This window comes from Cervus canadensis, chromosome 30, assembly GCF_019320065.1.
Source record: "Cervus canadensis isolate Bull #8, Minnesota chromosome 30, ASM1932006v1, whole genome shotgun sequence".
Taxonomy (NCBI): Eukaryota; Metazoa; Chordata; class Mammalia; order Artiodactyla; family Cervidae; genus Cervus; species Cervus canadensis.
The window spans coordinates 20,156,693-20,228,781 of NC_057415.1; positions in this window are offsets into that span (position 1 = coordinate 20,156,693).

The window sequence follows — 72,089 nt, forward strand, 5'->3', positions numbered from 1 at the left end:
CTGGTGATCTGTTTCACCATAGATAGTATACATGCTGTTCTTTTGAAATATCCCACCCTCACATTCTCCCACAGAGTTCAAAAGTCTGTTCTGTATTTCTGTGTCTCTTTTTCTGTTTTGCATATAGGGTTATCATTACCATCTTTCTAAATTCCATATATATGTGTTAGTATGCTGTAATGTTCTTTATCTTTCTGGCTTACTTCACTCTGTATAATGGGCTCCAGTTTCATCCATCTCATTAGGACTGTTTCAAATGAATTCTTTTTAACAGCTGAGTAATATTCCATGGTGTATATGTACCACAGCTTCCTTATCCATTCATCTGCTGATGGGCATCTAGGTTGCTTCCATGTCCTGGCTATTATAAACAGTGCTGCGATGAACATTGGGGTGCACGTGTCTCTTTCAGATCTGGTTTCCTCAGTGTGTATGCCCAGAAGTGGGACTGCTGGGTCATATGGCAGTTCTATTTCCAGTTTTTTAAGAAATCTCCACACTGTTTTCCATAGCGGCTGTACTAGTTTGCATTCCCACCAACAGTGTAAGAGGGTTCCCTTTTCTCCACACCCTCTCCAGCATTTTATTGCTTGTAGACTTTTGGATAGCAGCCATCCTGACTGGCGTGTAATGGTACCTCATGTGGTTTTGATTTGCATTTCTCTGATAATGAGTGATGTTGAGCATCTTTTCATGTGTTGTTAGCCATCTGTATGTCTTCTTTGGAGAAATGTCTGTTTAGTTCTCTGGCCCATTTTTTGATTGGGTCATTTATTTTTCTGGAATTGAGCTGCAGGAGTTGCTTGTATATTTTGAGATTAATCCTTTGTCTGTTTCTTCATTTGCTATTATTTTCTCCCAATCTGAGGGCTGTCTTTTCACCTTACTTATAGTTTCCTTTGTAGTGCAAAAGCTTTTAAGTTTCATTAGGTCCCATTTGTTTAGTTTTGCTTTTATTTCCAATATTCTGGGAGGTGGTCATAGAGGATCTTGCTGTGATTTATGTCGGAGAGAGTGTTGCCTCATGTTCTCCTCGTAGGAGTTTTATAGTTTCTGGTCTTACATTTATGATCTTTAATCCATTTTGAGTTTATTTTATGTGTATGGTTAGGAAAGCTGTCTAGTTTCATTCTTTACACAGTGGTTGACAGTTTTCCCAGCACCACTTAGTTAAAGAGTTGTCTTTTTTCCATGTTATATCCTTGCCTCCTTTGTCAAAGATTAGGTGTCCATAGGTCGTCGGATATCTCTGGGCTTTCTATTCTGTTCCATTGCTCTATATTTCTGTCTTTGTGCCAGTACCATTACTGTCTTGATGACTGTGGCTTTGTAGTAGAGTCTGAAGTCAGGCAGGTTGATTCCTCCAGTTCCATTCTTCTTTCTCAAGATTACTTTGGCTATTCAAGGTTTTTTTTATTTCCATACAAATTGTGAAATTATTTGTTCTAGTTCTGTGAAAAATACCGTTGGTAGCTTGATAGGGATTGCATTGAATCTATAGATTGCTTTGGGTAGAATAACCATTTTGACAATATTGATTCTTCCAATCCATGAACACGGTATGTTTCTCCATCTGTTTGTGTCCTCTTTGATTTCTTTCATCAGTGTTTTATAGTTTTCTATGTATAGGTCTTTTGTTTCTTTAGGTAGATATACTCCTAAGTATTTTATTCTTTTTGTTGCAATGGTGAATGGTATTGTTTCCTTAATTTCTCTTTCTGTTTTCTCATTGTTAGTGTATAGGAATGCAAAGGATTTCTGTCTGTTAATTTTATATCCTGCAATTTTACTATATTCATTGATTAGCTCTGGTAATTTTCTCTCGTTAGAGTCTTTAGGGTTTTTTATCGTATGAGGATCATGTCATCTGCAGAAGCGTGGAGAGTTTCACTTCTTCTTTTCCTATCTGGATTCCTTTTACCTTTCTTTTTCTGCTCTGATTGCTGTGGCCAAAACTTCCAACACTATGTTTGAATAGTAGTGGTGAGAGTGGACACCCTTGTCTTTTTCCTGATTTCAGGGGAAATGCTTTCAATTTTTCACCATTGAGGGTGATGCTTGCTGTGGGTTTGTCATATATAGCTTTTATTATGTTGAGGTATGTTCCTTCTATTCCTGCTTTTTGGAGGGTTTTAATCATAAATGAGTGTTGAATTTTGTCAAAGGCTTTCTCTGCATCTATTGAGATAATCATATGATTTTTATCTTTCAATTTGTTAATGTGGTGTATTACATTGATTGATTTGCGGATATTGAAGAATCCTTGCATTCCAGGGATAAAGCCCACTTGATCGTGGTGTATGATTTTTTTAATATGTTGTTGGATTCTGTTTGCTAGAATTTTGTTAAGGATTTTTGCATCTATGTTCATCAGTGATATTGGCCTGTAGTTTTCTTTTTTTGTGGCATCTTTGTCTGGTTTTGGAATTAGGGTGATGGTGGCCTCATAGGATGAGTTTGGAAGTTTACCTTCTGCAATTTTCTGGAAGAGTTTGAGTAAGATAGGTGTTAGCTCTTCTCTAAATTTTTGGTAGAATTCAGCTGTGAAGCCATCTGGTCCTGGGCTTTTGTTTGCTGGCAGATTTCTGATTACGGTTTTGATTTCCTTGCTTGTGATGGCTCTGTTAAGATCTTCTATTTCTTCCTGGTTCAGTTTTGGAAAGTTATACTTTTCTAAGAATTTGTCCATTTCTTCCAAGTTGTCCATTTTATTGGCATAGAGCTGCTGGTAGTAGTCTCTTATGATCCTTTGTATTTCAGTGTTGTCTGTCGTGATCTCTCCATTTTCATTTCTAATTTTGTTAATTTGGTTCTTCTCCCTTTGTTTCTTAATGAGTCTTGCTAATGGTTTGTCAATTTTGTTTATTTTTTCAAAAAACCAGCTTTTAGCTTTGTTGATTTTTGCTATGGTCTCTTTAGTTTCTTTTGCATTTATTTCTGCCCTAATTTTTAAGATTTCTTTCCTTCTGCTAACCCTGGGGTTCTTCATTTTTTCCTTCTCTAATTGCTTTAGGTGTAGAGTTAGGTTATTTATTTGGCTTTTTTCTTGTTTCTTGATGTAAGCCTGTAATGCTATGAACCTTCCCCTTAGCACTGCTTTTACAGTGTCCCATAGGTTTTGGGTTGTTGTGTTTTCATTTTCATTCATTTCTATACATATATTGATTTCTTTTTTGATTTCTTCTATGATTTGTTGGTTATTCAGAAGCGTGTTCTTTAGCCTCCAGGTGTTTGAATTTTTAACAATTTTTTTCCTGTAATTGAGATCTAATCTTACTGCACTGTGGTCAGAAAAGATGACTGGAATGATTTCAATTTTTTTGAATTTTCCAAGACCAGATTTATGGCCCAGGATGTGATTTATCCATCCATTTCCCCTTCTTTTCCTCTTTCTTTCTTTTAAAATTGAAGTTTAATTGTTTTACCCTTTTATTTATCTATTTAAATTTGAGATATAATTGAAACAATATTCTTACTTTTCAAGAAAAATGACCCAAGCCAGATAGTTGAGCTTTATAAGATCTTATCTTTCTAGTGGAAATAAGTACCTTGTAAGTACAAATCAATGAGAAGTTGTCTTACATGACTCTGCCCACTCTTCTTATTGGACATGTGTGTATGTATATATGTTACATCTAATGTGCACCAGGTAGTTCTAAGTCCTGAGACACAAGACGGGCAAGGTCTCTGTCTCCAGAAACTGACAGTCCAGAAGAAGATAAGTGATCAATAAGCTAACTGATACATAAGCAGTTATATCCCAGGTAAAATTAGTGTTATGAAGAATTATAACAAATGGGAAGGAAGAGATGGAGTGTTAGTGAAGTTATCTCTGAAGCAAAGACATCTGGGGTATGAATAAATGAAGGGGTTCATGAGTTAATATTCTATGGGAAGATGTAGAGCAAGAGTGTTCTAAAGAGAATCCAAGGGAAGTGCAAGGGACCTGGACTGTTCAAGCCAGGATGTTTGGGATGAAGTGAGCTTTAGGGTGCGTGATAGCTGAATTGTGGCCAAGAGAGAGGCCACGTCAGGTCCATCTTGTAAATCACAGAAATCACTTTGATTTTGTGAAAAGACCAAAGAGGCCATAGGAAAATTTTGATGACAAGAGGGACTTTGTTGGATTATTTTTAAATTAATAGACATAGGAAGCTATTGTATTGCAAAACTTTAATTTCACTGAGTTGACCCTGATCTATTTGTAAAATTAAGGCATCATTCACATATGATAAATATACAAATTTTATAGGCATATGTTTATTAGTTTTGACAAATGTATATGTATGTACATATTTAGGTAACCACCACCACAACGATGACATAGTGAACTTCCATTCTCAAGAAATTGCCCCATTGCAGCAAGACTCTGTTCCCCCAGAGTCAAAAATTCTCATTTCTGTCAGCTTAGTTTTCCCTGTTCTTGAACTTTATTTAAAAGAAATCATATGCTTAATGTACTCCTGTGTGTCTGGCTTCATTTCCTCATTGTCATTTTCTGAAAATTAATCCATGTTATTTGTTCATTTATTTTTATTGGGTATATATTTATTTGTCCATTGTCCTATTAGTGAATATTTGAGCTGCTTCCAGTTTTTGGTTGTTCTACATAAAGCTGTTATGAAAATTCTTGTATGAGTCTCTTTTTTGTGGAGTTTTGTTTTTATTCTTCTTGAGAAAATTCAGAGAATCAAGAATGGAATTGGTGCATCATGGATTTTGTTTAATTAAGGGAAGCTGCCAAATACTTCCAGAGTGACTGTTCCATTTTATGTAAAAGATTTGTGCAAACAATTCCAGTTGCTTTGCATCTTTGCCAATGCTTGATGTTATATGACTATCCTTGAACTATTCTTGTGGGGGTGTAGTGATATCTCACTGTGATGTTAGTTACTCTGACAACCAATGGTTCTTAAACATAATTTATATGCATAATGACATTTCTATTATTATATTTAAAATTAATGTACACATACATAATTGATTTATAATTTTATGTTAGTTTAAGGTATACAATGCATGCTAAGTCGCTTCAGTCATGTCTGACTCTGCAATCCCATGGACTGCAGCCTGCCAGGCTCCTCTGTCTATGGAATTCTCCAGGCAACAATACTGGGGTGGGTTGCCATACGTCCTCCAAGGAATCTCTAAGGTATACAATAGAGTGATTCAATATTTTTATAGATTAAAGTTTATTTAAAGTTATAAAATGTTGGCTACATTCCTGTGATGTACATTGCATCCTTTTATCTTTTATCTTATATTTATTTAGTTTGTACCTCTTAATCTACTGTCTGTGTCTTGTCCCTTCCCCCACCTCTCATCCCTCTTCCTGCTGGTAACCACAAATTTTCTCTATATTTGGAAGCCTCTTTTCTGTTTTATTATATAAATTCATTTGTTTTATACCTTAGATTCCACATATGAGTGAAAGCATGTATTTGTCTTTCCCTGTCTGACATTTCACTAAGCTTAATACTCTCCAGATCCATCCATATTGTTGCAAATGGCAAAATTTCATTCTTTTTTATGGTGGAATAATATTCCGTTGTGTGTATACATATATACATGCTAAATCTTCTTTATCCATTCATCTGTTGATAGACATTTAGGTTGCTTCCATATCTTGGTAATTGTAAAGATGCTGCTAGGAACATTGAGGGGGTGCATATATCTTTTCTAATTAGTGTTTTTCATTTTCTTCAGATACATATTCTGGAGTAGAATTGCTGGATCATATGATAGTTCAATTTTTGGGTTTTTGAGAAACTTGCATACTGTTTTCCACAATGGCTGTACCAATTTACATTCTCACCAATAGTGAATGAGTGTTCCTTATTCTCCAAATCCTTTACAACATTTGTTATTTGTGTTCTTTTTGATAACAGTCATTTGGACAAGTGTGAGGTGATATCTCATTGTGGCTTTAATTTGCATTGCTCTAATGATACCACCCTTATGGCAGAAAATGAAGAACTAAAGAGCCTCTTGATGAAAGTGAAAGAGGAGAGTGAAAAAGTTGGCTTAAAGCTCAACATTCAGAAAACTAAGATCATGGCATCCAGTCCCGTCACTTCATGGCAAATAGATGGGGAAACAGTGGAAACAGTGGCTGATTTTACTTTTCTGGGCTCCAAAATCACTGCAGATGGTGATTTCAGCCATGAAATTAAAAGACACTTAGTCCTTGGAAAGAAAGTTATGACCAATCTAGACAGCATATTAAAAAGCAGAGACATTACTTTGCCAACAAAGGTCCATCTAGTCAAGGCTATGGTTTTTCCAGTGGTCATGTATGGATGTGAGAGTTGGACTATAAAGAAAGCTGAGCGCCAAAGAATTGATGCTTTTGAACTGTGGTGTTGGAGAAGACTCTTGAGAGTCCCTTGGACTGCAAGGAGATCCAACCAGTCAACCCTAAAGGAAATCAGTCCTGAACATTCATTGGAAGGACTGATGCTGAGGCTGAAACTCCAATTTACTTTGGCCACCTGATGCAAAGAACTGCTGCTGCTGCTTCTGCTAAGTCACTTCAGTCATGTCCGACTCTGTGCAGCCCCATAGACAACAGACCACCAGGCTCCCCTGTCCTTGGGATTCTCCAGGCAAGAACACTGGAGTGAATTGCCATTTCCTTCTCCAATGCATGAAAGTGAAAATGAAAGTAAAGTCGCTCTGTCGTGTCCAACTCTTCGAGACCCCATGGACTGTAGCCTACTAGGCTCCTCCGTCCATGGGATTTTCCAGGCAAGAGTACTGGAGTGGGTTGGCATTTCCCTCTCTGCAAAGAACTGACTCCTTGGAAAAGACCCTAATGCTGAGAAAGATTGAAGGCAGGAGGAGAAGGGGATGACAGAGGATGAGATGGTTAGATGACATCACCAACTCAATGGACATGAGTTTGAGCAAGCTCCAGGAGTTGGTGATGGACAGGGAAGCCTGGTGTGCTGCAGTACATGGGGTTGCAAAGAGTCAGACACAGCTGAGAGACTGAATTGAACTGAACTGAGGGATTACATTGAGCTTCCCAAGTGGCACTAGTAGTAGTGAACCCACCTTCCAATGCAGGAAACATAAGAGATACAGGTTCATTCCCTGGGTTGTGAAGATGACCTGGAGGAGGGCATGACAACCCACTCCAGTATTCTCACCTAGAAAATTCCATGGACAGAGGAGACTGGTGGGCTCCAGTCTTTAGGGTGCAAAGAGTCAGACATGACTGAAGTGACTAAGGACAGCACAGCACAGAGATTACATTAAATCTGTAGATTGCCTTGGGTAGTATGGTCATCTTAACAATATTAATTCTGCCAATCCATGAACACCGTATACTTTTCCATCTGTTTGTGTCATCTTCGATTTGTTATATCAGTGTCTCATAGTTTTCCAAGTACTGGTACTTTACTTCAATAAGTAGGTTTATTTCTAGATATTTTATTCTTTTTGATGGTATGATAAATGGGATTGTTTCCTTAATTTCTCTTCCTGATAGTTCATTATTAGTATATAGAAATGCAGTCGATTTCTGTATATTAGGTTTTTATCTTGCAATTTTATCAAATTCATTGGTGAGCTCTAGTAGTTTTCTGGTGGCATCTTTAGAATTTTCTATGTATAGTTTCATGTCATCTGCAAACAGTGATAGTTTTACTTCTTCCTTTCTAATTTGGATTCCTTTTATTTCTTTTCCTTTTCTGATTACTATGGCTAGGACTTCCAATACTATTTTGAATAAAAGTGATTAAAGTGAACATCCTTGTCTTTTCCTGATCTTGGAGCAAATGCTTTCAGGTTTTCACTGTTGAGTATGATATTACCTATGGATTTGTCATATATGACCTTTATTATGTTGAGATATGTTCTCTCTATACTTACTTTTTGGAGTTTTTTAAAATCATAAATGAATGTTGAATTTTGTCAAAAGTTTTTTTCTGCATCTATGGAGATGTTCATATGATTTTAAAAACTCAGTTTGTTAATGTGATATATCACATTGATTGATTTGCAGATATTGAAAAATCCTCATATTCCTGGAGTAAATTCCTACTGATCATGATGTATGATGCTCTTACTGTATTGTTGCATTTGGTTTGCTAATATTTTGTTGAAGACTTTTGTTCTTACGTTCATGCATAAATCAATGAAATAGAGACTAAGGGAAAAAAAATAGAAAGTTCAATGAAACTAAGAGCTGTTTATTTGAAAAGATCAACAAAATTGATAAACTATTTTTTTCATTAAGAAAAAAAAAGAGAGGGCCCAAATTAATAATATCAGAAATGAAAAAAGGAAGTTACAACTGGCATTGCAGAAGTACAAAAGATCATAAGAAACTGCTGTCAAAAACTACATGCCAATAAAGTGGACAGCCTAGAAGAAGTGGACAAATTATTAGAAATGTACAATCCCCCATGACTGAACCAGGAAGAAATAGAAAATACAGATCAATAACCAGTAAAGAAATTTAATCTGTAATAATAATAAACCCAACACACAAAAGTCCAGAATCATATGGCTTCACAGGTAAATTCTACCAAACACAGATGTTAGAGAAGAGTTAAAATCTATCCTTCTCAAACTTAGCCCAAAAAATTGCAGAAGAAGAAATGCTTCTAAACTCATTCTATGAGTCCAACACCCTATGTCTGTTGACAGAAACATTAAGTCTTTAGCATCTAAAGTGATCTTGGATAATTATATACTTATTACCATTTTGTTATTTATTTTCTGATTGTTTTTATAGTTATTCTATGTTCTTTTGTCCTTCTTTTAGTTTCTTCCCTTGTGGTTTGATGATTTTCTTTAGCGATATGCTTGTGTTCATTTTTCTTTGGTTTTTATGTATCTATTTAAAGAGTTTTGATTTGTGATTACCATGTGGTTCATATTTGTCGACCTATAGCTATATCTACTTGTTTTTTATACTGCTAGTCATTTAAGTTCAAACATATTTTTAAAGTTCTGCATTTTTTACTCCCCTCCTTTATGTTTTGTGTTTTGATGTTTTTGATGTTGTATTGAGTATCTTTATCTTCCCTGGTGGCTCAGACTGTAAAGTGTCTGCCTGCAATGCGGGAGATCTGAGTTCTATCCCTGGGTCAGGAAGATCTCCTGGGGAAGGAAATGGCAACCCACTCCAGTACTCTTGCCTGGAAATTCCCATGGATGGAGGAGCCTGTGTAGGCTACAGTCCATGGGGTTGCAGAGTCGGACACAACTGAGCGACTTCTCTTTCTCTTATGTCCATCCCTTAATGTTTATTGTAGTTATAGTTTATTTTACAATTTTTATCTTTTAGTCTTTATAGTTGTTTGTTTAAGTGGTTGATACACAGCCTTTATTATATATTTATATTTTACTAGTGGGGTTTTTCTTTCCTATAAATTCTTTACTTTACTTTATTATATATTTATATTTTACTAGTGGGGTTTTTCTTTCCTATAAATTCTTTACTTTACTTTATTATATATTTATATTTTACTAGTGGGGTTTTTCTTTCCTATAAATTCTTTACTTTACTTTCTTTTCCACTTAGAAAAGGCCCTTTCATACTTCTTATATGGTCATTTTAGTATTAATGAATTCTTTTGGTTTTTGCTTGTCCTAGAAATTCTTTATCTATCCTTCACTTCTGAATGATAATCTTGCTGAATAGATTAACTTAGGTTGTAGGTTTTTCCCCCTTTAGCACTTTCAATATATCATGACACTCCCTTCTGGCCTGTAAAGTTTCTGCAGTGAAATCAGCTTACAACCTTATAAGGGTTACCTTGTATGTGGCTGTTTGCTTTTCTCTTGCTGTCTTTAAAATCATCTCTTTAACTTTCAATTTTTCACCATTGAGGGTAATGCTTGCTGTGGGTTTGTCATATATAGCTTTTATTATGTTGAGGTATGTTCCTTCTATTCCTGCTTTCTGGAGAGTTTTAGTCATAAATAGGTGTTGAATTTTGTCAAAGGCTTTCTCTGCATCTATTGAGATAATCTTTAACGACTTTAAATATGTGTTGGTATGTGTCTCTTTGGATTCATCTTGTTTGGGATTCTCTGTGATTCCTACTTGAAGATCTGCTCCTAAAACCTCATGTGTGGTTTTGCTGTCTTTGTAACTCCCTTCTACGTTCACTTGCTCACACAAAAGTAGCAGAGGCTAGTGAAAAGTACCTTCTTTAGGGACGGAAAGGTGATGACTGCTTAATGTGATAATAGCGGCACATTTCTATGGCATGGTTATAACTTCTTGCGTTACAAAGATGTAAGTAAGTCAACCTAAAGTACATACTTACATAGATATAATTCTCTTTTATTTCTTCAAAATACTTAAGAAAACAAATGAGTAGGAACACTTATTTCATACCCCCCCAAATTTTAAATCACATTTTAATTTAGTGGCTGTCTCCACAGCTTTCCTCATAATATGTCTTTTCATTGCCTCAAAGGATGAGAAAGTAACTATCTTCATTACCCAAAGCAGTATCCTTTTTATTTTTCATTTGGCTGAGTAAGCATATTTACCCCTTATAGTATCAAGAGTATTATTCTTTCCTCTTTTCCGATATAGAGTAAATATTTTACATACAAAAATGGGTATACATAGCCCTTGTTATTATTTCACACCCAAACAAAGTACACATGTGAAGTATGTGTATGTAAGTTTACATGCACATATTGGTGCATTGTAAAAACATGCATGCTGATTCCTGTTTCTGTATGTAAAATATTTAGTCTATATTAGAAAAGAGGAAAGAATGATACTCTTGATACTACAAGGGATAAATATGCTTACTATGGCTAAAATAATAACCATTTACTTAGTGTCCATACTATTTAGGAAACTAAGAGCTTGACATTAACTTTCTCTAATTTTTCGAGAATTTTTCAAGATTAATATGATCATTCCTATGACCCAATAAGAATTTGAAGACAGGAAATATTGAATATTCTACTTAATATGACCTAGCTGGGGTTTTTTTGTGGAATTTCAATTCAAACCCATTAGCAGTAATGATTTAGATCTGTCCTTGTGTAATGACTCGGAGGGCCTGATGCTCAGTTATGCCTGTTGTTCATTCAGTCGTGTCTGACTCTTTGTGACCTCATGGACTGCAGCACGCCAGGCTTCCATGTCCTGCATTTCTCTCATAGTTGTTCAAACTCACATTCACAGAGTCAATGATGCCATCCAGCCATCTCATCCTTTGTCACCCCCTTCTCTTCCTGTCCTCAATCTTTCACAACATCAATATCTTTTCCAGTGAGTAGGTACTGCACATCAGGTGGCCAAAGTATTGGAACTTCAGCTTTAGCATCAGTCCTTCCAATGAATATTCAAGGTTTATTTCCTTTAGGATTGACTGATTTGATCTCCTTGCAGTCCAATGGACTCTCAATCACCACAGTTCAAAAGCTTCAATTCTTTGGTGCTCAGCCTTCTTTACAGTCCAACTCTCACATCCATACATGACTATGGAAAAACCATAGCTTTGACTAGATGGGCCTTTGTCAGCAAAGTGATGTCTCTTCTTTTTAATATGTTGTCTATGTTTCTCATAGCTTTTCTTCAACGGAGCAAGTATCTTTTAATCTCATGGCTGCAGTCACCATCCGCAGTGATTTTGAAGCCCAAGAAAATAAAGTCTGTCCGTGTTTCCATTGTTCCCCCATCTATTGCCATGAAGTGATGGAACTGGGTGCCATAATCTTAGTTTTGTGAATGTTGAGTTTTAAGCCAGCTTTTTCACTCTCCTCTTTCATCTTCATCAAGAGGCTCTTTAGTTCCTCTTCACGTTCTGCCATTAGAGTGGTATCATCTGCATATCTGAGATTATTGATATTTCTCCAAGCAATCTTGATTCCAACTTGAGCTTCGTCTCACCTGGCATTTTGTATGCTGTACTCTGCATATAAGTTAAATAAGCAAGGTGACAGTATACAGCCTTGATATATGCTTTTCCCAGTTTTGAACCAGCCCACTGTTCCATGTCTGGTTCTAACTGTTGTTTTTTGACCTGCATACAGGATTCTTAGGAGGCATGTAAAGTGGTCTGGTATTCTCATCTCTTTAAGAACTTTCCACAGTTTGTTGTGACCCACACAGTCAAAGTCTTTAGTGTAGTCAATGAAGCAGAAGTAGATATTTTTTTCTGGAATCCCCTTGCTTTTTCTATGATCCAATGGATGTTAGCATTTTGATCTCTGGTTCCTCTGCCTTTCCTAAATCCAGCTTGTATATCTGGAATTTCTTGGTTCATGTACTGTTGAAGCCTGGTTTGAAACATTTTGAACATTACCTTGCTAGTGTGTGAAATGAATGCACTTGTGGGATAGTTTGAACATTACTTGGCATTGCCCTTCTTCGAAATGGGAATGAAAACTGATCTTTTCCATTTCTATGGCCACTGCTGAGTTTTCCAAATTTGTTGGCATATTGAGTGCAGCACTTTAACAGCATCTTTTGGATCTTTTAGGATTTGAAATAGTTTAGCTTGAATTTCACCATCTCCACTAGCTTTGTTCATAGTATGCTTCCTAGGCCCACTCGACTTCACACTCTGGTTCTAGGTGAGCGATCACACCATCATGATTATCTGGGTCATTAATACCTTTCTTGTACAGTTCTTCTGTGTATCACGCCTATGTGCTGTGCTGTGCTTAATTGCTCAGTACTGTCCGATTCTTTGTGACCCCATGGACTGTAGCCCCCAGGCTCCTCTATCCATGGGGATTCTCCAGACAAGAATACTGGAGTGGGTTGCCATGCTCTCCTCCAACCCAGGGATCGAACCCGGGTCTCTTGCATTGCAAGCGGATTCTTTACCGGGATCTCCTAAAAGGACAACCATAGTGTCGATTGCCCTGGTTAGCACATATGTTGTTTTGGTCGCACAGTGTTTTAAGGCAATGTGAACCTTCATCTTCTCAAACTTGTTTACTGGAGGGACTGTTCACTCTGCAGAATCTTATGGAAATACCGTGGTAGGGGTTTCAGTCACAGTCTTGGGAGTGTGACAAACCACACAAAAGGGGAACCAGTCCACCTACCAGGTGCTCAAGGGTGTTTCAGAACCCATCTGGAGCCACATTTTCATAGTCTGTTTTTCTTTTTGCTCTGTGAGTTCTGAGATGGCTTGCTTGGAAAGTGGTGCTAGTAAATACTTACAAATGAATAAATACAAAATTAATGAATGAACATTCGGATAGTTCAGTAAGGTCAGTCAGTTGATTGTCTCTGGTCTTGGATCCTGCTGCCCCAATCCAGTTGCTCACGACATAGGGAACTTTCTCTCCACTTTGAGAACTGTACTCACTTCACACTGCTCTCTGCAGAGCAGAGCCTGTAGTGCCTACCAGTGACCTTCTCTGCTGGGGGAGAAAGCAGCATTTCAACATTTTCTTCCTCCTGTGGGGTGATGTGATTGGTCAGGCAAGGGCCAAGTCCAAGTGTCCGCTGAGGCAGCACCTAGGGCGGGTGAATCAAAAGGAGCTCACTGGAGTCCAGGACCCCTGGGGGAAGGTGGGAGGTTCTAGCCTAGAATTGCCCTTTCTCCATTCCTAAGCAGACACATAACGTTGGAAACCTCAGTCAAGACCTTCGAATTTCTGCATCTTAAAGGAGGAGGTTGATGATAACCAACTTTTATTGAAATAATATGTGTCATTCTGCTAATGAATGATTTGGTATTATATACTTTCTCCTTCAATTTTTGGATATCCTTTTGAATTATCCCATTCCACAGATGAGATAACAGACTTAGAGGGATTGACCAATTTTGCTCAAGATGGCACAGCTGGGACCATCAGAGCTGAGATCCAGCTGTCCTTGAAACACTTACAGCCCCTTGGTCTCCAAATACACCACTGACCACCTGAGTTTACCTCTGAAGAGTGGGAGGCTTTGCAACTGTAATAGCCTCAAATTTGCTTCCGGTGCGACCCTCCTGTATAATGTTTATAAGATTTATTTAAAATGAAGACTGACACTTTTGAGAATTTCCCTGCCCGACTTGGCCCCTGCCGTCCAGCAGAGGGCGCTGTAGTCCCAGGCCAGTGCACTTGCCTTCCTTTGGGTGGGATTGTGAAAAACCGTTTCTAACAAAAACCAGTCTCAGCTGGAAACCACTGAATCCACCTGGAGAGGACGTTGAGGAATGCATAGCAACAGATTCAGATGAAATCCTACCTCATTAGGAGACACAGTTTGAACATTGTTCTTTGGAAGGCACCAGAAAAAGCATTAAAAAAAATAGAATTCTCCTTCTATTCCTTGCATGAAAGAGAAGTGATAAAGGTTTTGTGCTTTCTTTCATCCCTATGTATAAACTTTATTATTGTATCTCTAACAGAAGCTATCTCACTTTCGCTGGAACGGATTGTGATGCTAAATAGAGAACATGGTCTCCTGCTGCCTAGCATTAGATATGCTCAGATGTTTTGAAAATTAACTATTTAAAGAATTTGCACATGTCACAACCTTAAAACCTTATTTATTTTCTAGTTACTTCCTTTTAGATATTTAAGCTACTAGGATTCTGAACTGAACTAGGTCATACTATCATCATAAACTAGCACGGGCTCTTCAGGTAACAAACTATTCTGTCTAAGTGACCTCTACAGCCAGCTCATTGGCCACACACGTTCCCTTATTCTCTGGAGACCAGCTCATGTAGAATGGAGGCCTTCTCTTCACAGCAATTACTCCATCAGTTCTTGGTGCATTATAGTGGATGAATGATTGCTAAAACCTTTGAGCACCTGTTGTTTCAAAGCATTTATAAGCAATTCACAAAGGATAATACAATAAAATGTGTTTGAGCACTTAGTGTGACTGGGCACTTTTTAAGTGCTTTATGTATATGAACACATTAAACCCTCACAGCAACTGCTGTGTAACACAAGGAGCTCAGCTCATTGTCCTGTGATGAGCTAGAAGAGGGGTGTGGGGTAGGGTGGGAGGGAGGCTCAGGAGGGAAAGGATATATGTGTGCTTGTAGCTGGCTCAGGTTGTTGTCAGCAGAAACTAGCACAACTTTATAAAGCAATTACCTTCCAATTAAAAAGAAAACCTTCACAGCAACTCTATCAGGGAAGTATGATTATCATTCCCATTTTACAGAGGGGGAAGGTGAGGCGCAGAGACAATAAGTGACTTGCTCAAGAGCCCAGAGCTAGCAGGTGGCAGAGCAGAGATTCTGTTCCAGACAGTGTGTCTTCCGAAACTGTGTTCCTCTCACCTACCATTCTTGCCCTCAGCATCAGGAACAACAAGTCTTGTGAGGATTGGTATATCCAAGCTGCTTTCTGGACGGGATGATCTTTACCTCGATCTATCTCTGGCAGGTTCCAGAACCTTCTCCTTAAATGTAAATGTTGCAGAAGCTGTTGGTATGTCACCAACACACTTGTCTGGCTTGTGGATTCTGCCCCCGCTTCTGTCTGCATCTCCTCATGACCTGAGAGCATCTCCTAAACCTCAGGAGCCTCTCTGCCCATGTCCAGATGGTCTCAGTGCTGGGAATTCGTAATCTTGGCAGTGCCTCCACCATGATTGACAGGTTGGTGTATAAATGCCCACCTTCCTCACCCCTCTAAGATGTGGTTCCACAGTTTCCTGGTTGGGTGGAGCTCCATGGCTTGCAGTGATGCTGACCTGATCACAGCCCCTTAATGACTGCCTTCTTGTCCTTTTCCCTTCCTGTCTCCTGTCCCCCTTCTCACTGCGCTGCCGGCCACACTTGCTGGATAAACTCCTCCTTTTATTCTTGCTGGATAGACTGGGGTTCCATCTCCAGCTATACTTCTGGGGGAAGAAGGACAGTAAGGGGTCTGAGTGTCCACATCTAACACCAATGACTGTGGCCTTGCTCCGAACACATTGCCCCTGTTTTCAGATCTGTGCCCACCTTCCTGGGGCTAGACCTGGTTTACAGTCTGTGTGAGGAAGAATCTCTTCCGCTTGGATTTAAAGCCGAAAGATAGACTCCCTTTGATGACTGCTTTTCTGCCTGAAGGAGGGCACTCTATTTATGCTAGTGGTTAATCAATTGATTCTATGAACTGGGGGGGGGTCCTTCTAATAGCTTAATTGACTGTTTCTTATGTGCCAGGCATGATTATAAGTGCTTTGCTTACATGAATTACAATGTGTGAGTGGTGCCTACAGGACTTCACAAACCCAGACTCCTTGTGTCAGAGCCCCAGCCTGTAACTACTTTTCTGCTACCTTTTGTTTTATACTTTCCAATGACAGAACCAAAACCAAAGATAGAAGAGGGTTCCCAAGTTCTTCTTTTCCTTATTCATGCTTGACTCCTTTCCAGCAACATCCTTACTGATGTCTTTTACACAGTTCTTTCTCCAGCAAGACATCAGTGCCTCATAGTTTTTAAAAAGCAAATCAGTGCACACAAATCAAATCAGTGCACACCCTCAGGGACTGCGTCCTTTAGCTGGTGCTGGGGTATGTTTCCAGGGTACATGGCATGAAGGTGTCAAGGGCAGTGATTCACCCAGCTGCTCTTTGCAAGGTTCATGCCCTTGGTTTCGGGAAGGCGTGACAGGCCTGCACAGATACGGCTCCAGAATGTCTGGTTGAATGCAGTTGGCTGAGCACGTGTGCTTAACCCCCCACCCACTTGAGGTTCCATCAGCCAAGATTTGAAGAAAAGGGACAGCATGTTGTAGCAAAGAACACTGGATGAGCAACGCCAGCAGACTAGAGCTTCTATTTCCAGAAGACGTAACTTTGTTCTGTGAGAGCCAAACAAAGGGAATTTTCAATAAGCACAGACCTCAAAAGATGCTTTGTCTCTCCAGATGTTTCACTCCAGCAAAAGAAAAGTAAAAAGAAGCAAACTAAAGAGAGAGAGAGAAAGAAGAAGAGGTATTGAGAGAAAGAATATGGATATTGTAACACACAAAAAAATATTTAAATTCTGCCACTGGTTATTGCCATAGCTTTAAGTGCCCTATTTCTTAAGTTCATATTATACCTTTAGATTTCACAAAATGACTGTACATTTTAGCTCACTTTTAACCTGTTGTTTACTTGTCTTCACAACCTTCTAATTTTGACATGAGTTATTCCAATTTCTCTATTAGCTTCCTAGTATCTTTAAGTAGCATTCAGACTCTATCTTATTTGGTCCATTTAGATCTATCTCTGGACACATACCCCCTCCCACATAGGACAAGAGGATTTCACTCTTACTGCTCCCTCTCAGTTCTCTCCAACCACATCTTTGCTTTTGCTTGATTGAGACTCAAAGCACTTGCATTGTGTTCTAGTACTTGAGGTAGTTGGAACAATGGCGCCCAACAACACCCACACCAATTTTCAAAGCCTGGAAATACATTACTTTGTATAAGAAAGAAATTTTGCAGATGGGATTAAGTTAAGGAAATCTTAAATTGGGAGGATTATCCTGGTAGGCTCAAGGTCAGCATAAGTGTCCTCACAAGGGAAGGAGAGAGGCTGGAAGGTCAGAGTAGAGAAGATGTGATTGAAACAGAGGTCAGAATAGGAGGGAGCCAGGGTCATAGGAACCAAGGAACACAGTGGTCTTAAGAAGCCAGAAGGACAAGGAAAAAGATTCTTTCCCAGAGGCTCCAGAAAAAGCACAACCCTGTCAACACCTTGATTTTAGCCGAGTGAGACCTGTTTCAGACCTCTGATCTTCAGAACTGTAAGGTGATAACTTTCGTATCTTTTCAAATTTTTGAAAGCTTGTTGTAGCAACAATAGGAAACTCATGCAGCACCATCACTAAGTCTTCTGGGTATTTTGTCCATAGGTTATACACTATTTGGTCTTGAGTGGTTTATATATGTTCTTTTATTTAATCCTGTAAACCACCATGACGCCTGTTTTATGGAGAAAGAACTGAAATTTAAGGCTTTAGAATCTTGGTAGATATCACACAAGTGAAAAATTGGCCTGGGGCTTACACATGACCTTCTGTAGGTGGAGTCCTGATGCTTTACATTCCACTGGCTCCATGATGGTAAGTGTAAAAACCACCAAAACTGCTGTGCTTAGTCATTAATGCCTCTCTTGTGCAGTTCTTCTGTGTATTATGCCTATGTGCGGTCCTGTGCTATTCTTACTCACTCAGTCGTGTCCAGCTCTTTGCAACCCCATGGACTGTAGCCCACCAGGCTCCTCTGTCCATGGGGATTCTCCAGGCAAGAATACTGGAGTGGGTTGCCATGCCCTCCTCCAGAGGATCTTCCCAACCCAGGGATTGAACAGGCTGTGCTCAGTAAAGCTTTAATCTACTCTGATGGCTGATGGCTAATTTAATCTACTCTAATTTGCTGATGGCTGGAGCTGCACTCCTTCCCGGTTAGTTGTTTGACCTGAGGCAATCCAGCCCTGGAGCTACAGGTAGGGCTAATGGTAATAACTTCCATGAGGGTTTATGCCAATGGGTATTTTTTAGGATTGCTGCTGCCAGTGCCCTTGTCCACCAGAACAAGGCCTAGTTCTACCCACCAACAGTTTTTCCCATCAGGAACCTTACACAGACCTCATGGATAGCCTCATCCACAGAGCACAGGCAGCAGAAATAAGAAAAAACTACATTTCTGCAGCCTCCAGAATGAAAAACACAATCACAGAAAGTTAATCACAATGAAAATGCAGACGATTATGTCCCAGATGAAGAAACAAGTAAAACACCAGAAAAATAACTAAATGAGGTGGAGATAGGCAGCTTACCAGAAAAAGATTTCAGAATAGTGACGGTGAAGATGATCTAGGATCTCAGAAAAAGAATGGAAGCAATTTAGGCAAAAATTGAGAAGATGTAAGGAATGTTTAACAAAGATTTGGAAGAACTACAGAACGAACAGAGATAAACAATACAATAATTGAAATGAAAAATACATTAGAAGGACTCGATAGCAGAATAACTGAGGCAGAAGAATAGAAAAGTGACCCAAAAGAAAGTATGGTGGAAATCACTACCACAGAGTAGAAAAAAGAAAAACGAATGAAAACAATGAAGACGGCTTAAAACACCTCTGGGGCAACATTAAATGCACCAATCTTTCCACTATAGGGATCCTAGAAGGAGAAGAGAGAGAGAAAGGATCTGAGAAAATATTTAAATAGATAATAACTGAAATTTGAAATTTTTCCTGACACGAGAAAGGAAACCATCAAGAAGGTCCAGGAAGCACAGAAAGTCTCAAGCAGCATAAATCCAAGGAGGAACATGTTAAGACACATAGAAATCAAATTGACAAAAATTAAAGACAAAGATAAAATGCTAAAAACAACAAGGGAAAAAAGAAAAATAATATATAAGGGAACTCTCATAAAGTTAACAGCTGATTTCTCAGCAGAAAAATATATCATGCAGAAGGATCTGGCATGATATATTTAAAGTGATGAAAGGGAAGAACCTAGAACCAAGAATACTCTATGCAGTGAAGCTCTCATTCAGATTGATGGAGAAATCAAAAACTTTGCATACAAACAAACAATAAGAGAATTCAGCACTAAACCAGCCTTACAACAAATGCTAAAGGAACTTCTCTAGACAGGAAGCACAAAAGAACGAAAAAGGCTACCAAGAAAAAAAAATTAAGAAAATGGTAATAGGAACATACATATCAATAGTTAACTTAAATGCAAACAGATTAAATGCACTAACCAGAAGACATAGACTGGCTGAGTGGATACAAAAACAAGACTCGTTTATGTGCTATCTACAAGAGACCCAATTCTGACCTAGGAACACATACATATTGAAAGTGAGGGGGCAGTAGAAGTTATTCCACAAAAACGGAAATCAAAAGAAAGCTGGAGTAGCAATACTCATATTAGACAAAATAGATTTTAAAACAGACTGTTACAAGAGACAAAGGACACTACATAATGATTAAGATATCAATCTAAGAATATATAGCAGTTGTATATATATATGTACCCAATATAGGAGTACCTCAATACATAAGGGAAATGTTAACAACCATAAATGGAGAAATTAACAGTAATACAGTATAGTGGGGGACTTTTAACACCCCAGTTTCATCATGGACAGATCATCCAAACAGAAAATTAATAAGGAAACACAAGGCTTTAATGACACATCAGACCAGAATGACTTATCCAAAAGCAGCAGATCGCACATTCTTCTCAAGTGCTAACAGAACTTTCACCAGGATTGAACCCATGCTGGGCCACATGATGAGCCTTGGCAAATTTAAGAAAATTGAAGTAGTATCAAGCATCTTTTCCACACAATGCTATAAGTTTAGAAATAAACTACAAGAAAAAACTACAAAAAGCACAAACGTGGAGGGTAAACAATATACTGCTAACCAATGGATCACTGAAGAAATTAAATAGAGAATTAGAAAATATCTAGAGACAAATGAAAATGAAAGAACAATGATCTAAAACCTATGGGAGGCAGTGATAGCAGTTCTAAGAGGGAAGTTTATGGCAAGAAACAAGCAAAATCTCAAATAAAGAAATTAAATTTACCCTTAAAACAATGAGAAAAAAGAACAAATAAAACCTAAAATGAGTAGAAGAAATCATAAAGATCAGAGCAGAAATAAGGGAAATAGAGAAAGAGAAAACAAAAGCTGCTTCTTTGAAAAGATAAACAAAATTAATAAACCTTTAGCCAGACACATCAAGGAAAAGATGGACAGGACTCAAATCAATAAAATTAGAAATGAAAAAGAAATTACAACTGACACCACAAAAATACAAAGGATCAAAAGATATTACAACAAGCAACTGTATGCAAACAAAATGGACAACCTGGAAGAAATGGACAGATTCTTAGAAAAGTACAGTCTCTCAAGACTGAATTGAGAAGAAATAGAAAATATGAACAGATGAGTCACAAGCACTGAAATTGAAATGGTGATTTTTTTTTCATTTTTTTTTTATTAGTTGGAGGCTAATTACTTTACAATATTGTAGTGGTTTTTGCCATACATTGACATGAATCAGCCATGGATTTACATGTGTTCCCCATCCCGATCCCCCGTCCCGCCTGCCTCCCCATTCCATCCCTCTGGGTCTTCCCAGTGCACCAGCCCTGAGCACTTGTCTCATGCATCCAACCTGGGCTGGTGATCTGTTTCACCCTTGATAGTATACTTGTTTCAATGCTATTCTCTCAGAACATCCCACCCTCACCTTCTCCCACAGAGTCCATAAGTCTGCTCTGTACATCTGTGTCTCTTTTTCTGTTTTGCATATAGGGTTATCGTTACCATCTTTCTAAATTCCATATATATGTGTTAGTATACTGTATTGGTGTTTATCTTTCTGGCTTACTTCACTCTGTATAATGGGCTCCAGTTTCATCCATCTCATTAGAACTGATTCAAGTGAATTCTTTTTAATGGCTGAGTAATATTCCATTGTGTATATGTACCATAGCTTCCTTATCCATTCGTCTGCTGATGGGCATCTAGGTTGCTTCCATGTCCTGGCTATTATAAACAGTGCTGCAATGAACATTTGGGTGCACGTGTCTCTTTCAGATCTAGTTTCCTTGGTGTGTATGCCCAGGAGTGGGATTGCTGGGTTATATGGCAGTTCTATTTCCAGTTTTTTAAGGAATCTCCACACTGTTCTCCATAGTGGCTGTACTAGTTTGCATTCCCACCAATAGTGTAAGAGGGTTCCCTTTTCTCCACACCCTCTCCAGCATTTATTGCTTGTAGACTTTTGGATAGCAGTCATCCTGACTGGCATGTGGTTTTGATTTGCATTTCTCTGATAATGAGTGATGTTGAGCATCTTTTCATGTGTTTGTTAGCCATCTGTATGTCTTCTTTGGAGAAATGCCTGTTTAGATCTTTGGCCCATTTTTTGATTGGGTCATTTATTTTTCTGGAATTGAGCTGCAGGAGCTGCTTGTGTATTTTTTAGATTAATCCTTTGTCTGTTTCTTCGTTTGCTACTATTTTCTCCCATTCTGAGGGCTGTCTTTTCACCCTGCTTATAGTTTCCTTTGTTGTGCAAAAGCTTTTAAGTTTCATTAGGTCCCATTTGTGTATTTTTGCTTTTATTTCCAATATTCTGGGAGGTGGGTCATAGAGGATCTTGCTGTGATTTATGTCAGAGAGTGTTTTGCCTATGTTCTCCTCTAGGAGTTTTATAGTTTCTGGTCTTACATTTAGATCTTTAATCCATTTTGAGTTTATTTTTGTGTATGGTGTTAGAAGGTGTTCTAGTTTCATTCTTTTACAAGTGGTTGACCAGTTTTCCCAGCACCACTTGTTAAAGAGGTTGTCTTTTTTCCATTGTATATCCTTGCCTCCTTTGTCAAAGATAAGGTGTCCATAGGTACATGGATTTATCTCTGGGCTTTCAATTCTGTTCCATTGATCTATATTTCTGTCTTTGTGCCAGTACCATACTGTCTTGATGACTGTGGCTTTGTAGTAGAGCCTGAAGTCAGGCAGGTTGATTCCTCCAGTTCCATTCTTCTTTCTCAAGATTGCTTTGGCTATTTGAAGTTTTTTATATTTCCATACAAATTGTGAAATTCTTTGTTCTAGTTCTGTGAAAAATACCATTGGTAGCTTGATAGGGATTGCATTGAAACTATAGATTGCTTTGGGTAGTATAGCCATTTTCACAATATTGAGTCTTCCAATCCATGAACATGGTATATTTCTCCATCTATTTGTGTCCTCTTTGATTTCTTTCATCAGTGTTTTATAGTTGAAGTTGTGATTTAAAAACTCCCAACAAACAAAAGTCCAGGACCTGATTGCTTTATAGGCAAATTCTACCAAGTGTTTAGAGAAGAGCTAACACCTATCCTTCTGAAATGCTTCCAAAAAATTGCAGAGGAAGGAATACTTCCAAATTCATTTTATGAGGCCATCATCACCCTAATACTAAAGCCATACAAAGATACCACAGAAAAAGAAAATTAGAGGCCAATATCATTGATGAACATAGATGTAAAAATCCTCAACAAAATACTAGCAATCCAAATCCAACAATATATTAAAAGGATCATACATCACAATCAAATGGAATTTATCCTAGGGATTCAAGGATTTTTCAGTACCCTCAAGTTAATCAGTGTGGCACCCCACATCAACAAATTGAAGAGTAAAAATCATATGATCATCTCAATAGATGCAGATAAAGGTTTTGACAAAATTCAGCACCCATTTATGATAAAAACTCTCCAGAAAGTGGGCATAAAGGAAACATACCTCAACATAATAAAAGCCATTTACAACAAACCTACAGCTAACATCATACTCAATGGTGCACAGCTGAAGGCATTTCCTCTAAGATCAGGAATGTCTACGGTCACCAATTTTATTCAACATAGTTGTGGAAGTCCTAGCTATAGCAATCAGGGAAGAAAAAGAAATAAAAGGAATTCAACTAGGAAAAGAAGAAGCTAAATGTCACTCTTTACAGATGACTTGATACTGTACGTAGAAGATCCTAAAGACACTACCAGAAAACTGGTAAAATCACTAGGGCTCATCAATGAATTTTGTAAAGCTGCAGGTTACAAAACCAACACACCAAAATCTGTTGCATTTCTATATACTAACAACAAAAGATCAGAAAGAGAAACTTAAGAAACAATTCCATTTACCATCACATTAAGAAAGAATAAAATACCTAGGGATAAACCTAACCAAGGAGACAAAAGGTCTTTACTCTGAAAACCATCAGACACTGATGGAAGTACATAAACAGGTGGAAAGATATACCATGCTATTGGATTGGAAGAATAAATATTGTCAAAATGACTATACCCTTGAAGGCAATCTATAGATTCAATGCAATCCCTATCAAATTACCAATGACATTTTTCACAGAACTTGAACAAAATGTCTTAAAATTTGTATGAGACACAAAAGACCTTGAATAGTGAAAACAACCTTGAGAAAGAAAATTGAATATGGAGGAATCAGTTCTTCTGACTTCAGACTATACTACAAAACTATAGTGATCAAAATAGTATGATACTGGCACAAAAATAGAATTGTATATAAATGGAACAGGATAGCCAGTCCAGATATAAACCCATGCACCTGTGGTCAAATGTCTCTTCAACAAACAGTGCTAGGAAAATTGGACAGCTACAAGTAAAAAGGTGAAATTAGATCATTCTTTAACACCATACACAAATATAAGCTCAAAGTGGATTAAAGACCTAAATGTGAGACCAAACAATATAAAACTCCAAGAGGAAAACATAGGCAAACCATTCTCTGACATAAATTGCAGCAGTATATTTTTGATCCATCTTCCAGAATAGTGAAAATAAAAGCAAAAATAAACAAATAGGACCTACTTAAACTCAAAAGCTTGTGCACAGTGAAAGAAGCAGTAAACAAAACAAGAAGATAACCCACAGATTGGAAGAAAACAAGGGATTTTTTTATTGTGACAAGGGATTAGCAAGTGACAAGGGATTAGTCTCCAAAATCTACAAATATTTCTTAAAGCTCAACATCATTAAAATAAAAAACCCAATCATAAAATGGGCAGAAGGCTTAAATAGACATTTCTCCAAAGAAGACATATGGATGACCAAGAGGCACATGAAAAGATGTTCAGCATCACTAATTATTAGAGAAATGCAAATCAAAACTACAATGAGATATCACTTCACAATAGTCAAAATGGCTATGATAAAAACAAATTCCACAAACAGTAGATGCTGGTGATGGTGTGGAGAGAAGGGAACCTTCCTACACTGTAAATGGGCATGTAAATTGGTAGAGCCACTAAGGAGAACCACATGGAGGTTCCTTAAAAAACAAAAATTAGAGCTACCATATGACCCTGTATTCCCAGTCTGGGGTATGCATCTGTAGAAAAACATAATCCAAAATGATACATGCACTCCCATGTTCATTGCAGCACTGTTTACAATAGCGAAGACTTAGACATGACCTAAATGTCCATCAGATGAAGAATGAATGAATATTATGTGGTACATATATACAATGTTACTCAGAAAGAATGAAATAATGCCATTTTCAGCAACATGGATAGACCTAGAGATTGTCACACTGAGGGAGGTAAGTCAGACAGAGAAGCAGTAGAATTATATGACATCCTTTATATGCAGAATCTGAAAAACAAATGATACACATGTACTTATTTATGAAACAGACTCACAGACTTAGAGAATGAATTTATAGTTGCCAGGGGGAAGGATAGGAAGGAGGATAGTTAGGGAGTTTGGAATAGATGGGTACCTACTGCTATATTTAAAATGGATAACCGATAAGAACTTACTATATAGCACATGGAACTCTGCTCAATGTTATGTGGCAGCCTGGATGGGAGCGGAGTTTGGAAGAGAAAGGATACATGTATATGTTGAATCTCTTTGCTGTCCACCTGAAACTGTCACAACATCGTTAATCAACTGTATGCTAATATAAAATAAAAAGTTTAATTAAAAAAAAGAAAGGCATTAAATTCACTAACATGAGATATCTGTTCTTCATGATTAGCAGTAATATTTTACCAAGATGTTTGCTTGACTACATATATTTCCTCAGCCAAAAGAAATTTCGCAAGTACTTACTTGTCCCCTACTTTTCAAAGCAGTCCCCTCAGAGACACTGAGTGGATGCTTCCTGGGCTACATTTGGTTGGAATAATGCCCATGTATCCTTACTATAGATTGCTTACTGGTTATTTGCATCAATAAGAACATACAAGTGCTGGTGAAATAATGAGTAGTCTGGGACACCCCAGCCTCACAAAGAGGTAAACAAAGAATGAGGTATGAAAAACTCTCTCTCTCTCAGAGGCCAAAGAAGTGCTGGCTGTGATGTCTCTTCTCTCTGGAAATTTCACTGGTGATGGAAGGTGAGACCTGAATTTCCCCTTAAGAAAGAGGCCTATGCCCCCATCCCCATCATATTGAGTCTTCGCTAAGCATTTTTCAGACACTTCCTCAATGTGGATGACATGGCAGTAGTATGGCAAGCTGTGATGGACAGTCTTTCACATCCGTGCTGGACAAGAGACCAGGCTTGACAAGGACATCATCACCCTGAGCAGTTCCAGCCAGGAATGCCAGTTTCTTTCTCACTTTCTGCATTTGTCTTAATTTTTTTCTTTCCATTTCTTCCTCCTTTTCTCTGACTCAACATTGCCTTTCTGTCTCCTTATTCTTTCTTTCTGAAATTAAATCTCTCTGAGTATTGTTGTCTATAATACCCTTCCTATATCCTCCTCCTTCTCTATACTTTCCCCCTCTAGGTCATTCACTGAAATGACTGGTTAGGACATGCCTTAAATAGAAGCCCTGAGAAATCTTCAGACCTTCTGTCTGGTCATTCTTTACTCAACTCATGCTCATTTAAAAGTATCTCATAATTATTCCAATAAATTAAAAACAAAAACAAAAACACAGATCTTCAAGTGATGCCCATAGTTGATAGGGGCAGAGTAAAGGGGCAAAGTAAGCTCAGTGGTAAAGAAGTCTGCCAATGCAGGAGTTGTGGGTTTGATTCCTGGATTGGGAAGATCCTCTGCAGAAGGAAATAATAGCAACCCACTCCAGTATTCTTGCTTTGGAAATCTCATGGACAGAGGAGCCTGGCAGGCGACCGCCCATGGGGTTGCAAAAGAGTCAGACGTGACTTAGCAACTAAACAACAACAACAAGAAAGGCACAAAGTAGGTAATTAAATAGCTAATCCCCCAGGGGACTGTAAGTAGAGAAAAAAGTATGGAGACCCCTGTCAGTTAAAGATCACTCAAGAATACTTTGGCTACCTGATGCAAAAAGCTTATTCACTGGTAAGACCCTGATGCTGGGAAGGATTGAAGGCAAAAGGAGAAGGGGGTGGCAGATGAGATGGTTAGATAGCATCATCGATTCAATGGACATGAGTCTGAGCAAACTCCAGGAGACAGTGAAAGCCACCGACACCTGGCATGCTGCAGTCCATGCGGTCACAAAGAATTAGATGACTGACCTACTGAACAACAAGAAGAATGCAGGTTTGCTTAACCACAAAACCAAGCAGGTTTGTTTTAGCAACAAAGCCACGCAGCAGAAGCATGAGACATGACCCCAAACAGTAAAACAACGGTGGCATGAGACCCATATCCTGCCCAGCGATTTCAGTAAGTTAGTTATTCCTAGGACACCCTCCTCTCAGTACACTAAAAACAAAAATATAAGAAAAAGGGGACATTATACTGAAACCTGAGATGACTTACCATTTTTAGCATATGTTACCAGGTTTTGTTCATTTTCATTGTGCCGTAACTGTCTTGACTTGACCATGTAGAAACTAGTAAACTCCTTCACCCAGCTAAAGAATGAGAAAGAATGTGGCCTTCTCCTCTTCACCACTTTTCCTTTGATTACAAAATTGTAGCCCACTAAGATCTAAGTTCTCACCTACTCACTTGTAAGCCTCACAAGCATCCAATTCAAATAAATCAGTATTTGAATAAATAAGTAAATTGAATAAATCACATCCTATTTGCATAACTATCATTTTGCCTCTCACTGAACACTTTTTTTCCCTGAGACTTAAAAGACCAGAGCTTCTTGGAGCCCCCAAAATGCCACCTAACAGTTTAATAGCCACCAGTTTTTCCTAATATTTCTTACATTTTGCTTTCTAATAGGTATGGGCTCATCAATGTTAATTATGTCTTTGTATTCAAAACTTTCGAAAAACAGTTCCTTAATTTCTCTGTTTAAATACATTTCTTGTAAGAAGCAACTTCCCCCTTTTCTCCCTAGAAGTCTGATGAGTTCCTATATTAATTGGGTATATAAAGTTACCCTTTCAGACTAAGAATACTGCTATATTCACAACTCCACTCATGTTTGCAGAACAATTCTGTATTATTATGGTAATAGCATGGCTTCTATCTTTTACTATGCAAATTTTTCCATTTTAGCTGAGTAAATACTTCCTATCTGCCTGCTGAAATGATTTGAAAACCAAAGTTGCACAATGTGTAAGAGCAGATTGTCTTGGTGAATTCTGAAGACTTCTTACAAAGAAGTTTTTAGGGTAAAAGGTTAACTCCTCCTTAAGTGGTTTGGCAGCTTTCACAGAGGAAGCAGGCCCAACAATAGCATGGGATCCCTTTAAGTAAAATTCAATTTTAGAGTTTGGCAGGAAGATAAAATTTGTAAACTTGGGAGTTCAATGCTTAAGTTTTCTTTCTTTTAGTTCTTTTTCAATGCTTACTGGGAAATAAAAAGAAAATGTCTACAACCACCTCAACATAAGCATGTATGTGTTAGGGGAAGCACACTGACTGAAATCGCCCACCGTGGCCAGGCTCCATAGTAACTATTTGCCTGAGTTTTACGACAGGAGGTTCTGGTAAGGAACACGGAACTAATAAGCCTCCACCAACCGGAACAGTTCTGGAAAGCTCAAAAGGAGGCACCACATGTCCGACCCCCTCCCAGAATCCTTCTCTTTGGAACCCATCTTGGCTGAACAAGGCGTGAACAACCAGGAAGGACTTTGAGTCAGAATGATTGGCTAAAGACAACCCGAAAACTTATCCCATCACCATAAAACCTGAGACTGCAAGCCATGTGACAGAGACGTTCTCTTGGCTTCCCTTACCCCACTGCTCTCTGCCCGGGTGCCCTTTCCCAATAAAATCTCTTGCTTTGTCAGCACATGTGTCTCCTTGGACAATTCATTTCCGAGTGTTAACAAGAGCCCAGTTTCGGGCCCTGGAAGGGGTCCCCTTTCCTGCAACATTGTGTACATGTATGAAGACCAGAAGCTATGCTCATGGGTGAAAATGGCCACTTTACTTCCAGTTGTAGACAAAGGGACCCCTTGTTGGTCTAGATTATCTGCCAGCTGCTTCTCTATGAGCAGAGGTGGAGAGGCACTTTGGGAGCACTCTATTCTTCAAAGAGGCCCTCTGTGACTTCTTCATTGTGCAAAGATAAGGTGTGTTAAGTTTTCTACTGCTGCTACAACAATTTACCGCAAATTTAGTGGCCCTAAAAGGCACACATATATTATCTTACAGCTCTGTAGGTCGGAGTCTGACATGAGACTCATAAGGCTAAAACCAAGGAGTCAGCAGAACTGCATTCCTTCCTGGAGTTTCTAGGAAGAATAATCCATTTCCTTGCTCTCTCCAGCTTCTGTCGGCTACCTGTATTTCTTGGATCATGACCCCTTCTTCCAGAAATGATTAGATAAATATTTTTCACATCAAATCACACTAACTCTTCTGTTTCTCTTTCATATTTTTAAAGATATTTGTGATTACATTGGACTCACCTAGATATTTCAGTATAATCTCTCTATTTTAGGATCAGCTGATTAGCAAACTTAACTAAACTTTGCTATATAGCATAACATATTCGCAGTTCCCAGGGACTAGGATGCAATCTTCTTTGGGTGGCCATTATTCTGCCTACCACATACAATACATAATAACAAGTCTAAGACTTTAACTTATACCACCAGGAGATACAAAGCTTTTGAAACACTTCCTATGCCCCAGGTGCAACTCTTGAAGGGAAAGAAATTTTAAGAAGAGGGCAGACATGAGACTCTGAGAGGCAGGCTTCCACCAATCATGTGTATGCTTTTAACACTGGACACTCTGATGTTCTAGCAAGTTTTGATAGGATACTGACCACATGGATATGAATTAGAAGAGTTATAACTTTGAAGTCTAAGCAGGGGACTCCACAGGGATATGGACCAGTGAGGACTCCACAGCAGTAAACAAGTGTTGTGGGTCTCTGTTAGTCAAGTTTTTTCAGTAACAGAAGCTGCAGTGCTAGTGGGTTGATTGAATTTCTCAGTTCTCCATGTAAGCTTGGAATTTGAAGTTGGTCTCTATCCCTTTTGAATTGAGTAGGTCTAAACCCAAATTAACCTGAGGTTTGTTGGACTAGTGGAATGGGCACTAGAGAAAGGGCCAAAAGGGAGCTACTGAATTTCTTATTGATGGAAACATATGGTATTAAGAAAAAAATTACATAAATAAGTGAGAAATGCTTACATTTGTATCTCAAGTTGGTAAAATGGACCATATCAATTATATATATTTATGATATCCATCTTTAAGAAATCTGTTATCCTATGCATTTGGCTTAGCTCAATATCCAGGAATTAGAGTTCATGTACTTACTGATAATATCTTTTAAAGATTATTGACTATTTTCTATGAAAAAATTTATCCTTGGTTTCCATGACCCTTGTTTACCATGACTTTTCTCCTAACACCATTATTACGGCACTAAAAGTGAGAGTGATTAAAAATTCTACTTGGCTTATCTTCATATTTTTATATCTGTGGAGAGGCTTTCCATTTTTTTTTTAATTATTTCATTTATTTTTTAATTTAATTTTCACTTATTTGTTCCCTACTGTCCTCAATTGGCGCCCTAAGAAGGCAGGGGTGCCTCATTTCTGCTGGATGGAGGTGGGTGTTCGGGCCCTGCAAAAGGCCTCTGAAGATACCACTCTTCCTGAGAGAACTAGGTTGCGTTGCTGCTGCTGCAGATGTATTCTTTATTTACACTGCAGAGAGAAGTCCCTCATTACTACTGGGTAGGGGTGGAAGTCTAGGCTCTGTGCTTGGCCCCCTCTGACACCGCTCAGAAGGAAAGGTGGTCTGGGAGAAGAGATACTTCTCATTACAGCATGTGAGAGTACACATCTAGGCTTCCTACTAGACTTTGCTGATGAGTTTATGCAAGGGAGTTCAGAGTTTTCTGAGTGTTTGATTGGAGTAGAGCAATTATCTGAAAACTTTCTGTCTTGCTTGGTTCCCATGTTTGACTAGAGAGACAGCAAGATTGTTTGGAGGCTTTTGTTTGTTGGTGTTTCTAGCTGCTGGTTTCTTTAGCATCGAGTTTGGGACATAAAAGTCCGAGGGAAAAAACCCATGGAAATTGCCATTGTGTTGATTCTTGGGTCCTATTGTCCCAAGCCAGTCTCTGTCTTCCAAGGCTGTTTGCTATACAAGTTTTCTTAGAAACATAATTCAAGGTAAGATGCAATCAGTGTCTTATTCCTCAGAGAAGCACATATGTGAGAGGATCAAGAGAATTGTCTTCCAATACTTACTTACATGAAAAAACTAAAAAGGTACAAAGAATATGCTTAAAGAGAAAAAAGTATTAAATAATTGTCAGTATAAACACAAGCCCCGAGGTGGTGAAGGATGATGTCATCTATTATCAATACATCCTTTTACTCATCCATGTTAATAGAAAGTGAAAGCAGAAGAAAATTAGGTATCTTATTCAGTATTCTAAAAGTAACTACCAGAGATAAACAATAATAGTCAAATTAAAATAGCAAAGTACAGGATTTAAAAAAAAAAGTATAATTGTGCTAGCTTCCTCATCTTTCCTAGAGAGTCAGCAGCCTCAAATTTTACTAAAGACACACAAATTTTTTTATACTAATTAGAATTGTAAAAATAATTAGTGGGAAATAAAAGAAATCAGGATACAAACCTCTAACTTCATAGAAGGCACAGTACAACATATTTATATATTGGCATATACACACACACTCACAAGCATGATTACAATAAAAGAATACAAATATTGATCAAAAATGAATATGCAGTTTCAGCATACTGTCAAACAAATTGATTGAATTAGGCCATATCAAAATAACCAAAATGATATAAAAATAACATAATTAGCAACAATTAAAACCACAATGAAATAAAATATCTCAATTCACAGTTAAAGAAAATATCTACAATTAAAGAAAATATCATAAACAAAGAAAATATCTCAAAATATCACTATTATAGAAAATATCTCAATAATATAATTGGGGTAAACAACAATTAAGGAAAATATCTCAATCAAAATAGTATAAAAATAATATAATTTGAATAAACCACAATTAAATATTTCAATTTGAAAAATAAGCCATATTTTTGTTGTGCTGTGCTGCTGTGTTGCTCAGTTGTATCCTACTCTTTGAGGTCCCATAGACTACAGCCTGCCAGGCTCCTGTCTCCATGGAATCTCCAAGGCAAGAATACTGGAGTGGGTTTGCCACTTCCTACTCCAAGGGATCTTCCTGATCCAGGGATCAAACCCATGTCTCGTATGTCTCCTGCATTGGCAGGCAGATTCCTTACCACTAGCACCAAGTGGGGAACTCTTATATATATATATATAGATCAGTCTATCTATCTATCTATCTATCTATCTATCTATCTATCTATAGATCAACCTTTTGGTATACTCCTGTTCCCGAAAGAGGGGCACACCAACAGGTTGATCATTGAGAAGGTAAGAAACAGAATTCTAGACAATTGGTACAAAAAGAAAATCATGGAAAAATAAAAGGATTGTGATAATGAGGAGGAGGAGGAGGAAGAAGATGAATGAGAAGAAGAAAACAACAATGGCTTGAGATCTTGTTAATTTTGTTTAACAATTTTGTATTCAAGTCAAAAAATTATTACAGAAGACCAAAATCGGTATTTAGGAAAGACAAATTTTTATATCCCTGGTGTTACAAATGATTATGCACCAATAATATGGCTTCAGAATTAATAAAGCAAAAAATAGCAGGAAATACAATAGGAAATCTATTTCAACGTAATATTTTTTAAATTTATTTATTTTTAATTGAAGGATAATTGCTTTATAAAATTTCCAACATAATATTAAAAGGTGGAATCAAGTCTTCATTGTCAGTTAACTACTGACTGACTCAAGTAACTAAAGGCAACAGCAGTACAAATAATATAATTAGCAAGGAAAATAAAATAATAAATATAAATATCTGTTCCCAGATTTAATGGAAAAGCTTTCAGCTTTTCATCATTGAGTATAATGTTGGCTGTGCATTTGTTATAAATGACTTTTATTATGTTGAAACAGGTTCCCTCTATATGTATGTTGGTGAGAGTTTTTATCATGAATGGATGTTGAATTTTGTCAAATGCCTTTCTGTGTCTATTGAGATGACCATGTGGTATTTGTCAGCCCTTTGTAAATATCACGCCACTCCTGTCTGGCCTGTTGGTCTGTAAATTTTCTCTTGCAAAATCTGCTGATAGACTTATTGGATTTCCCTTGTATATAAATAAACTTGGATATGTGGTGTATTTTTCTCTTGCTGTTTTTAAGATTCTTTCTTTAACATTCACCTTTTAAAGTTTAATGTTTCTTGGTGTGTTTCTTTTTGTGTTCATCTTATTTGGAACTCTCTGATGCTCCTGGATTGTCTGTTTTCTTCCCCAGATTAGAGAATTTTTCAGCCATTATTTGTTCAAATAAGTTTTATGGCTCTTCTTCTGTATGTTTACTTCTGGAACTCCCATAATATGAATCTTATTCTAGTTGATATTGTCTCGGAGATAACTGAAGTTGCCCTCACTTCTTTTCATTAAAAAAAAAAAAAGTCTTTTGAACACCTCCATTGTGATTTCCCTGAGCATTCCTGATAGCTCAACTGGTAAAGAATCCACCTGCAATGCAGGATGACCCCGGTTGGATCCCTGGGTTGGGAAGACCCTCTGGAGAAGGGAAAGGCTATCCACTCCAGTATTCTGGCCTGGAGAATTCCATGGACTGTATAGTCTATGGGGTCACAAAGAGTCAGACTCAACTGAGCAACTTTCACTGTCACTGTATTTTCCAATTCAACTCTAACTTCTATTTGGTATTTTCTGTCTTTATTGAAGTTCTCACTGTATTCATTTATTCTTCTTTCAAGACCACTTAGCATATTTATGACTGTTACTTTTAACTCTTCACCAGCTAAGTTGCTTATCTTTATTTCATTAAGTTCTTTTTGGGGAGGATTCGCCTTGTTCTTTGCTTTGAAACTTATTCCTCTGTCTCCTCATTTTGCTTGTCTCTGTGTGTTTGTCTGTATGTATTAGATAAAACAGCTGCCTTTCTCAGTTTTGAGGAGTGGTCTGTGTAAGAGTTGCTCCACGTGGCCCAGAAACACAGTCTCCCCCACCCGCCGTGGTCAGCAGGGTCAGGCACGCTATGGGCATCCCTCATGGAGGCTGTAATGCACCTGCCTGCTTAGATAGAACCACAGCTGCTGTATGGAGGCTGGGATTTTAGCTGCTTGCCTATCAGAAAGGGTACTTCAAAAACCACAAGGGATTAAATAATCTGAATTTGTGATATTGTTGAAATAATCTCCCCAGATACGCCCTGGGAGAGGAAAGGAGGGTTCTCCCTTTCACTCTGTCCTCAGTTACAATGAGTTTGAGAACACAGTGGGGATATGGGGAAAGTTGGATCTGGAGGGTCTGCTCTGCAGGACCAGACCCTGTCCACCTGAGATTTTCTCTCTAGATTTACCTTCTTTTGCCATTGATAGATATACTCTGCTGGAATGGGGTAAAAAGAGTAAGATGCAATCTTGGCAGTCCCTGAAAGAAGACAGAAGAAGAGGAAAGAGGGCATAACAGTGAATGTAATACTTAGGCACAGGCATGTGTCGTCTTATATTTGCTCAATTTCTTGCCACTGAAACCATGCCCCCCAATATGGATAGAAATGTATAAGTATGGAAGATAGGAAAAGGAATACTGATCTAGGTATAAAAGGTCTTCCTAGAAAAATTGAACAGAAAAGGATGACTAAACATACATGCAATGAAAAACACTTCTCTGAAACAAATAAACTAATTGTATGTATTTAAAAGACATGGCATGTCCTAGGAAAGGTAAACACAGAATAATTAACCCTGAACATGAGCTGTTTATTGTCTTTTAAATAAAGAATTTGATCTGATAAATATCTGGTCCTCCTCCTTCCTGCAGAAGCAAAACCCCCTGAAAGGCAGGGATTTAGGTTGGCTGCTGGAGACTTTCTCCACAACACATTCCATGTAGAAAATGGAAACCTTATAGAAGAGTTTTAGAACAATGTTCAATAAAATTAGACATAGACTATTACCCCTAGATATACTGTCACTAACTCACACACACACACAAAATGACATAAGCCAAATGTTTTCACAGAGCGAAATTAAAATATTAGCTAGCATAAGACCTTATGTCAGAGGAATGGGGAACTCCAGAAAACCAAGAGATAAATTGGAAAATTGTGGTAAGAGGACTAGGGTGATAGAATTCAAGCTGAACTGTATGGGAACTATGGTTACAGAATGAAGGGTAAATTTTACAAAATAGAAGGGTGGAAAAATCATCATACAATTGAAAAACATGCAGAAGTGTAGGGAGAGAAAAATAGCAGAGTTATTGGAAAGTTTCCTCATTGTTTATAGAGTCAAAGGATATTTCAGACCTATCCTGAGTTAAAATGCAATAAACTGAGGCTTATATCAATTTTATAAAGACAGTCAATTAAGCAAGAGAAGAACTGACAGTAGACATACGACTTTCCAATTTGCAGAAATCTGACACAGGTGAGCATTCATATATAAAGCAAAGATCAAGTGCAAAGACATGAAAATGGAAATTTTAAGATGAAATTCTTATAAAATGACAGAAGGCTAAGCTTATCTGTCATGTAAATAAAAGTAACTAGATATAATGGAATATAAATAAAAAAGATAAAAATAAACCCCTCCCCTTTAAAATTTGCTCAAACTGAATATGAAAGTAACTAACTCAGAGCTATCTATAGCTCAGGAGGCTAAGAGCACAATGGTCAACCAAAACAGCCAAGAGAGACACTCTGGAGAGCAGGTGTGCACTAGGGATGCCCAAGAAAGCCAGGTAGGCACCGAGCATGCTGGCAAGGTGGCCATCAAAGCAAGACCGTAAAGAGGACAATGCGGGAGAGCTCATTGCATCTTTGTGCACCAAATATACATGTCAGACTTGAGACACAAAAATGGCAAGATAACTACTGATAAGAGGACATGAATTTCCCTCTGTGGGGCTTGGCAGTGCAGAGGGCCTAGGCTTCCACTGCCAGGTCAGAGTGGAGGAAATCAAGGAGGTAACTTGAGGAAATCTGCTATGGTACACAGGGATCAATTGGAAGCTTTGCTTTCTATCCTGGATTCACACTTCCTCATGGAGGGCTCCTGCCAACATTCTACCCGCCTCTCCTGGTAGGTACAGAAGTTGTTTATTGGATAGGTGATTTTTATTAGGAGAGGCAAGGCTTATACTGATGTCTTGCCAGAAACTAAGTATGTGTGGTCCCAAGTCACATCCCCTTTCAGAGCAGAGATATATTCAGGTGGCTGGCTGATGTCACAAGACTATCCCTACACCTTTTCCAGGGGGCAAAACTGGGGCTAAGGGCAGGTGCCAAGCCCTGCCTTAAAAACTGCCGTTTACGGATCTGAATCATTGGATGCTCTGTGATTCAGGCTCTAGACTCTGCAACTTTTGCTTCTCCATTTCTCTCCTTATTGAAACCTCAGGAATAGAATTATCTGTCAAACTTTGGGTGGAATGGTTTGCCAAAGCTACAATTTGTGATTGAAACCTTTTAAGGTTGCAGACAGGCTTATAAATGGATAGCTCTCCCTAACGGTTGTGGGGCATGAGTTTCAGCTTTCACATGGCTGTAAGGGCAGCCAGAGCAGCCAGTGAAGCATGGACTCAGATTTGGAAAGGACTTCAGAATCCTTCTGGTTCTTATTTCTCAAATTAGAAAACTGAGCTCAGAGGAAATGTTTTGCCTGAGGCCACTGCACCATTATGCTGGAGCAGGAATTGCAAGGACACACATGCAGAAATCTCCAGTAGAGAAGCACAATCTCAAGAGGACACATGCACAGGCAGGCGTGCAAAGTGCTGCAAAGGCATAGAAGTGATTGCGTGCAAACGTGCAAAGTAGATTGCTTTTGCCTCATGTATAGTTAATGATCTATGGCACACATACCCTTTTCCTTCAAGTTTCTTTACAGAGAATGCACACAGCCATCACATTGGCATCTGAACCAATAATGCTGCCTTGGAATTACATGACAATTTCTAATGAAGAGCTAAAATGAATGTAAATAATATCTTGTTTGTCACAAGAAAACTGACCTCAGTAGATGAGCAACCACTGTGGTAATCTTTGCAACTGCTTTAAAATCAAAGATGGAAGCAAGCTGGGACACAGATCAGGCTGGTATGGCAGGACTTCCCCCACTCCAGCTCCAAATATTTTGAGTTTGAGCCAAGCTTTACTTTGCCCACCCATAGTCCTAGCCACTGCCAGTCTGTGCTGACTGTCAACACCACTGCCCTTATCCCCCACCTCGCCCTACAAGCGCCCTCCATGTCACCCCCTACTATTTTATTCTTCATTTAAAGTTTTGCTGATGGTTTTGTTAAGGGTCCTTGTTGTATTAATAGCCCCAAATGACAAACCTTTTCAACAATGCTTTGAAAAACAGAAAAATTTCTTTAAAAGCTGAAGAGCATTCAAAATCCACATTGATGGAAATGAATTACAAAACCCAAAAGCCATTTGTATGATTTTCAGTAATAGTGTGTTGGTTGGTCCCTTTAGCAGAAAGAAGGTGGTTGATTAAGAACACCAGTGAGCAGTGCTAGGTCCTGGAAAGATGGCCCCAAACTGGATTTCTTTCATGTTTTAATTTTTATGTGGTTCACCTATGAATGTGAGAATTTGGCAGTTCCCTGCAGTTAATGTTTTATGCTCCGAAGCGTTTGATGTCCTAATGTGTCTCCTCTCTATAGGTGGCTTTGAGAGCCTTATTTATAACTGAGTGCAAAAATCAGGACATGGTATTTATGCCTTCAGCAAGTGTTCATTTGAGAAAAATGACAAGGGTTCAGGAGGAAGGGAACTGGCACACTTATGGTCTCCTTCCTCCCCTGCCCTTCAGTGGCATCTGCCTTTTCTGTTCTGTATAAGTACATTGCACCCTGGTCAGCAAATGAGGCACCCAGAAGGAAGGCTTACCATTAAGAAGAATTCATTTGAATCAGTTCTAATGAGATGGATGAAACTGGAGCCCATTATACAGAGTGAAGTAAGCCAGAAAGATAAAGACCAATACAGTATACTAATGCATATATATGGAATTTAAAAAGATGGTAACGATAACCCTATATGCAAAACAGAAAAAGAGACACAGATGTACAGAACAGACTTTTGGACTCTGTGGGAGAAGGCGAGGGTGGGTTGTTCTGAGAGAATAGCATTGAAACAAGTATACTATCAAGGGTGAAACAGATCACCAGCCCAGGTTGGATGCATGAGACAAGTGCTCAGGCCTGGTGCACTGGGAAGACCCAGAGGGATGGGATGGGGAGGGAGGTGGGAGTGGGGATTGGGATGGGGAACACATGTAAATCCATGGCTGATTCATGTCAGTGTATGGCAAAAACCACTACAATGTTGTAAAGTAATAAGCCTCCAACTAATAAAATAAATGAGAAAAAAAAAACAAAAAAAGGAGGAAGGCTTACTGTTTCTGCTTTTGAAATTCCTTCTTGGCAGCAGTCAAGAAGAATGAAAAGAGAAATAGCTATCCTTACCAGTTTATCCTCTGTCCAGACATTGTTCTAAGAATCTGTTACCTCATTTAAATTCCACCATGGCAATGAGAGGAAGCTACCATTGCCATCTCATCTTACTGATGAGCAAAACAAGGGCAGTGAGGTTAAGTAATTGCCCAAATCTTCTCAGCTTGCAAGATACAGAGCTTAATCATTGCCCTATAACATCCTCAAAGCCCATTTGATCTTACTTTGGTACAGTTGGTGTCCTACTTTTCCTCCTGTTCATAGCGCCAATTGTCTCGCTGTTTACACTGGGCATACTGTTCACTGAATCCAGGGTAGGCAAGGCGTGAGCTCAGAGGATAGAAGGGAACTCGAGGAGCTGTAGGAACTGCAGACACGTTTATTCTCTCCTGGTTGGCTTGGCAGCCATAACACAGCCTCTCTCCTGGCTGACGCAGCAGTCATAGCAGCAGCCACAACATAACCATAATATAACCATAACATAGCCATGACATAACCTCACATAACATAACCATGATGCCATTCCAATGTAGCCCCAATGCTGTAGCAGCCAGAGCTTTCGTGGTGAAGCTCCTGGAGGTGTACTGCACAAAGCAGCTCATGACCAAGTGAGCACCTCGTGACCAAGTGAGTACCCCATGACGTGTATATACAGTGCTGTAAATGAACTCAGCTGTTACACAGTTGTTATTTACAAAACATAGGACGAGAGAGCCTAACCGTGACCATGACATCTTGGCTAATTTGTTCTCTCCCCACAGTTGGCATTCAAAAACATCAATTTCTCTAATCCTCTGCCATGTATGAACTTCAAGGCAGGTAAAGAGACCTGGGAAATGGGTACAGGTAAAAAGACCCAGAAGCAGAACAAGCACCTTGTAAAGTTTTGAGAAGGTTAACAAGAGGATCTAGAAGTTTCTAGAAGACTCTAGCAATACAGGGACATAGAACCTATTTCTCTGATTTCATGACTATCTTATTAAAACTACTCCTAGGTGTGGGCAAGTTGCTTCTCCTAAGTGTGAGCTTAAAAGGAAAGAAAGTCATATTATAAAACATTCACCTGTGTAAATTATAAGCTATTTTTGTTTATTTATTGGTCTCGTTTTTTCTCTTTAGAGGAATCAGTCACCTAGATAAACATGGTTGCTCGTGCGTGAGTGCTCACTGAGTCATGTCCTACCATTTGGAACCCCGTGGACTGTCGCCTGCCAAGCTCCTCTGTCCATGGGATTTCCCAGGCAAGGATACTAGAGTGGGTTGCCATTTTCTCCTCCAGGGAATCTTCCCGACTCAGGGACTGAACCCCTAACTTCTGCGTCCCTTGCATTGGCAGGCAGATTCTTTACTACTGATCCACCTGGGAAGCCCTCTGATAAACCATAAAGTTAAAATGTTTCTCACTTTGAAAAGCTCAGCCCATGGTTTCCTATTTCTGTTTCCTTAGTTTTGCAGCACAAACCAATCAGCTACAAAATAGAACAATTTATATTTTTTAAGATGAAAATGTTACTTCATGTTAAAAGCCACAGTGGGTCTTAAACCCAAGATGGAGGCAGCATCTACTTTTTCCTGTCTATACCAATTTCTGGGAAGCAGATGAAACAAGACCACAGACAGGAACAATCTTTTATACTAATTGGAAGTGCAAATCAATAAGGAATGCAGAATATCTCCTAGTTTTCTGACTCTCTTAACAGCTAGGAAAATCATACACACACACACACACACACACACACACATACATAATTGTATATATGTATGTGTGTATAAATATATATATGTGTATATATATTTAAAAATAAACAATCATAAAAGCTTTTGACTGAGTATAAAGAGAGACCCATCTCAGGTATAAACCATTGTTGGAATGGAAATAGTTTATCCAAATCTCCTGAGCTATACACCATGCTTAAATTTAAAACTAACAAAAGCATTTTTTTCTGAGTTAAAAATAAATACATTTTGGTTTATTTGCTAATCAAAACTAAGTTGTGATTTTTTTCTTTTTACTAGCTTCTGAATTACCAGTAAAATTAACCATTTTCATACTGAAACAACAAAACTTGTTTAACGAATGAAACCAAATCAATGAATTTATGTAACTGGATTATTCTCAAGTGCAAATGATGGTGTTAAATTAAAATAAGCATTCACCTAGGGTGATATTATCATTTTTGATGAAGAAATTTATGTGTATAAACACATAGTTTTATTAGCATATCATACACACACAATGCGTGGCCTTTCTTTAAAAAAAGTTTTTTTCATGTCTCCTATAGAAACTTTCACCTTCATGGATCACAGCCTTGAAGTGACGAAGGGGCTTGAATAACTGAAGCCCTGAGCCATGCCATGCAGGGCCACCCAAGACTGACAGCTCATAATGAAGAGTTCTGACAAAATGGGGTCCACTGGAGGAGGAAACGGCAACCCACTACAATATTCTTACCTCAAAAAGGCCAAAAGATATGACACTAGAAGATGAGACTGCCTGGTGGGAAGGTGTCCAGTATGCTACTGGAGAGGAGCAGAGGGCAATTACTGATGGTTCCAGAAAGAATGAAGCAGCTGGGCCAAATTGCAAATGATGCACAGTTGTGGATGTATCTGGGGGTGAAAGTAAAGTTTGATGCTGTAAAGAAAAATAGTGCATAGGAACCTGGAATGTTAGATTCATGCGTCAAGGTAAACTGGATATGGTCAAGCAGGAGAAGGCAAGACTGAACATGGATATCTTAGGAATCAGTGAACTAAAATGGGTGGGAATGGGAGAATTTAATTCAGAAGACCATTATATATACCACTATGGGTGAGAATCTCTTAGAAGAAATGGAGTAACCCTCATAGTAAAAAAAAAACAATCTAATATGCAATTCAGTTCAGTTCAGTTTAGTAGCTCAGTTGTGTCTGACTCTTTGCGACCCCATGAACCACAGCACGCCAGGCCTCCCTGTTCATCACCAACTCCCGGAGTCCACCCAAAACCATGTCCATCGAGTTGGTGATGCCATCCAGCCATCTCATCCTCTGTCGTCCCCTTCTCTTCCTGCCTCCAATCCCTTCCAACATCAGGGTCTTTTCCAATGAGTCAACTCTTCACGTGAGGTGGCCAAAGTATTGGAGTTTCAGCTTCAGCATCAGTCCTTCCAATGAATACCCAGGACTGATCTCCTTTAGGATGGACTGGCTGGATCTCCTTGCAGTCCAAGGGACTCTCAAGAGTCTTCTCCAACACCACAGTTCAAAAGCATCAATTTTTTGGTTGTCAGCTTTCTTCACAGTCCAACTCTCACATCCATACATGACCACTGGAAAAACCATAGCCTTGACTAGACGGACCTTAGTTGGCAAAGTAATGTCTCTGCTTTTTAATATGCTATCTAGGTTGGTCATAACTTTCCTTCCAAGGAGTAAGCGTCTTTTAATTTCATGGCTTCAGTCAGCATCTGCAGTGGTTTTGGAGCCCCCCAAAATAAAGTCTGACACTGTTTCCACTGTTTCCCTATCTACTTCCCTTGAAGTGATGGGACCAGATGCCATGATCTTAGTTTTCTGAACGTTGAGCTTCAAGCCAACTTTTTCACTCTCCTCTTTCACTTTCATCAAGAGGCTCTTTAGTTCTTCTTCACTTTCAGACCATCTTATCTATCTTCTGAGAAACCTGTATGCAGGTCAAGAAGCAATAGTTAGAACTGGACATGGAATAACTGACTGGTTCAAGTGTGGGAAAGGAGTACAAGGCTGTATATTGTCACTCTGCTAATTAACTTATATGCAGAGTATATCATGCCAGATGTCAGGCTAGAAAAATCACAAGCTGGAGCCAAAATTGTCAGGAGAAATATCAAAAACCTCTGATATGGAGACAATACCACTCTAATGGCAAATATTGAAGACGAAATAAAGAGCCTCTTGAGGGTGGAAGAGGAGAGTGAAAAAGCTAGCTGGCTTGAAACTCAGTGTTAAAAAAACAAGATAATGGCATCTAATCCCATCACTTCATGGCAAATAAAAGGGGAAAAGGTGGAACCAGTAACAGATTTTACTTTCTCGGACTCCAGAATCACTGTGGATGGTCACTACAGCTATGAAATTAGAAGATGCTTGCTCCTTGCAAGGAAAGCTATGATAAACATAGATAACATATTAAAAAGCAGAGATATCACTTTGCTGTATAGTAAATGTCCATATAGTAAAAACTATCATTTTTCCTGTAGTCATGTATGTATGTGAGAGTTGGTCCATAAAGAGGGCTGGGCACTAAAGAATTGATGCTTTCAAATTATGGTGCTAGAAAAGCTTCTTGAGAGTCCCTTGGACAGCAAGGAGATCAAACCAGTCAATCCTAAAGGAAATAAACCCTAAATATTCATGGGAAGTACTGCTGCTGAAGCTAAAGCTCCAATACTTTGGCCACCTGATGCAAAGAGCTGACTCATTGGAAAAGTCCTTGATGATGGGAATGATTGAAGGCAAAAAGAGAAGGGGACAGCAGAGGACAAGATGGTTAGATAGCATCAACGACTGAATGGACATGAATCTGAGCACACTCCAGGAGATAGTGGAGAACAGAGGATCCTGGTGGGCTACAGTTCATGTGATCACAAACAGATGACTTAATGACTGAACAACAACATCACAGAAATTATCAGTAAATTATATATCTACCTCTGTAATATTTTGAAATAATTTATTCCTTTTGGTTATGCTGCTACACTAAGATTTATACTCCATCTCAATATAAATATTCATCATATTAAACTTGTCTTCTTTTTATTGTCCTTAAAATTGGATTTCCCTGGTGGCTTAGGAGTAAAGTATCCACCTGCCACTGCAGGATATGTGGGTTGGATCCCTGGGTTTAGAAAAGCCCCTCGAGAAGGAAATGGCAATCCACTCTAGTATTTTTGCCTGGGAAATCTCATGGACAGAGGAGACTGGTGGGCTACAGTACACGGGGTCACAAAGATTTGGACAGGCCTTGGTAACTAATCAACAACAAAAACAACAGTCCTTTAAGGAAAAAATTTCCCATCATCAGGGTAATGTGATAAGATTATACAACTTTAGTCATTTGAATAGAGAAGTTATCTTCTTATTTTGTAATCCCTTGGTTTTTGCAGAATAATTAGATGGCAGTTATCAGTCAGTGGTTATTGAAAATACAGTTGGTCCATTAATTCAGAATATTCTCTCAACACAAAGCATAACTCATAAATTAGAAAGTTTTAAAACTTCCCTTAACTCTAAAAACTAATTTATTCTGTAGTATAAAACTTGTGGCAAGGGCATCAAAAAGGTGTAGTTCCTACCCATGAAGTATTTTCCCACAATTGACAACTAAACATAGTTTATATAAAGTATATGCAAATTATATGCACAGTATATGTGTGTGAGTGTGGTGCCTTTGTCTCCTCTGTAGACACAAATATGGATGAAGAAAGTCAGATAATTATAGATTTTCCTATAAGAGTAGAAGAGCAATCAGGAAAATAGAATCCTTGAAAACAAAACAAGTGCTTGGATTTCTTAAGTGTAATAAGTAGGCATTGAGTGTCAGGTATTGTTTGAATCCACTTAATTCACCTGAAAGCCTGTGAGGGAGGTCTTATTGTGTCTTCTCATTTTTACAGATGAGGTAGTGAATGTAACTGATCCCTGGGCATGCAGCAGATATGGGCAGTAGGGCTCTCAGGTCAAAGCAATCTATTAGGAATGAAATGTTCTGCAACTCTAACCAAGTGACTGAACTGATGCAGTTCAGTCATATTCCTCATCTACTAATATAAAATGGGAATCATAATATTGTCAAACAAATAGGATTGTTATACACTTGAATGAATAAAAGTGAGTTAATATCTACAAAATGCTTAGAATCATGCTTGCCACATAAAAAGCGCCTTTCCATGGAAGGAAGGTATGTGTGTTAGTTATCATCAGTCATGTCCCCATGGACTGTAGCCCCCCAGGCTCCTCTGTCTATGGAATTCTCCAGGCAAGAATACTAGAGTGGGCTGCCATTTCCTTCTCCAGGGGATCTTCCTAACACAGGGATCAAACCGGGTCTTCCACACTGCAGACAGATTCTTTACCGTCTGAGCCACCAAAGATAGATGGTAGAGTGGGTTGATGGAAGCTATTCTCTAGGTCCTGCATGCAACCAAAGACGAGCTTATCTGTAAGGCAGGGTGACAGTCAGCTAGTGATGAAGGGAAATCAGTTTTGTTCCTCCCTCCTCCTAATCAAATATTAACCCAACCCAGTAACATCGAGAATGCACACAGGTATAGGTGCTTATCCTGACAAATTGTATATTGACCAAGAAATGAAGGGATAGCATGAAAACACACTTTGGTTTTGCTCTATGGAGTTTTAGTCTACACAGACTCAGCGTCATTTGAGCATGCAAGGTTGGTTATTACCTCATCTTTCTCCTTCTCTGACTCTTCACCTCACTGGGGTCTCCACCTCTTCCTGCCTTCACCCGACACAGTGGTGCTCAACCTTGAGCACGCATCAGAATCACTTGGAGGACTTGCTGGAACACAGTGCTGGCCTTATCCGAGTTTTGAAAGGTTGTTGCTGACTCATGAAAAGACGGCGGGATTCTTGGCCTCCAGAAGAGAAGGATTCAATCTGGGGCCAGAGACGAGGCTTGATCCCTCAGAGCTTTTTGTGCAATAGAGTTTTATTAAAGTATAAAAGAGATAGGGAAAGCTTCTGACATAGACATTAGAAGGGGGCCTTGCTAGTGTTAGCAATGGCATTATATACCTTTTAATTAGTTATTACAATGAATCAAAAGAATGTCTCAAGTTTGTGAAAATTTTAACAGACCCACTCCCACAATTTATATTTTAGGATAACAAGATTAGAATTTAGCAATAGAAAGATCCTCTAGACCCACTCCCATAATATACATTCTAAAATATCAGGGTGTCAGAAGGTTTTCAGGAAGGAGAAACTGTGCTCCAGCCGGTGACATTGTTGTTGTATAATCCCTAGTACAGAGTTTAAACTGAGTTGTGTAATTGACTAAGACTAAGGAATGTAGAGGGAAAAAAAAAAAAAGTTTGTTCTTTTCTCCTCCTTGAGAATTCCAGACACCCAATCTCCACTTTGAGAGCCCCAGACCCCTTTCTCCTCCTTGGGGACCTTGGACTTCTCATCAACCTGCCTGGGAATTGACTGTCTCAGTTTCTGATTCAGGAGATGTGGGTAGGCCTGAGAACTTGTGTTCCTACCAAGTTCCAATGTGAGGCTGGTAATGCTGTGGGTGCAGGGTCACATGGCAAGGCCGTAGCTCCCCACCACGAGGGTGCCAGTGGAAGCTCCCCGTGTAGACAAGAGCAGGTTTCTCTTTCAGGGCCTGCGGAGAAAATGCTGTCAACAGAACTCCTCTTGCTATCCTGAGGACCTCCCTCAGTGGGTTGGGCCTGGGTTGTACCAGGAGCCTCCTCCCAGCAGGGTTGAGGGAACACCTACAGAAGGCAGGGCAGTGAGATCCCTGGTCTGTGCTGCTGAATACTCACTAACTCAGGTAAGCCAGGGGATTTCTCAAGTCCCTAGCTAAGAGCTGATATCTTTCTTTATAAAAGTTCTCTGAGGAAGACAGAAGGAAGCTTGAGGCCAAGAGAGCTTCTAGAGTACACAAATGTCTTCCCAGCTGGCCAATCTGAGAACCAGAACTTGGAATGCCAAATCACAGTTGATGATGAATTTTATTTGTCATCACCTCTCTTGAGAAGCGAAAATGAACACAAATTATAGCTTTATACCAGCCATTGGGAGAACTCCTCTATGCTGTGGACTTCCTAGTATGAGACTATCCAATGTGTCCATGAAGGAGATGTTCTGCTTCCCACCAGGACCCAGCAGGCTTCCAGGAATGAGCTTAACATGAAAACACAGGGCATCTTCCCAACCCAGGGATCGAACCCGTATCTCTTGCATTGCCTGCATTGACAGGTAGATTCTTTACCACTGGACCACCTGGGAAGCCCTAATCCAATTGGAAAATAGGCAAAGAATCTGAATAGACATCTTTTCCAAAGAATATATACAAATGGCCAATAGGTACATGAAAAGATGCTCAATATCAATAGCCATTTGGAGTAGGAAATGGCAACCCACTCCAGTATTCTTGCCTGGAGAATCCCATGGACAGAGGAGCCTGGTGGGGTCACGAAGAGTTGGACATGACTGAAGCGACCGGGCGTGAGCATCAGTAGTTATTGGGAAATTCAAAGTGAAACAGTAGTGAGATATCACCTCATGACAGTTGTAATGGCCATCATCAAGAAGACTAGTGATAACAAATGTTGGAGTGGATGTGGACAAAGGGAATGCTTGTGTACTGTTGATGGAATTGTGAATTGGCACTGCCACTATGAAAAACAGTATAGAAGTTCCTCAAAAAATTAAAAATGAAACTACCATATGATTCAGCAATAATTCTGGAAATATATTCAAAGACAGCAAAACCACTAACATGAAAAGACATTTGTACCAGCATTATTTACAATAATCAAGATGTGGACCCAATCTAAGTGCTCATCAAGAGATGGATGTATAAAGAAGATGTGGTATAAATACATACCGTGGAATTCTACTTAGCCATAAACCAGAATACAATCTTGCCAACTGTGAGATCATAGATGAAACTTGTGGGCCTTACGCTAAGAGAAAAAAGTTAGAAAAAGACAAATACTGTATGACCTCATTTATAAGTGGGACCTAAAAACAAACAAACAAACAAACTGAAAACATCAAACTCGTACAAAAAAGCGAACAGGTTTGTGGTTACCAGAAATGAGGGTGGGTAGGTGGGGAATTGGAGAAAGAAATGGCAACCCACTCCAGTGTTCTTGCCTGGAGAATCCCAGGGATGGGGGAGCCTGGTGGGCTGCCATCTATGGGGTCGCACAGAGTCGGACACGCCTAAAGCAACTTAGCAGCAGCAGCAGCAGGGTGGGGGGGGAATTGGAGATAGGTGGTCAAAAGGTATGAGCTTCCAGTTATAAGACAAATAAGTGGTAGGGATATAATGTACACAATGATTACTATAGTTAACACTGCTGTATGTTATATAGGAAAGCTGTTACAAGAGTGGAACCCAAGTATTCTCACCACAAGGAGAATTTTTTTTTTCTTTTCTTTTACTGTAGCTTTATGAGAGGATGAGTGTTAAGTAAGCCTATTGTGGTAAGTAATCATTTCAAAATATAAGCAAATCAAACCACCATGCTGTATGCCTTAAACTTATTCAGTGATTATTCCTCAATTATTCCTCAATAAATTTGAAAGAAAAGTTAGTGCAACTCTCCTCTTAGCCCCATCCTCCATCCTCCAGCCCTGAGTAACTTCCTATTTTGGTATCCATTGTTTTCTCTGTATCTTAGTTTTCCCAGCTTATATTTGCATGTTCATCACCTTAAAGAGGATGTCACACTTCTAAAGTATCTTGGTTGAGCTTGCTGAAGACTGATACCATAAGAAAGCAGGCCTTGAACATCTTAACATCTCCTTTGCTTGGCAGAAGTTTGGCAGCAACAATGGCGTGGTCACAGAGGTACATCGTGGTTGAATAGAAAGTGTGAATCAGAGGGGCCACTTGGACATGCCAGTGATGTCTTTCAGATAATCTATTCAGACAGCCTACAGCCACTAATCTCTAATCAGTTTTCCAACAGAAAAAGCAGAAAGCAAAGACAGCAAAATAACATCTTATGTATTTTTCAACTGTAGAAAACTTCCCAATTTTGCCTTTTGTAAAGGTCAGGCTGTGACCTCCTCATGATTGCTCTGGCCCTCTCCTTGGGGGGAACCCTCCACCTTATGTAGGTTGTTGGGAGTGAACCTTGGGCAGAAGCTTCTGGGCTCCAGAGCAAGTCCTCTAACTGAGACTTTCCCTCAGATACAAGAATCAAAAGCAGTAAAATATTTAGGAATAAATTTAAATAAGGAGACAAAAATATTTTCCAGGTTGTACTTTCTTTATCTTCTGGATCAGCTGGGCAGCCATGTAGAACTGCCACACAACTTCAGTGCCCACATTCTTACTTAATCATTGCATTTGTTAGCCAAGTACTGCAAAATTAATTGCCATGAACTAATGAAAAAAGGATGAAGGATGATTTTACATTCAGATCTCACATTCATAACCAAGTAAAAGCCATTCTGGGCTTCCTTGGTGGCTCAGTGGTAAAGAATTCACCTTCCAGTGCAGGAGATGCAGGTTCTGTCCTTAACTGGGGAAGAGCCCCTAGAGAAGGAAATGGCACCCCGCTCCAGTATTCTTGCCTGGGAAATTTCATAGACAGAGGAGCCTGGTGGGCTATTGGCCATGGGGTCTCAAATGGGTTGCACATGACTTAGTAACTAAATAGCAACTACAACTAAAGCCATTCTATGCTCCAGTGACTCTTTTCTGAGGCTTCTCAGTATTCACAGAGCAAACACAGGGAGGAAACCAAATTAACAGGGGCTCACACTCTTGTGAAGATGCTGAGTTCTCAGGGGCCTGATGCACAGGAAGGGGCCAGATTCACACTGGGAGCAACAGTTGGGCTTTTTGGCTCCTGCAGGGAGCTCAGCCCTGAGAGGAGAAAGAGTTGAAGGGATCCCTGCTAAGGAAGAAACCAGGCGGAGCATCAGGTGGGAGGCTCTCTCAGGGTCTCTTGGCATCATGGTCACCATAGCAACATTAACTCTCTGCAGCCATCCCTCTCTACCTGAAGCTGTCCAGGCCTAGTTACTTTTGATGGGAAAATAACTTCCGTTGTCATCACCTGTATTAATTACTTGCTCTATTTTTCTAATCACCTGAATCTCCTAGTCAGCCTGTATGTCTTTAAGAGACTATCCTACTGTTGATTTATTAATCAACAAAACCTGTATTGAGGTTTTGTCTGAACTGCACACACAATGACTGACACTGGCATGACAGAAGGTTAAAAAGCCCCTCCAGAGGGGCTGGCAGCTGTTGTAATCAGCTTCGTTGAACCCTGCTTATTTAACTTATATGAGAGTACATCATGCGAAATGCTGGGCTGGAGGAAGCTCAAGCTGGAATCAAGATTGCCAGGAGGAATATCAATAATCTCAGATATGCAGATGATACCACCCTTATGGTAGAAAGAGAAGAAGAACTAAAGAGCCTCTTGAGGAAAGTGAAAGAGGAGAGTGAAAAAGTTGGCTTAAAACTCAACATTCAGAAAACTAGGATCATGGCATCTGGTCCCATCACTTCATGGCAAATAGAAGGGGAAACAAAGTAAACAGTGAGAGACTACTTTTTGGGGCTCCAAAATCACTGCAGATGGTGATTGCAGCCATGAAATTAAAAGACGCTTGCTCCTTGGAAGAAACACTATGATCAACCTAGACAGCATTAAAAAGCAGAGACAATATTTTGCCAACAAAGTCTGTCTAGTCAAAGCTATGGTTTTTCCAGTGGTCATGTATGGATGTGAGAGTTGGACTATAAAGAAAGCTGAGCGCCAAAAAATTGATGCTTTTGAACTGTGGTGTTGGAGAAGACTCTTGAGAGTCCCTTGGACTGCAAGGAGATCAAACCAGTCCATCCTAAAGGAGATCAGTCCTGAATATCCATTGGAAAGACCGATGCTGAAGCTGAAACTCCAATACTTCGGCCACCTGTTGTAAAGAACTGACTCATTTGAAAAGACCCTGATGCTAGGAAAAAATTGAAGGCCAGAGAAGGTGATGACAGAGGAGGAGACGGTTGGATGGCCTCATCGACTCAATGGACATGAGTTTAAGTAAGCTCCGGGAGTTGGTGATGGACAGGGAAACCTGGCGTGTGACAGTCCATGGGGTCACAAAGAGTCGGACAAGACTGAGTAACTGAACTGAACTGAACCACAAGCCTCACATTTGTCCTGGGGCCCTTGGCCCCCAGGGCCTCTGGTTCACATCCTATGACTGTCTGCTCACAATTTTGTAAAAAGAGTGCAGAAATTGTACCAAACATACCTTTGTCACAGAAATGACTCCCAAGTGTAAAGGCTTCTCTTTATAGAATCCGTGGCTCATTTTCACCCACAAAGATAGCAATGACACTTTGCATGCCATCAAGTCTGATATTGCATCAGTGCAATTAAAAAAAAAGTATTCCATATTTAGTTCCAGAAAAGATTTAAGCTGAGTCACATAAATACATATTATACAATAAGGCCAAATAAAATTAGGGAAAAAAGGGAATGAGGGTAAGGAGACAAGTGAAAATGAGAGTATGGATCAAAGAATGAGGTCAGAGACTTCTTCTTGAAGCTATGATAAAAATTTATATAAAATAAAATTGACCTTGACAATATTTCAATGTAAAGTTCAGGTACCTTGTTTTCACACTGTTATACCAACATCATTACCCCAGTGAACAACAACGCCCCAGATCCTCCCCCACAGGCCCTGACAACCTTTCTGTCTCCATGAATTTGTCTAGGATACATACCTTATATAAGTAGAATCACACTGTTTTTGTCTTTTGGTATTTGGTTTCTTTGCTTAGCATTATGTCCTCAAGTTTCATCTACATTGTAGCCCATGTTAGGATTTTCTTCCTTCTTAATGAATAATACTCCATTGTATGAATATATTAATACAGCCAAGAGACTGGTTTCAATCTCTTTTACATCACACATTTTAACCTCAGTGCTTACATAATTTTAATAATTATGAAACATACTCTATGTATTTGTGGAAAGTCATAAATCATGGCTAGTGTAGGAGGCAGTGACAGTTCTGAAAAGCATGATCACAAATCCCACCGCAAGTAACTGAACTCAACTCACTGATTGCTTGTTGCTTGGCTGTGTTTATTTATTTTTCCTTTCCAATCTTAAATTATGTTCATTATTTTTCACCATCTAAAAGTTTAGTGTCCTTTCAGGGTAGGGAGAGCTATTATAATTGCTGCAGCTATGGTTATCTCTTAAAATATTAAACTATTTCAGACCATTTCTAAAATGCAAAGTTCAGCATGGAACTTTGATTAGTATCCTGACAGTGATGTGCTTGGAAAATGTACTCATTTGATAAATATTGAGCAAGCGCCTTGTCTATGTAAGACACTGTTCTGAAGCTGCAGACACAGATGACAGGAACTCTGCCTCCGTCCTTTGGAGTTGACATTCCAGAGATGAAGCTTAGCAGTACAAAACCAACAGGCAGAGGAAACAATTACAGATTGTAATCTGTGAGATAAAAGGGAGACATAAATGCATGCTGATATAGAAAGCCCTGCATGGAGTGGTGTGGCATTTAAATCTAGGTCTAAGTTTTGTGGCATTTAAACCTAGGTCACTTTTCCAATGAATCAGCTGTTCCCATCAGATGACCAAAATACTGAAGTTTCAGCTTCAGTATCAGTCCTTCCAAGGAGTATTCAGGGTTGATTTCCCTTAAGATTTACTGGTTTGATCTCCTTACTGTCCAAGGGACTCTCAGGAGCCTTCTTCAGCACCACAGTTCGAAGGCATTGATTCTTCGGCACTCTGCTTCTTTAAGGTCTGGCTACCACAACCCTATGTGGCCACTGGGAAGACCATACCCGTGATTATACAGACCTTTGTTGGCAGAGAAATGTCTCTGCTTTTCAACACACTGTCTAGGTCTGTCATAGCTTTCCTGTCAAGAGGTGAATGTCTTCTGATTTCACGGTTACAGTCACCATCCGCAGTGATTTTAGAGACCAAGAAGAGGAAATCTATTACTACTTCCACCTTTCCCCCCTCTATTTGTCATGAAGTAATGGGGCCAAATGCCATGATCATAGATTTTTTTAGTATTTTTAAAACTTTTGTAACATTCAGTTTTAAGCTGGCATTTAGAAGTATTTTAATTGGAAGAATGATATCATCTGATGTTTATTTTTCAAGGAACTGGTGGAATATGGATTGGAGAAAGGCAAAAAGGCAGGCACTAAAGAAGGGATGTCAGGAGAGCTGAAGGAGAGGATGATATAGACTCAGGTGGGGTGGTGGAGACAGAGGAACCTGAGGCAGATCCAAGCATTTATTAGACATATAGTTGAGGTCCTTATCTCTGTGTTAGGTATGGGTATGTTAAAGAACAAAAGTTCAGCCATGGAAAGTTGGAGATCTGCTTGGTTTATTAAGAGATTCATGAATTGGTCAGCATCCCATCTATTAAGAACAGAGATATTCTGAAGAGTTTTATGAAAGGGAAGATTACTATAGTCCAAAGGAAGGTGAGGCAAGGAAGCTGTTAGCAAAAGAAAGAAATGAATTGTTTCAGGTCAATGCATCCTGTTTGTGGGGGGTGGGGGGTGGGGGATGGGGAAGGAATGCCAGGGATCTTATTATGCTGATGACATCATTGACCAGAAAATTCCAGGCTAACTGATTAAAATTCCATTTATCAGGAAGATCAGAACTGCAATTAGATCAAGTATTAAGTCTAAGTTTGGTGTCATGGGTGCCAGCACAACTGATGCCACTTGGGGCCTGGGGTTTTCACTTTAACAGGTATTAACACTAGGGTTTGGGCTTAAGAGGGCTTCCCTAGGTGATCAGACAGTAAAGAATCTGCCTTCAATGCAGGAGACCCAGGTTGAGTCCCTGGGTTGGGAAGATACCCTGGAGAAGGGAATGGGTACCCACTGTAATATTGCCTGGAGAATTCCATAGACAGTCTGGCCGGCTATAGTCCACGGGGTTGCAAAGAGTCAGATATGACTGAATGACTTATGCTTTCACTTTTGGGCTTAAGAACTGAGAAAGGAGGGGGCATGAATATGGGGGAACAAAACTCAAGAATTCTTGTTAAATAGTTCGACAATGTGATATGTATGGGGAGGAAATGCTAGCATGGATTCCAGCAGAGAGCTCTTTAATGATACATATTTTAGGGTCATTGATATAAGAATGGCACTTAAATCTTTGGAAATTACCAAGAAATAGACAATAGAAAAGAGATTAGAAGACTCAGAATTACACTGTGAGGAGCCTGAATATAGAGAAGTCATGTAAGGTAGGATAAGATAACACAGACAAAGGAGAAGAGGGCTTAATTAACAGAGTGTAGCATCAAGGGAACCAGAAGAGAGAGCCTTCCAAGATGCAGCACTGGGATCCGGGGAGGAAGAGAACCTGAGAAATACCCATTAGATACAGTCACATGGAAGACTGGGTGTAGGAAGTGGTGGTGGGCAAAGCCAGACTAAAAATTCTGACTAGTGAATAGAGGAGAGAGAGTGGAGACAGCAGGAATATAGAATTGCTTTGAGAATTCTTGTTTATAAGAAAGATTGGAGAGATAAGATGGTAACCCAAAGGAGATAGTAGATCAAGGACTTCTTTTTTAACTTGAAAGATAATATAGCTTATTTGTATACTTATGAAAGTGTTTATCCAATAGGTAATTTTTATTTCAGAACACTTGCATTACATATAATCTCTTTGTGAAAATCAACCATCACAGGAACTAGCTATTAAGGTCACTACTAAATCTTGAACATACATATAATGCCATTTGCACAGAAAAGACAGCAGATAAATAAAGCTTGAAAGATTAATGTATGACATTTAATAAGCACCTGTTATGTACCAGACACTGATTTAAACCCTTGGCTTACCTTGCAGAATAATGCAGAAGAGGAGCTTATAGGCTTGAGAAGGAAGACATAGCAAATGATACCTTGATAAATAAGTAAATAACATAACATAATATAGTGGGCAGTGATTATTGCCATAGGAAAAAGTGCAGTAGGATCTGTGGGATGGTGCACAGAGGGAGAGGTTGCAATTTTATTTATTTATTTATGGCTGTTTCAGCACATGGGGTCTTAGTGTCCCCACTAGAGATTGAACCTACACCCCCTGCCTTGTAAGCATAGAGTATCAACCACTGGACTGCCAGGGAAGTCCAATTGCAATTTTAAACAAGAAGCAGAGTGGGTCTCACTGAAATCACATTAGAGCATAGACTTGAAGGTGAAAGCCTTAATTATGTATATCTGGGCAACAGCGTCATAAGGATAAAGATGAGAGGTGATGAGAATAAATGGAATAGATGGACAGACAGTGGTGGATAGCCCCAGGCCTAAAGTGAATTGTATCAATACCAAATAATTCCAAAGACTTTGAATGTTTGCATATATGTTATCAAATTATTGAAAAATCACATGATCCACAGGAGCTATGCCTACATCTTTTAGTATTATTTGTTTAGAACATGGAGTGTGCATTTTATACAAAAGCATATCATCAGATCAACACTTTAAAGTGTCAAATTTGTCCTATATAAATGTTAACCACCTAGACATGGAGCTACTTTACAAATGGAAGGAAGTATGAAAAAGAGTCAACAATACTAGGCAGAGCTGGAAACCTCCACTCTTATGTCTGAATATAAGAACCATGTGAAATCAGTTTTAAGGCTTGTATTCCTCATACCTGAACTGACCTGTTACCTTCGAGTAAAGATGAGGGGAGTCCTAACTTGGCCTTTCTGATGTATATCTGACAGGTAGTCTAAGGACATGTCCAGAGTGAATCCATGGTCTGACTGGGTAGGCTGGGTCACATGTCCATGCCTGCTTATCCTTAGAGTAGATCATCTCCACTGAGCCAAACATATGGAAAGTCTTTCCTCCAGTAAATTCATGGTGTCTCGTAGCAGACAGGAGAACACGTGAGTGGACTGACAAAGGAAGAGGATCAGTAATTTACCCCCAGCACATGAATAACCATTTCAGACCTATAAGGTCAATAGGAATGATGTGCAAGGAAGTATGCTGAATGTTAGTCCAGGTCATTTCTGGATAAGAGAATGATACTTTTAAATGCATAACAACCTACCAGTGCTTTTCTTTAACTTTCAAATGCAAACAAAATTACAATTGCTCAAGCTTCTTGGAAGGAATAGATGAATCAACACATCCAAAGCAGGTTACACAGTGAGTGTCTCGTGGCAAATGTTTATATATGTGATTTCTCTATGCAGGGGTCCTCAAACTCCAGAATCGAATGCCTGATGAACTGAGGTAGAGCTGATGTAATAATAATAGAAATAAAGTGCACAATAAATGTGCACTTGAATCATCCCAAGGCCATCCCCCCACTGACCCTGGTCGGTGGAAAATTGTCTTCCACAAAACCAGTTCCTGGTGCCAAAAATGTTGGGGACTGCTACAATCCATCAAGGCTATCCAGGTAGAAAAAAGAACATGATACCCTCAAAACCAGAACTTTCTTCTACTCCTTCTATGAACACTCTTTTTTACAAAACCCCTCAATGCTATAAGAAAGGTCTATATAGATTAATAAATATATATGATCAGATAGCCTACTAGTCTCTACTGAGCCCAGTAAAGAGAGTTAGGCTCATAGTAGGTGAACAAATTTGGGTAAAGTCACATCATAGTCTGAAGGAATCCAGATTCCAGTTGGATGATGGGTGGAGTGGGTTGATTGGTGGAAACTGTGGAGATGGCTGCCAGTCCAGGGAACTAAAGAGTCTTAGGAAGCAGGGAAGACTTCCTTCCACGTGGCCACTCCCACTACCTTGCAGCAAGTTCCTGCATTTACCTGCTGGTCCTTCATACAGTGGCTGAGGGGACCAGAAGAGGAACCCAAATACAGGAAGGGCTGCAGAGCTTTCTTATCATTTTTACCTTGCCCAGGCTCCCTGGCCATATCTGAGATCCAGCACTGACCTTGCATCCCAGAAGACTGGGGGTCTCTACCCTCTCTCCTTCCCCTGATGTATGCCCAGGAACTTCTGTCACTCCACAGTAGTGACCACTGGATGAGGTCACAGCACAAGCTGGATATCCTGCCAAGACCCTCTTTTCAGAGAAAATGGCCACTTGCTTTACCTCTCCAGCTCAAAACTTCCCCAGCTATGGTTTCACACAGAAACTTGCAGAAAAAAGCATTTAAAAAAATATATGAGTCTGGGTGCTGTTGGCTTAAATAGCATCTTGTGGAAGAGCATGTTTACCTTAGTTCACATGCCCGTGAAGAGGGCATGTATCTCTTTTCATATTCACACAAATTCTAGAGAGGAACTAAACTTAGACAGAAAATACTTATATTTTTGTCTTTGTGGCCTTAAATAGTCTTCAAGTAATTTAGCACTCCCTTCATTTTTTCCTGTTAGCATGTAGCATAGTCTTGAAACAGAATTCCAACAACCACTCTCACTAACAACTCCAAGTGTGATCTGTTTTTACAGGAGGAGTTTTCACTAAATTGAAAGTTCTTCCCATATGTGTTCTTAAGAAAAGATAGAACTTGTGTTAAGAACAGACTTTCCACAGATGACAGGTTCTGCAGGCCCACTCCAGTAGGTCTAGAGAATGAGGTAGATGATGACCCTCCACCGAACAGAAATTGCACAAAATGACACAAGGACCTCCAACAAGGCTTTAGATGTGACTGTAGATCATCTTGTTAAAATCATAAACTTCACCAGTAGTTTCTCTGATTTCCCTTCTGACTGCTTTTGACAGTTACCAGGTAACAACTGGCCTTTGATGGTGGAACAAAGGAGACAGCAAGAGCCCTCCAGCCAGGAGCACCATTTTTAAACTTTGACATTTCTTTCATCTTTTTTCTTGACTATTTTCATGGGAGATGATTATGCATCTTCTTCTGTTTAAAAGTTAAAAATAAATATACATGTATGTGTGTGTAAAACAGTTAAAAAAGCATGCATTTCAGAAATAGTAACATTTGTTTTTTATTAAAATTGGCAATCGTATATTTGAGATCAATTTAAAAACATACTTTATATAAAATAATTTAAAAATGTTATTCTTTGATTATAAAACATACATAAATCTACAGCCAACTTTTTATATATGTATGATTATTATACAAAATAAAATTATGATTTGTATATATGAGAATCAAAGGAAAGTTAAAAAACTGAATACAAAAATCAGTAAATATAGACTGAATATACTTCTATGTGTTGGAGGAGGAAATGGCAATCCATTCCAGTATTCTTGCCTGGAAAATCCCATGGATAGAGGAGCCTGGTGGGCTACAGTCCATGAGGTTCCCAAGAGTCAGACAAGACTGAAGCAACTGAGTGCTTCTATATATAAACAACTGTCTGAAATTTTAATGTAAAAGTTGCCATTTACTATATCATTGAAGCATGCAAAGTACTGAGGAAACTCTACAGAGAAAATGTCTTTATTAAAAAAGCATTCAGAAGGTCTAAACCATTGAGCAATAAATATACCATATTGAAAGATAGAGGCATTGTCAGGAGTTGATTTTCCCCAAAATTCATCCATAAATTCAAAGTCCACAAAAAACTTGCATGACAGATTCTTACATTTATAAGGAAAATGCACAGTGAAGTCTTCAGGCAATTTGGGAAAAAATAATAAAAATACAAGGGTGTTTTGCCCTGCTAGTTATTAGGACTTGTTATTATGTTCATGAATACAGAGAAAATATTGGCTATTGCCAGAGGTGGGAGGTGATAGGGTCAGGTGAAGGTGGCCAAAAGGTACAAACCATTAGTTATAAATTGAATAGGTCCTGGGGATGTACAACATGTACAGTAATATACAGCATAGTGACTATAGCTAATAATACTGTGTTATATATTTGAAAGCTGCTAAGAGAGTAAATATTAAAAGTCCTTGTCACAAGAAACAAATTTTGATACTATGTATGGGGCTGGATGTCAACTAGGCTTTTCATGATTAATTGACAATATTTGCAAATATGGAATCATTACACTGTGAACTTGAATATGATGTCATATGTGAATTATAGCTCAACTTAGAAAAATATTCACATAGTCATTGTTTGAAACATAATTATGTGAAAAGTAATAATAAATAGAAACAATATAAGTAGAAAGAAACTAACATTACTTAGAAGCAAAAATGAATTATCTGAAGATATTTTTGGATAAATCTCACAATTACAATGATGAGTGAGGAAAGGGAGTTGAAAAGAACATAAATGGTAAGATATTTATAGAATGTTGGAAATGTTGAAAGAATCCTATCATTTTGGGATACTAACATAGTTCAAGGATAAAGAGAAGTAGGAGAATTTTAGGCAAATTCAGGAGAGTGGTTAATCCTGAGCAGGTAGGAATATGAGAATAGAGAAGGGCACAGGAGACATTCTCACTCTATCTGTGGAATCAGGGCCTCCCAAGAACTGGCCATGACTGTGAACAGCCCTAGATAGGCAGGAACCTAGGATTTTGCTGCAGTGTTTCAAGGCTTGCATTTGGATAAAAGTCTCCTTGAGCAACAAAATAAAAAGGAACTATAAAGGACCTAAAATAACTGTACATGTGCAGCTGTGGCAAATTCTGGACAAGACACAAAAAGACCAAAAAAGCTCAGCTGCCCCTTCTGAAGAGCCGGGAGTACTGCGCATGCCCCCTGTACTCAACACCACCAAAGGTTGAGCAAAACACCCAAACCATCCCTTTGGTCTGACCCCTGGACCCACACTTAACCTCACTCTATATAAGAAGCCAGCTCGTACCCACTCAGGGAGAAGGCAAGCACGGGACCATGTTCCTTGTTCTCATTCCCCACTGGTGCAGCAGGGGCCCCAGTAAAGCCTTGCCTGGATTTTTTGTCTGTCCTCTAATCAATTTCTATTGACTGCTGAGGTTGACAATCTGGGAAGGACACAAAACAATCTGAAACATTTCTCTTGTCCTTGAGAATCTGGTTGTCCAGGAGGCATGGGGAACTTTCTGTGGTGGACAGAAGGACATCTGAGATGGTTCAATGCAGAGATGCAGGACTGTTGGGTGTACCAAAGTGGGTGTGGTCAGAAATGGCATCCTAGGAAAAGTGCTCCGAGGAATGAGAATGATGTGGATTGATGACAAGGTAAAATAGAGCAAAAAGCCTTAATGGCAGAAATGAAAATGACCTCTGTGTTAAAGGGGATGATGAAAAAGTGGTTCAACTGAACTAAAAGTGAAAGGAGATGGCTGACCTTGTGCTAGGGTTCTCTGCTCTCCTCTCACAGTAAAAGGAAAAATAAGTGAAATATCATTAAAGTGAAATAAAAATTAACTAAAAAATAAAATTGTTTACAGGAAAAAATATAATGAGGGTTCAGTGAGCATCTCTCCTTGTGTTAATACAAATGCCTGAAACCCCCAAATCTAACGTGTTATTACAGATCTTATCCCTTGAGTCAATGGGAGTGTCGAGAGTTAACTTTCCACCTTGGATAGAGGTGGGCATGTTTATGCCTCACCTAAGTGACTGTGCTAGACCTCATTAGGGCATAAACAACACAGTACCACATCTTCCAGTGTCTAGTGCCCCTAGGTTGACCACTGGATTTTTTTTTCTACAAAGATATCATTTTCATTAATGGAAGCTTTGGTTGATCAATAAAGGTTTTTCCTGTGGGTTTCCTCCACCTTCCTCAGCTTCCTCCATGGATGAGGGAGCTGGCCCCAGCTCTATGGCTGTGGGCAGGGAGACTTAACTGCCAGGCTTTACTGTATTGGGTATCAGGAAGGACCACAGAAGCAACCCGGGCTCCTCCCCAAGTGCTGAGTCCAGGAGGATGCTACTCTGGAGCACAAACTCTGACACCAGTCCCCTTCCATAAAAATCATTTCATTTCTGCCTTGATTGTTAATTTGTTTTCATCTCTATGTTTAGCTCACTACTCCATCCCAATATGGAGGAAGCTATCCTTTCAACCTTCTTAAGAGAGTGTTTTTTAACTAACTGTTTTGGCTTAGGCTATTCCTCTCCACATTCTCCATGCCACCGGACACTAAGGGTCACCACAGAAAGAAACTTCTCCTCCATCTACTCCAGTCTCCTCCTATGAAATTCTATCAGCCCTAGATCATCCATACCTAACTCCTCACACTCCTATCCTTTCTTAGAATTTCTCGATTCCTTTGGTGGGTGTAACAGTTAATTTTAATTTTTAGCTTGACTGAGCCACAGGGTGCCCAGATATTTGGTCAGGCATTGCTGACCAAATAAAAATGTTGCTGGGGGAATATTTTTAAATGAGATTAACACATAAATTGGTAGGCTGAGTAAAGCAGATTTGTCCCACCCAGTAATAGATGGCCCTTAATCAATTGACAACCTAAAAAAAGAGGTCAACCATCCCCCGACTAAGAGGGAATTTTTCCTGCCTGAGTGTCTTTGAACTTGGACACTGACTTTTTCCTGCCTTTTGACTCAAATAAAAACAGAGGTTCCTCATGGGTCTCCAACCTGCCAGCTTTCAGACCAGGAGTATACCATTGGCTTTCCTGGGTCTCCAACTTAATGAGTGCATGTCTTGAGACTTGTCAGCCTCCATTATCGTATAAGCCAATTCCTTATAATAAATATACACACACATGTAGAGTATGTGCATCTATTCTGTCATGTTGAACTGAAAGTCCTATATTTTACATCATCCAAAATTCCTAAATTTATAACTAAAAGAGAACACAGAAACCATCTAGTATAACTCTTCGGAACATTGAGATCTAGAGGAGGTAAATGGCAGGACCAGCTGGCAAAGTAGAATATTCTTGACATCATCTGTTTCTTAAAGTTTGACAGTATCCTCATTATAACATAGTGCTTCACCAGATATGTATATGAATCTTTCCCCTTAGCTCCCAGAAAACCTAGAAGGATGTTGCAAGAGCCAAAATGAATTTTTACCAAGTTCAAGTCCCAGAAGTCTCCCACTCAGCAACATTTTCTTAAGGGGACTATTTGAAAAGTGAAAGTGAAAGTCAAGTTACTCAGTCGTGTCCGACTCTTTGCGACCCCATAGACTGTACCTACCAGGCTCCTCAGTCCGTGGAATTTTCTATTTGAAAGCAAACCTATAATCTCTCTGGTGGGAAGCTTCTCTTTGCTGAATCTGAGGGGTCCAACTCTGTTTAGCTGTTACCCAGACCTTTCTGGAACTACAGCCCATCTGACTACCATCATCCTAACAATGGGAGAGAGGGGATCTTGCTTTGCCTGGATATAGGGCTCGAGCCTAGCAAAGTTTATGGAAAAGTCACAGACACTCAGGGTTCCCACATTAACTAAGGTTAATTTCTTCTTGAAGCAGGTACTTGTGAATGTAGAGTGCAGCCTGTTTTCATATTTAAACAGCTAAGGATAAATGCAGTCTGTGAAAATGAAGTTGAAGGAGAAGCCATTGCCCTTGAATAATTAATTATTTCATCTTCTCTGGCAAAAATTGGTTTATTATCTCAAATGGAACTCCTTCGATTCTCATTACCCAGTGCATAAGTGACATTTAAATAAATGTCTGCTGGCGTCCTGTATCACTTCTTTGTTCTTTAGAAACCTTTCCTGCATGCAACATTGAGAAACTTATAGAGACTGTCCTTTTGAAAGAGCACAGCTCAACAGTAACAGTCATTTATCATTCTTTTGTTCTGTTATTACTGTGTTAATGGTAGCCTGAACTCAGTTATTTCAGCAAAAATGATTGGTGACTTGAAAATTTCTTTTTATTTATTTATGTATGCGTATGCTGGGTCTTCATTGCTGCAAGGGCTTTTTCTCTAGTTGAGATGAGTGGGGGCTACTTTCTAGCTGGCTTGCCTAGGCTTCTCGTTGCAGTGGCTTCTCTTGTGGAGCACAGGCTCAGGGCACGCAGACTTCAGTAACTGCGGCTCATGGGTTCAGTAGTTGCAGCTCTTGGCCTCTAAAGCACAATCAGTAGTTGTGATGCAAAAGCTTAGTAGCTCTGTGGCATGTGGAATCTTCCCAGACCAGGGATCAAACCCATGCCTCCTGCATTGGCAGGCAGATTCTTTATCACTGAGCCACCAGGGAAGCCCTGAACTGAAGATTTCTTTTCCTATTTTTTGATATATCATGTCAGGTTAGAATTTTTCAGTTAGGTAAGAGAGTAAAACCATAACAAAAACAGAGTATCAACTCTGCATGTGCCTCTCCTTGAGGCTCAGAATTTTTATTATTTATAAAATTTGTTTTATTGAGGTATAGTTGATTTTCAGGCTTTCCAAGTGGCACTAATGGTAGAGACCATGTCTGCCAATGCAGGAGACATAAGAGACATGTATTCGATACCTGGGTTGGGAAGATTTCCTGGAAAAACCCACTCTGGTATTCTTGCCTGGAGAATTGCATAGACAGAGGAGCACAGAGGGCTGCAGTGTCTCAGGGAGTTGGACATGACTGAGGCAACTTGGCATGCACACATAGCTGAGTTTCAATGTTATGTTAATATCTGCTATGTAGTGATTCATTACACACATACACACACACACACATATTCTTTTTCATATTCTTTTCCTCTATGGTTTATTAGGTCAGTTCAGTTGCTCAGTTGCATCCAACTCCTTCCAACCCCATGGACTGCAGCATGCCAGGCTTCCCTGTCCATCACCAAATCCCAGAGCTTACTCAGACACATGTCCATCGAGTCGGTGATGCCATCCAACCATCTTATCCTCTGTCGACCCCTTCTCCTCTGGCCTTCAATCTTTCCCAGCATCAAGGTCTTTTCCAATGAGTCAGTTCTTTGCATCAGGTGGCCAAAGTATTGGAGTTTCAGCTTCAGCATCAGCCCTTCCAAAGAATATCAGTCTTTCCAATGAATATCCCAATGAATGGTACCAATACTTCTGAAAGTTAATATTTTTCTTTCCATACAACATGCTGGTGATATGCCTTCAGTTTTGGTGTTTTTTTTTGGTTGCTTTATTGAAAGTTAGTTTTTTAAAAAGACCAACAAAACAGACAAAATTTTCATGAGCCTAATTAGTGAACAAAGGGTGGAGGTATAAATATCACACAAGATTAGAGAAGGGAGCATTGTCATATATACAAATGATCAAACCAATTACAAGAGAATACTGCATACAACTTCTTGGTGTTACAACTTACAATTTCCTATCAAAATGTAAATTAGGAGAAGAAAACATAACATTTTTCATATAAAAGTTGAAAATATGATTGAAGCACATTGCTTTTTAAAAAAGATACTGTGGACATATGACTTCACGACTAAATTCTACCTAACCGTTAAGTAATTGATTATTCCAGTGATCTTTAAAGTATTCCAGACCACAGAAGAGAAAAGAAGTTGTAAAGTCACTCAGTTTACCAGAGAAACTATTGTTATGTTATTTTACAATAATACAATTTAAAAAAGAAATATGTCAATCCCAATTATGAATAAAATGTTGGAAAATAGAATCTTGTGTTTTTAAAAGCAACTCAAAATAACTTCAAGGATAGTTCAATAATGGTCAACTTTTGACATCCAATTATAAAATAAAAACTGTGTGATCATGTTGACACTGAAAGATAAAATTTGGCAACCATTCTTAGTAAAAGTTATAGGAAAAACAAGGAAAACAATCCAGCGGCAAATGCTAGATGTGATGAAATGTTTAACATGTCCATTAAAATTGTCATGCTCGTCCAAGCCACCTTCCTTTCTGCAAGTGTAACTACCAAACCTGAAGAATGGGTGCACTTGTTTCTACTCTTGCCCGTATAGTTCTTTCTTTTCACATCAGCTGGAGACATCTTTAAAAGATATAGAGCAGATCACACACCTCCTCTATTTAAAACCCTCCAAATGATTATCACTGGGGTTAAAGCTCAGAGAAGGCAGCATGGAGAGACAGGCCAGTGGACCAGTGGGCACAGAAGAAAAAAGCTGGGTGATCTGCCAACCTTGGAAGGGTGCTCAGCTTCACCAAAAATCAGCAGGCAAAATTCAAGTACCAATAATGGGTCAGTGACATTCAGATTGGCAGAACTTCACCTAAAACAGTGATTAGCATGGCTATTTGTGGATAGAAGTAATGCTCTTTTCCATTCCTAGTCTAAGCGTGGATTGCAAGGCAGACAGTTTTGGGGGTATGATCAATAAATAGCTGAACATTTCCACAATGTATTATTAGACTAAAGAGACAGTTGCAGAGATATATATTTCTTTCATTTTTGCATGTTTTCATTTTTTCAAATATTAGATACATTGTATATATACATATATATCTATATGTACTTGTTTGCATATAATAAAGAGAAAATTATGAAAGGATGGTTCCCAGGTTGTTAATTTAGTATTGGTTCAGGGAAGAGAGGAGGAGGAAAAAGAGAGGAATAGACCCCGGGGAGGATGGGGGTTAATATAAACGTTCTCATCCAACCTTCCTAGCTTCCCCTCAAGGTTTTTTCTTTTTTTTTAAATTTCTTACTTTGCCTGTCTGTGGCCTTTAATGCAGTTAGGTTTTCTCAAGCAGTGACAAAGCTGGAAACAGTGGACAGATCAGAACCCTCTGCTGAGGAGAAGCAGTGGGGATGAAAGTGCAGTCCTCTCTGCTGAGCAGGGGCATGGCTTCTCCTGCCAGCACTGGGGAAGGGGTACGGGGGTGGAGGAAGGACCACAGGGCACCGCCAGAGAGGCAGGCTCCTGCTGTCAGAGCCTTCTTGGGTCAGGGGAGAAAATGATCCTGCCCTCCGCCACCAGCTCTCCCCCAACAGAGCAGAGAATAAAGCCTTTCCCAACTCTCTCCCCTTCACACGGAGGAGAACGCAGGGCTCCTGGGTTCCCTCCAGGCTCTGCTGGCATTCTCCTAGTGTGGAGCTACTTCCTAAAATCTGGGGGTGGGAATGATGGAGGCTTGCTCAACTGCTGCACCACCCTCAGGGCAGCTGAACATGGTCAAGGGGATTGTGAACGTTCCCAGAGGAGCCTGTCTGCCCAAATCCATCAACATCGGATTTTTCCTATATTCAACGTCTTGCACAAACATCCTGCATAAATCCGTAAAGCCATCTGGCTTTTTCCACCTTGGTTTTCTCACTCTCTCTACATCCCTTTCTTTACCTCCTCGAATCAGAGCTTTTCCATTTTACTTCTTGCAACATGAAGGCTCCCTTACATTGTATCCTGAGTTCTTTTTGCCCCAAGGAAGACAGTCTTATAAGAAACTCTAAACTCAGACCTAAAAACTATGCTTTCAAGATGAAAGATAACTTTAACAGTTAAAAAGCTCTTTTTTGTAGTTTCTTTTTTGTCTCAATTCTTGGATTTAAAAAAAAAAAAACTTTTTATTTTTAATAGTGGGCTTCCCGAGTGGCTCAGTGGTAAAGAATCTGCCTGCCAAGCAGGAGATGTGGTTTCAATCCCTGGGTAGAAAGAACCCCTGGAGAAGGAAATGGCAACCCACTCCAATATTCTTGCCTGGGAAATTCCAAGGACAGAGGAGCCTGGTGGGCTACAGTCTATGGGGTGCAAAGACTTGGACGTGACTTAGTGACTAAACAACAGTAACAACAAATAGCCAGTTAACTATGTTGTAATAGCTTCAGTTGAAGAGCAACAGGACTCAGCCATACATATACATGTATCCATTCTCCCCCAAAACCCCTTCCCATCCAGGCTGCCACATAACATTGAGCAGAATTCCCTGTTCTATACAGTAGGTCCTTGTGGTTATCCATTTTAAATATAGCAGTGTATACATATCCATCCCAAACTCCCTAACTGTTCCTTTCCCCCAGCAACGATAAGTTCATTCTCTGTCTGCGAGTCTCTATTTTGTAAATAAGTTCATTTGTATCATTTCTTTTTAGATTTCACATGTAAGGGATGTCATAGGATTGTTCTCCTTCTCTGTCTGACTTACTTCACTCAGTATGACCCTCTCTAGGTCCATCCATGTGACTGCAGATGGCATTATTTAATTCTCTTTAATGGCTGAGTAATATTCCGTTGTATATATGTACCACACTTTCTTTATCCATTCCTCTGTTGATGGGCATTTAGATTGCTTGCATGTCTTGGCTATTGTAAACAGTGCTGCAATAAAGATTGAGGTGCATGTATCCTTTGGATCATGTTTTTCTCCGGATATGTGCCTAGGAGTGGGATTGCAGGGAGAAAATAATTAGCAAATAATGTGACCAACAAGGGATTAGCCTCCAAAATTTACAAACAGCTCATGATACTTAACAGCATCAAAACAAACAATCCAATCAGTTCTTGGATTTTGAGATGATCATCTGTCTAGAAACTCAAGAAAATCAGCTTCAAGACTAGAAACTAGTCAAGAACTTTTTCCAGGTTATTACTACTCATTTCTTGAAGGCAGCTATATCTTTTTTTTTTTTTTTTAATTTTTTTATTAGTTGGAGGCTAATTGCTTCACAACATTTCAGTGGGTTTTGTCATACATTGATATGAATCAGCCATAGATTTACACTTATTCCCCATCCCGATCCCCCCTCCCACCTCCCTCTCCACCCGATTCCTCTGGGTCTTCCCAGTGCACCAGGCCCGAGCACTTGTCTCATGCATCCCACCTGGGCTGGTGATCTGTTTCACCATAGATAGTATACATGCTGTTCTTTTGAAATATCCCACCCTCACCTTCTCCCACAGAGTTCAAAAGTCTGTTCTGTATTTCTGTGTCTCTTTTTCTGTTTTGCATATAGGGTTATCATTACCATCTTTCTAAATTCCATATATATGTGTTAGTATGCTGTAATGTTCTTTATCTTTCTGGCTTACTTCACTCTGTATAAGGGGCTCCAGTTTCATCCATCTCATTAGGACTGGTTCAAATGAATTCTTTTTGACGGCTGAGTAATATTCCATGGTGTATATGTACCACAGCTTCCTTATCCATTCATCTGCTGATGGGCATCTAGGTTGCTTCCATGTCCTGGCTATTATAAACAGTGCTGCGATGAACATTGGGGTGCACGTGTCTCTTTCAGATCTGGTTTCCTCAGTGTGTATGCCCAGAAGTGGTATACATAGAAAACTATAAAACACTGATGAAAGAAATCAAAGAGGACACAAACAGGTGGAGAAACATACCGTGTTCATGGATTGGAAGAATCAATATTGTCAAAATGGCTATTCTACCCAAAGCAATCTATAGATTCAATGCAATCCCTATCAAGCTACCAACGGTATTTTTCACAGAACTAGACCAAAGAATTTCACAATTTGTATGGAAATACAAAAAACCTCGAATAGCCAAAGTAATCTTGAAAAAGAAGAATGGAACTGGAGGAATCAACCTGCCTGACTTCAGACTCTACTACAAAGCCACAGTCATCAAGACAGTGTGGTACTGGCACAAAGACAGAAATATAGACCAATGGAACAGAATAGAAAGCCCAGAGATAAATCCACGAACCTATGGACACCTTATCTTTGACAAAGGAGGCAAGGATATACAATGGAAAAAAGGCAGCTATATCTTTTGATTCAATGGACTAGGGCCCCCAGGCTACAGATTTTTTTTTCTTCAGATGTTCACTTGAAAAATACAAGAGAAAAGATGCTTTCTCCATTATACCGACCATACAACACATATCACAAAATCGCAGTGTAATAGTTTGTCAAGCAATGTATAGGCTTAGTTTTAGTAAAAATAAATCTTTCCTGTTGATGACTATTAAGTGGCATAGTGGGAAGGGTTCAGTATTCCCATGAGCTCTGACCCCCAAGGTGAGAACCCACCCTGTCCCACCAGGTAAGGGCCAATACCACAGGTAGAAGTAGGAGCCTTGACCCACCAGGTGAAATCCACTAGCATGGTAGATCTGATCTGCCAAAAATTCTGTGTCAGTGACAGAGGACTTAGGTGACCACAGTCTGAGAAGTAATAACTAACTCCAAGGAGGCTGGTTACTGTTCCTGAAACAGCATTTTCCTGCTGTCTGCACAGTGCCTATGGAATTCATCTCTATATTTGTTTGACTGCAAAGATGACTCTGTTTCTATTTCTAGTGCAATGTTTAAATGCTTGCAATCTTTTCAAGCATTCACTTAGGAGATATTGGCCTCTTGGAAAGATAGCGTAGCTGGCCAGCTGAAAAGTGGTTTGTCTTCAGTCCTGAAAACAAAATTAGTACAGTCATCAGGATATGTTCATGTGGATGTGTAAGTTTCTCTAGAAATGGTGATTATCTAAGAGTGAAATATACTGGAGGCCAAAATGTGTGTGAATATGCATGTGTATCATTAAATATGTATACTATAATGTATGTATATGGGTTTATTATTATGTATATGTGTTTATATCATTATGTTTGTGTGTATCATTACATATGTATATATTGTGTAACATTATGCATTTATGTATGTGTGTGCATCATTATGTATGTATGTGTGTTATTATATATGTATATGTGTGTATCATTACATGTGTGTACGTATCATTATGCATTGGGTTAGCCAAAAAGTTCCTTCAGTTTTAAAGTAGAAATAAAAGACATGCTTTTCATTTTCATCAACCACTTTACTGAGCAGCATATATAGCATTTTTTTTCCACTACCTCTGCCATTTTTCAGGCAACTTCCGTCTTCCCCAAAACTTTTTATCTTTTTGATCAAAGAACTGTTCTAGGTGCCTTTTCAGTCTTACAGGGAATTGAAACTTTTTTCATTAAGAGAATTTTGGAAAGACCAAAATAAATGGAAATCCAAAGGTGCAATGTCTGGTGAATAGAGTTGGTGAATTAGAACTTCCCTCCCAAAATGTAACGAGTTTTGCCTGGTCATCAATGAAACATAGGGTCTTGTGGTATCCTGGTGGAAGATTATGCATTCTCTGTTGACTAATTCCAGATGCTTTGTCGAGTGCTTCTTTAGGTTGATCTAATTGGGAGCAGTGATTATTGGAATTAATCGTTTGGTTTTCCAGAAAGTGAAAGTTGCTCAGTCATGTCCGACTCTTTGTGGCCCCATGGACTACTGGAGTGGATAGCCTTTCCCTTCTCCAGGGGATTTTCCCAACCCAGGGATCAAACCCATGTCTCCTGCATTGCAGGCAGATTCTTTACCAGCTGAGACACAAAGGAAGCCCAAGAATACTGGAGTGGGTAGCCTATCCCTTCTCCAGCAGATCTTCCCAACCTAGGGATCGAAACAGGGTCTCCTGCGTTGCAGGCGGATTCTTTACCAACTGAGCTATCAGGGAAGCCCTTGGTTTTCCAGAAGGAATACCTAATAAAGGACTCCATTCCAATCCCACCTTGTACATAGCATCACCTTCTTTGGATGAAGCTGGCCTTTGGTATAGTTGGTGGTGGCTCATTTCACTTGCCTCATGATCTCTTCCATTTCACATTATTGTATACACTCCCCTTTACATCACCCATTACAGTTTACTTGAAAAATGGAATGTTTCATTGTTTTAGTAGAGAACTGCATGCAGAAATATGGTCAAAAAGGTTTTTCTCACTGAACTGATGTGGACCCCAAACATCAAAGCTATTAGCCTAACCAAGATGGAGTAAATGATTTTTGATGGTTGATTTGGCTGTTTTGAGTATTTTGGCTCTCTCCTACATGGTACAATGTTGATTATTTTCATTTAATATCTCGAATGGATTCTTATCAACTTCAATAAGCCTACCCAACCATGGAGCATTGTCCAGCAAAAGATTTCCAGTACAAAACTTCAGAAACCACTTTTGACATGTTCACTTAGTCACAGCACCTTCTCCACACAGTGCACAAATCATTTTTTGTGTTTCAGTTGCAGTTTTGCCTTTCTTGAACTAATAAAGCATAATATGCAGACAAAGTTGCCTTTTTCTTTCAGCATCAGTATTAAAGTGGCTATACAAAAATTCAACAATTTTGATAATTTTTGAATGCATACTGATATGACAGCTGCCACAATACAAGCTAACAAAATTGTTTTGAATGAAGTTAAAGATGACTAAATGCTACTAGGGCCATCTTACGGAGGAACGGAACATTTTAGCCAGAGCAATACGTATATGTGTGCTTCATTACACGTGTATCATGTATGTGTATCATTATGTACATATATGTGTGCATTTGAGTGTGTATACTTGTAGAATGAATCCAGGAATTGTTTTTCTGATACAGATGCACTGAAAGTTTTACACATGGTAAAGTGGTTGGAAACTGAACAAGTGTTTTTATATCACCGATATAGGAAACTACTTTGCTCATCGATATTTTCTCTTGAGCTTCTTGTTTACAGGATAAAATTCTTTTCAAAAATGATGCCAACGGCTGTAAAAGTGTTCGTCATTCTTAGTTTGTGCAAAGTACACATGGCACTCATGCCCTAAGCTTTTGGGGTCAGAAAGCAAGGAGAAGACTTTAATGGTGACCATTGATCAGGTGGCGCTAGTGGTAAAGAATCTGCCTGTCAATGTAGGAGATGAAAGAGATGCAGATTTGATCCCTGAGTTGGGAAGATCCCCTGGAGAAGGGAATGGCAACCCACTCCAGTATTCTTGCCTGGAAATTTCCATGGACAGAGGAGCCTGGCAGGCTATAGTCCATGAGGTTTCAGAGTTGGACATGACTGAGTGCACATCATATTGATCATTAATCAGGGAAAGCCCTGCTGCTTGGGCAGAAGGTGAGGTGTTGTGTTGTTTCGAGATCAAGCACTAAAGACACACTCATTGAGATGCTGAGCATGACTGTAACCTTACTTTTAGAAACCCCCTGCCAAATTAGATAGCAGGGACTTCTCTGGTGGCTCAGACAGTAAAGAATCTGCCTGCCGTGCGGGAGACCCAGGCTCAATCCTCAGGTCAGGAAGATCTCCTGGAGAAGAAAATGACAACCCACTCCAGTATTCTTGCATGAGAAATCCCATGGACAGAGGAGCCTGGTAGGCTACAGTCCAGGGGGTCACAAAGAGTCTGTCACAACTGAGCGACTAACACTACTACTACTACATCTTCCTAAGCAGATTTGGGAAGCCTGGGCTTTATTGCTGCACACAGACAACGGAGCAGAAGAATGGCCAAACAAATCTCCAGTGTATTGAAAGATGGCACAGATCCTGTCACATGGGACACTCAGAGCCACATGTACATGACGCAGCTGCTCTTGATCTGAGCTGGGTTATTTTGTGTGAGTTTCCATTGCCTCCCACAGCTGCAGCCATGCTCTAACCCAAAGAGGATTCAGATGAGAGACCTTGTTGTTTGCTCTCTCCTTAGACATTGCCAGTGTGTGTTGGGGAAGGCTGCAGGTACCGAGGTTGCTGAGAATGGGCAAGTGTTTGCTTCAGTGTTTGAACAGGCTGCTCCAGGCTATACTGCACTCCTCAGCCTTCTAGCCCAAGGAAAGTGGTACCCAGGGAACTGCACCTGAAGGATCTCATTTGCACCCAGACCTGACGCAGATCACAGATCAGGGGCTTGACCTCAGGAGCTGGGGTGAGATGAGACTCTGGGAGTCTCAGTAGGCTATGAATTATTGAGGCCTGAAAAGAACTATGGAAGATCATGATCTGGTAGTTCTGGGGGGAATCATGCCTGCCTCCGTGTGTTCACATGTCTTTCCTAGGTGACTTTGCCATCACTCCTGTGAGGACTGGCATCTATTTTCCCACCTTCAATTCTGAGCTAGTCTTATCCCTTGCCTTAACTTGCAGCATCTGATGGGAATGACCATGGGTGACTCCCAAGGTAGAACTTAAGTGGCCTTGCACAAGTGTCCTTCAGGTACTGTAGAATACTTATAGCAGGATGTGAAGAAGACAGGGATGAAGAGCGTGTGGTAGAGTTCTAGCCATACAACCAGGTCCCCACTGGCTCATCTGAGCCAATGCAGTCCTAACTGAGCTCCAGTGACCTGCAGCCACATGAGTGACCAGTCAGGACCATTAGAAGAAAGGCCAGGAAACC